The sequence below is a fragment of the Urocitellus parryii genome, chromosome 6, assembly GCF_045843805.1.
Source record: "Urocitellus parryii isolate mUroPar1 chromosome 6, mUroPar1.hap1, whole genome shotgun sequence".
Lineage (NCBI taxonomy): Eukaryota > Metazoa > Chordata > Mammalia > Rodentia > Sciuridae > Urocitellus > Urocitellus parryii.
Genome location: NC_135536.1, coordinates 197,804,140 through 197,871,111, shown reverse-complemented (window position 1 = coordinate 197,871,111; position 66,972 = coordinate 197,804,140). Strand labels below are relative to the sequence as shown.

The window sequence follows — 66,972 nt, the reverse complement described above, 5'->3', positions numbered from 1 at the left end:
AAGTTGGTGGACCCCGGTTCACGCTATTGATGAGACTCTGAGCATTACCATATAAAAAAGAAAGCTATTGAGAACCCCAAGATAGGAGAGAGTATCTGGACTCGGGGAGCAGTTGCATCCCAAAGCAAGCAACTCAGAGACCAAGAGCAACATTGGCAGGTGCACCCAAAACGTGGGGATTCAGCACAACACTCAGAAGAGGCAGGTATCTGGGAGCAAAACACACGGGGCGGGAGGATCGGCAACATGCAGGGGGAGCCGTACCAACATGCCATAAAAACCAGGGCCCCGAGAAAGGCGAGGACTCAGGGGCGGCCGTGAACCTGACAAGTCAGAGAAACACAGCCAGGAGCCCAGGGCACACTGGCAGCCACACCTGTGACCCTGCTGCTGGGAGGCTGAGGCAGGAGGGGGCGAGATCCAGGAAGCCTGGCGACTCAACTGACCCTGTCTCAAGGTAAAGACACCTAAGGGGCTGAGGACGTGGCTCCGTCCCCAGGGCAGCAAAAAACAAGCCCCGAGACACCACAGGAGCAAACCTCAGACCCGCCCACCGCCAAACACCATGGCCTCACGTCTTGTCACCAGAGAAAAACTGGACCAGGACACGCCATCAACCAAGACTTCACCAACACCCAGGCAGGAAGGAAGCCCTGGGCTCAGGGGGGTGTTTTTGCAGTAGGGCTGCCAGGGGCACGGCGGGGCTCCAGCCAGCAGCCGTGCCCACAGCCAGCGCCACTAGTGGACAGCACATAGGCCTGCTGAGCTGGAGCACCCTCCCAGGACCGGACCCATCAAGACCTGGCGCTGAGTTCTGGGCGCCCGGATGCTCATCCACAGCTTTAAAACAGGAAAGGAGGGCTGGGGCTGGGGCTCAGTGGTAGAGCGCTTGCCTAGCGTTCGATCCCCAACACCATACAGACATAAACAAACAAACAAATAAAAATGAAATAAATGTAAAAAAAAAAACCAAAACAGGAAAGGTAAGAGCCCACGCTTTCCACAACTCGGGACTGGTGGAGGAAGCGCCCTCTGTCCACACGGCACAGACTGGGAAAGCAGGGTCTGTGGGTGGGAAACACCCAGCGCCCTGCACAAGGTCAAGGCCAAGGTCAGTGGTGGTCCCTCCAACTTTATCCAGTTTCTGCAGGTTTTCTGTTATTATTATTTCACATTATTTGCATAGAAAGAAATAAAGGAGAGGAGACATAAAAACCCGTCTTTCTTGCAGGGCCTAGGTGGAGGGAGTGCTGGCCCGTGGCCCCTTCCTGCCACTAAGAGGGGTCCTGAGGCCTTGGGACACTTACTCACGATCTGTCCAGCTGGTAGCACCTGCTCCCCTGTGTCACTGGGGGAGGCGGGCACGGCTGAGGGAAGAAGCACCAGGTGTCAGCCCCGGCTGGAGGAACCCTCTGGCCCCAGCAGCCCAGGGGCCCCACCCCGCCCCAGGGTCCTGCAGGCAGCCCTGCGGGATGGCCCTGGCCAGCTCACGGTAGCAGTGCGGGAAGTCTGTGAAGCCCTCGGCACAGGCGTCACACTGCTCCCCTGTGAAGTTGGGCCGGCAGTAGCAGCGGCCAGTCAGGTCCTCACAGGTCCCGTCAGTGAAGGCCGACTCGCAGTGGCAGCCTGGGAGGGGCAGGGCAAGGGGCGGGGATGGGCGGGTGAGGCCCAGCCCAGGCTCCAGGAGTCTCCCCCCAACCTGGCCACTGGGGTGGGAGCTGTGCACAGGCCTTCCCGGGAGTGAGGGCCCAGGGACACAGAGAGGAGACCCCTCCTGGGCAGAACCAGGGCCTGAGACACCCCACTCACGGCGGCAGACATGGGGCGAGTCCAGAGGGTGGTCCGGGGAGCGGTAAAAGCCGGGCAGGCAGCGTTCACAGTTGATGCCGGTGGTGTGGTGCTGGGGGTGCAGGGCTGCTGAGTCCAGGCCTGTCCACGCCCCTCCTCGGGCAGCCCCACCTCGGGGACCCCCACGGCCCTCCCCCTGCCCCACCTGTCCCCGCCCCACCTTGGGCAGCCCCACGGCCCTCCCCCCTGGCCCACCTGTCCCTGTCCCACCTTGGGGATCCCCACGGCCCTCCCCCTGCCCCACCTGTCCCTGTCCCACCTCGGGGAGCCCCAAAGCCCTCTCCCCTGCCCACCTGTCCCTGTCCCACCTCGGGGAGCCCCACAGCCCTCTCCCCAGCCCACCTGTCCCTGTCCCACCTCAGGGACCCCCACGGCCCTCTCCCCTGGCCACCTGTCCCTGTCCCACCTCGGGGACCCCCACGGCCCTCCCCCTGCCCCACCTGTCCCTGTCCCACCTCGGGGACCCCCACGGCCCTCCCCCCAGCCCACCTGTCCCCGCCCCACCTCGGGGAGCCCCACAGCCCTCTCCCCTGGGCCCACCTGTCATCCCAGCCCCACCTGGGGGACCCCCACGGCCCTCCCCCTGCCCCACCTGTCCCTGTCCCACCTCGGGGACCCCCACGGCCCTCTCCCCTGGCCCACCTGTCCCTGTCCCACCTCAGGGACCCCCACAGCCCTCTCCCCTGCCCACCTGTCCCTGTCCCACCTCGGGGAGCCCCACAGCCCTCCCCCTGCCCCACCTGTCCCTGTCCCACCTTGGGGACCCCCACGGCCCTCCCCCTGCCCCACCCTGTCCCTGTCCCACCTCGGGCAGCCCCACAGCCCTCTCCCCTGCCCACCTGTCCCCGTCCCACCTCGGGGACCCCCACGGCCCTCCCCCTGCCCCACCTGTCCCTGTCCCACCTTGGGGACCCCCACAGCCCTCTCCCCAGCCCACCTGTCCCTGTCCCACCTTGGGGACCCCCACGTCCCTCTCCCCAGCCCACCTGTCCCTGTCCCACCTCGGGCAGCCCCATGGCCCTCTCCCCTGCCCACCTGTCCCTGTCCCACCTCGGGGACCCCCACGTCCCTCTCCCCTGCCCACCTGTCCCCGCCCCACCTCAGGGACCCCCACGGCCCTCTCCCCTGCCCACCTGTCCCTGTCCCACCTCGGGGACCCCCACGGCCCTCTCCCCAGCCCACCTGTCCCTGTCCCACCTCGGGCAGCCCCATGGCCCTCCCCCCGGGCCACCTGTCCCCGCCCCACCTCCGGGACCCCCAACGGCCCTCTCCCCTGGCCCACCTGGCAGTCGATGCAGACACCCCCACCCTGGTACGCGTTGTCCTGGTTCTGGCTGGCATTGCGCCTGTCCACCTCAGGGTCATAATAGCAGTCATGGGCATGGCCGTGGCAGTTACAGGCTGGAGGAGAGGACCTGTGGTCAGCATGCCCCCAAGGTGATAGGCCCCAGGGACATGTCCCTTGGATCACAGTGTTGGTAGCGCGTGTGCATGGACACTCACACTGGCACTCGTTGGCGCTGTCAGAGGTGGCCGGCCTCCATGGCTGCTGGTTGAAGCCAGGGCAGCAGCGGTCACAGGAGCCCCCACATGTGTTGTGCTGGCATGCACACTGCAGCCTGCGGGGACAAGGGGCAGAAGGCTGGAGACACGGTGGCAGCTTCTCGGCCTCTACCCTGAGTGGCCTTTGTTTCCCCTCTGGCCACTGGTGGCTTGCTGTGTGGACAAGGGTCTCCTGCAAACTCTCATCCGGATGCCACCTGCCCTGGTGGCTCTGCAGTCACCCAACTCGGGGAAGGGGCACAGGGTGAGAGGAGACAGGGCAGGCATCTCCCAGTGGCAGCAGCTCTCTGAGGCCTCTGTGGAGGGTGAACACTGGGAAGGGGTATGTTGGCAGGTGGACGGGGCCTAGAGTCCTGGCCCAGCCCAAGCCCAGGGCTCCGTGAGCCAGCTCCCAGGGGAAAGGACAGGTCTGCTGCCCAGGCTTAGATCACACTTAGCAGGCAGCTTAACCAGACACCCCCATGTGTCCAGGAAGGACCTCCCGGGGCAAGAGGCCAAGAACTGCTTCCTCTTGCAGCTGGGGGTGGACACCGGGTCGGAAGGCTGGAATCCTGCCTGCTGTCCTGGTGGGCAGGGGGACAGCTGGTCAGAGATGAGGACTGAGATTGGAACCATTTCCTGCTCGGAGTGAAGGTCCATGCCACATGCCGGCCCCAGCTCCCACCTCCAGCCACTCGGCCAAGAGGCGCAGGGGCCTCAGCCCATCCCGACTCTGCTCCGAGGCCGCACGATTCCTGGGGAGGACCCAGAAGCCCATCTTTGCAGATCTGAGACCCAGAACCTCAAACCACCCATCTAGCTCTAGTCCCATCCATCACGGGGTCCACAGAGCATCCCCCTCGGAGTCCAGAAACGTCTGGGAAGACCACCTCCTCAATGGCGGAGGAACTAAGATAAACTGCCCATCAGCACAAGTAATCAACAAGCAGCCCCAAGGTCCCAGAGGCAGGAGTCATCCATCCAAGGCAGCCCCGCACCAAGAGGGGACCCTCATGTGCTAAGCTGTGCCAGGCGGCAGCACCCCAGGGTCTGGTGAAAGCCCTGGCAGAGCCGCCGAGGGCTCTCCTTGATCCAGGCAAATGACGTGCCATCCTGGCAGGTGACTTCCTGCCAGAGACACTGAGAGCACCCAGGCAACAGGCTGCGGTGGCACCCAGAACAGACCAGACCCCAAGAGCCTTCTCAGGGTGGCAGCTGGTAGGAGCAAAGGGATCAGAGGCAGAAGGACGCAGGGCAGGGCGAGGGGCGGGGCTTGGGGCAGATGCTTGCGAGGCCCTTGGGTTCCACCCAGCACTGCAGGGGGAAGAGGCAGAACTTCCAGAAAGGGAGAGAGGCGAGGCCAGGCAGGCCAGAGACAGCTGAGCAGAGGTGAGGTGTCATGGAGGGGGCACCGAGGACATCTGGGAGGCAGAGGCGGCACTCAGAGTGCTGAGGCGGAGGGAACGGAGACCCTCCTGTCCGGGTCCAGCAGAGATCCAGAAGGGGCAGAAGGCGGAGCCGTCAGAGAGCCAGGCTGTGACGGTGACAGAAACCGCTGACTGGCGAAGGTGCACCCTCCAGGCGCAGAGGCCCAGCTGACAGAGTAGGCCTGGTCCTGACTCAGGTCACTGACTGGCAGGACGGAGGGCAGCAGAGCCCACAGAAACATCTCAGGGTAGAAAGCCACCCGGAGACCCCAACTTGAGTGACATCGGGAGATGCCCAGACGGTGACAGGGTCCCTCCTCTGTGTGAGATCCACTCACCAACCCCAAATTCCCCACCACACTGTCACTCAAGAGTGAGGACAAACGGCCATTTTCAGGCAAGTGACAGGCGGTCACCAAGTAGAAGCACTTAGGACGCACCTGAGGAAGGGCGAGTCCCAGGAGGCCGAGGGCAGGCAGGGACCACAGAGAAGAGAGAACGGGGCAGCAGAGGGCAGGAATAAGGCGCAGCTGAAGGGAGTGGTCTCTGAGCCGCCCTCTGGGGCCGAGCGGCCTGTGAGAAGTGCAGGCTGCCGATGACCAGCAGAGCCCCCAACAGAGACCACTCACGGGCTCCAGCCAGGCGGACAGGGGCCCCGAGACGGTGGGACGCAGGTGGCTGTGAGGTGAGGGCCAAGACGGGAGGGGGCGGAGGAGGGTGCAGGCGTGGAGGGAGGGGCAAGGCCAGCTGGGGTAAGGGGCTGTGTTCCCTGCAGGAGAGGACGAGGTGGGAGCTATTGGGGCCACTGCTGAGTGATGGCTGTGGAGAGGGGGTTCTGCCAGGGCTGGGGTTCTGGGACAGAGGCCCACGTTGGGCTGAGCTCAGGGCTGGCCGAGCAGGTGGGTCAGGGCCACGCAGTGCCTCTCCAGGTCCCAGCAGGTGAGGGCAGGCCCCAGCTCCTGGGGCGCCAGGCCCTCTATCCTCCTCCACTCCCAGCTGTCAGGAGCCCCGAAGCTGCACTGGAAGGGACCTGCTCCCAGACTGTCCCCAGGGTGTCCCCAGGGCGTCCTCAGGGCCCACAGCATCAGGAAAGCAGCCTGCCTGAGCCCTCGGTCTGGGGTGACCGTGCTCCTTCTGCAGACCTCTAGAAGGGCTCAGCGATGGCCACAGTGTGGGGTGGACGTCCCTCCTGCCTGGGCTTCACCTGCCTCCCCACAGGCTGGCGGAGTGGACCCAGCAATAGGACCCAGGTGAGGGCTATGGGGAGGTCCTGCGTCTGAGCACAAGCAGGGGCCAAAGGACTTGGAGGCCGTGCAGAGGTCAGGGTGAGCCTGCCTGCACCCTGCTGGGCTGCCCCGTGTTGGGTGGGGACAGGGGTGCCCGTCCAGGCTCCACGACGGCCCTATCTAGCCCCAGCCTGGCCACGCCACCCTGCCTTCCCCTCAGGCCCTCTCGCCCGTGGGGAGTGCCGTGCCAGTGCGACACGAGCTGCCTCCGGGTGCCAGCAGCTCGACACACAGGTGAGCCTGTGCCAGGAGAGCCTCCGGGTGCCAGCAGCTCGACACACAGCTGCTGCCCGAGCGCACCCAAGGCAGGAAGGAAGGAACTGACGTGGCCCGGCTGCCCCAGCCCAGTGCCAGGCTCCACTTGGCCATTTGGGCCACCAGGGATCTGCTCTCAGGTACCAATCTGCTGGCAGCTGGCGAAGATGCAGGCGCTGGCCCTGCCAAATGGCTGGCTCTGAGGGTGTCCCAGAAACTCGTCTGTGCCCGGGCGGAGGCCAAGGCCAGTCAGAGCTTGAAGGGCTCCCAAGAAGTGGACCCTCCAAGGCAGGAGGCCAGAGCCTCAGCTGTCCTCAGCGGCATGACCGCAAGGCACATCAGATGGCACAGGGGTGCTAGCCGCTCCCCACGCTGGGCCTTGGCCCCCCGCCCTTGGTTGAGGTGAACTTCAGGAGTGGGGGTGGCAGAAAGTGTGTCTGGAAGAACTGGGGAGCTGGGGGGAGGGGCGGAGCTGGGGTGGCCCTCCCAAAGTCAGCGGAGGAACCTCTGGGGACACAGGTGTGCAGCCCAAGTCCAGGAGGAGAGCCTGCCCCTGCCCAGGAGAGCAACCAGAGAGGCCCACACGGCTCGGCCCCTCCACCTCTGTGTGCAGAAGGGGGCACCAGGGCCCGGAGCAGCAGGCTGCAGAGCCCATGGGGAGCGGGGGTGGCAGTGGAACCCAGGCCCCTCCCCAGGCGGGCAGGGGCGGATGAGGACGGCAGGGAGCAGGCCTCACCTGAAAGGGTCTGCGGGGTCTTTGGCGTCACAGACGTCCGCGTGGCCGTGGCAGACGCAGCGGCCTCCGATGCTGATGTCCTTGATGCTGTAGTAATACTGCACAGGGTCCGTGAGCGTGGGGCCAGCCACCGTGGGGCCAGCCATCCCGTCCCCAGGGCAGGGCCCCAGCACACCCACCCCTCCCGCAGGGCCAGCCTGGTGCTGGGGCCAGGGCACATGCTTACCCGGCGGGTGACGGTAGGGTCCCGCAGCGCCTTGCCCATGAGGTGGCCCAGCAGGGTGTTGGTGCGCAGGAAGCGCAGCCGGATATTGGTGGCTTTGGTGAAATCCCGCAGCAGTGGGGAGTAGGAGAAGTTCCTGGCTCCCGGGCGCCCGTTGACCAGGGACACCACAATCTGCAGCAAGCATGGGCTGAGAGTCACGTGGTGGCCACAAGCCCCTGACACCACCAGCCGACCCGTGAGGCCCAAGGGGCCTGGGGCGGCCGCCCCTGCAGCCCACCTCGCCGTTCTCCAGGGGCACTATGCGCGAATACTCTGTGGTACAGATGACATGGTCGTCCTGCGCGATGCGCTCCAGCGTCCGAGGCCCGAAGCGCTCCAGGCAATCCCTCTTGGAGGCTGCGGTTAAGGAGCCAGAAGTGAGGGCAGGAGCCGCCAAACACCCGCAGACCCTGGCCCCAGAGGCACACCCCTACTTCTCTGAGGTGGGGCGCTCTTCCCGGATGGGCACCTGCCCACGCTCCACCGGCCAGCAGGATTTATTAAAGAGAGAACTCTGGCTGATAAGGCAACGCTGGCCCTGCCCGTGAAGCTGGACATCCACAGGCCCCACTAGTCCACTCCTGGGTGCCCATCCCTCTCCCTGGAGCATGCTGGAGAACACTGCCCCTTGGGATGCCACCCAGCCCCTTTCTGAAGACTGCACCCTACTACCCTGGCCCGGCTCACAGGCCAAGGAGTTTGGAGGACATGTGACCAGGCCTGTCCAACCACAGCGTTCTTGCCAACATGACTGGTCAGGGTGGCACATGGCCAGGACAGCCAGTGACTCCAGTGTTCTCCTGACACAGGCAGCCAAGCTGGCAGGAAGTACGCCCAGAGCCGCCAGGGCCACTTTGTCACCAGAGAGCTGTCTGAGCATAAGGCCAGTCCAGAGGAGCCAAGAGGTGCCCCGGAGCCTCCTGGCGCCAACACCCTGCCCCAGCCGCTCTACCTGCCTCGGGTGGCTGGGTTGACACCACAGCCCTCGGACTCGGAGGCAGCATGGCATGGCAGCCCACCCCAGGGTCCCCCAGGCCCCACAGCTCAGGGACACTCACAGGCGAAGAACTGCCACGGCTGGTAGGAGTGGCCAAAGTCCGTGGACCGCTCCAGCACCCAGAGGTCTGGCCGCGGGGAGTTGGCGAACTTGATGAGCACGTAGGCCACATGGAAAACCTGCAGGAGGGACAGCGTGGGTGCTGGGCGCCACCGCAGGTGACAGCCCCTCACCACTCAGGGGCTGTGGGCTTGCCGGGGGAGTAGAGGGACCCAGTGGGAGGGCCTGCGTGGCCACAGGGGTGAACAGATGGGAACCGGCCCCTTCTGAAGGGCTCCCCTCCTAATCCTGGGGTGGCCCAGGGCTCAGCAGCCCCCTCCCCAGCCCTCACCCTCCGTCTTCCAGGAGCTTGGGGGCTGTGGACAAGGCACCCTGGGGGAGCAGCCTGCCTTCAGGGGGGCTGGCCAAGGTAGAGAGAGAAGCACACCAAGGTCCCCCAAAGCCCGATATCTAGCCAGGATATCGGCTGGACAGTGCCCCAACACCCAAATGAGACTGGCACATTGACAGCAGCCTGCCTCCCGGACAGAGCCCCTGTCCTAGCCCTACCTGACCACCCCCAGCACTAACCTGACCACCCCCAGCACTAACCTGACCACCCCCGGCCGTATCCTGACCACCCCCAGCCGTATCCTGACCACCCCCAGCCGTACCCTGACCACCCCCGGCCGTATCCTGACCACCCCAGCTGTACCCTGACCACCCTCAGCACCTACCCCTCTACTCTCTGACCAGCCCATGGAGGCCCAGGGCAGAGGGGGCCATGGAGCAAGTTGGGGCCCAACTGTACCATTTGGGGGCCCCCTTAGGGACATAGGAAAAGAACCCCCAGAGCTGAGCTGAGCAGAACAGGGGAGACCTCCCCAGCCAGGAACTGGGGGCTATGGCTTCTCTGTGGCCCTGGGCACATCAGGGTAGATCCCAGCCAAGCACAAGGGGAGCTGCCTCTCCAGAGGCACCCGCACCCGCAGGCCCTGCCCAGGGAGCCCGTCTCTCCCTGCTCTCCCAGTGTTGGGAGGAGGGTGCCCAGAGCCTCGCTGCTGGTCTTCCTGGCCAGGGCACAGCATCCCAGGGCGTCCCAATGTCCATGCACACACCCAGCATCTGGCAAGTCCTGGCCCCAGGCCCCAGCCCCAGCTGGCCCAGCCCTCACAAGACCTCTGGGCCTCAGGGAAGCCCGCCAGGGCTGCAGCTGACCTATCCACCTTCTCCCTCCAGGGCCAGCCTGGGAACTGGAGCAGGCGGGGAAGGCCACTGTCCAGGCCGCGCTCTGCTCGGGGTGTCTGAGTGCCACGGAGACCCAGCAGTATGGGGCAGTGCCCCCGGGCACCCCCTTCTCACTGCAGTGGGTAACCTGATGGGCTGCTGTTGACCCTGGACAGGGCAGGGTGGGGGACCAGTCACCCCTCAGGCAGCATGGCTCAGGTGGGGCAAGGCCCCAGGACCCCAGGAGTGGTGCTGGGTGCCGCCCTTGCCCCGAGGCCCAGTGTGGCAGGCACAGCAGGTGGGAGCCAGGGGCAGCCTCCTGGAGGGGGTGGGGGCACAGGCCTGTCCACCCCTGCAAGCTCTGAGGTCATCTTCCCCTTCCCTGAGAGGAGACAGCCCGCCCAGCTGGGGAAGGGAGACCCCACGCCCAGACGCACACCTTAGCCTCAGTGCCCTTGGGCCCACCCTACATGCATTCCCTGGTGTCTGAGAAGACTTTGGGGGGGGGGGCGGGGAGGGGTCTGCAGGGAGAGGGGAGGAGTGGACACTGGTGCGGGCGTTTCAGAAACAGACAGAGGCTGCTCCCAGGGAGCCACAGCCCAGCCCCAGTAACAGCCCCAGGGGAGCAGTCCGCCCCCACCTCTCCCTGAGCAGCGCCCCAGGCTGCACCCTTGCGGGCCACTCGTCCCGTCCTGGTCAGCTGGCCCTGCATTTTTCCAAGCTGAGAGCACTTTCACAAATATTGACTCCAAGACGCTGATGGGCAGGGTGAGGGGGGCACGGAAACTTCTGCCCCCATGCTGGGACGCACTGAAGATCTCGGCCTGCAATCTGTCCGCCCACCCACGGCTGTCAGATAGGGCGCCGACAGCTGTCCTGCTTCCCGGCTGGCGGAAGGCAGGAAAGGCTGTGCCTAAGTGCTGCCCGTCTGTCCCCATCCTGGTCCCTGCTCCCAGGGCCGTGGCAGCACCCTGGCTGTGACCTGGGAGGAGCACAGACCCCTGGCCTCCCTGGATGCAGCCCCCCCCCAGCCTGCTCCACTCAGCGGCCAGCGCCAGTTGACCTTTCCGCTGCTACAGAGTTCTGGGCAGAAGGAAAAAAATGTCTTTTAAAGCAAAAGCCAAACAAAAGCCGCCGGTTATTTTTAAAAATCTGGCTATTTTGGGGCAGGCACATCTCCAGGGCAGCAGCCAGCAGCCTGTCACTAGGCCCCCTGCCCCACCCCCAGCCTGACCTCAGAGGGTCCAGGCCCCCTGAGGAGGGCTTCTGTCCTGGTGACCCCCACCTGACAAGGCCAGTGAGAGCACAGGGTCAGAGCCGGGGTAGGAGTCCAGGGCAGGCTCCAGGGCTGTGTGGCCTGGGGAAGGCACTGCCCCTCTCTGGGCACAGGGCAGTGGGAAGAGGTTCCGAGAGGAGGGATCAGGGTGAGGTGTCTTCGTGACGGTGTGAAGGTTCAAGTGCTCAGAGGGAGGTGACACCATCCCTGGTGGGTGAGCAGCAGCCAGCTGGCAGGGATGTGTGGCCAGCCTGGGTCTCTCCACAGGCCCCGGGGATGTGGGTTGGTGGGAGGGCCAGTAGCCTCCAGGGCTCAGCCACATGTCACCAACAGGTAGGTTACGGCTGGGACCTCTGGGGAAGGGGACGGGGCTCCCTCTGCTTCCACAGTCTAAGTTTGCCTGGCCCCGGGGGCTGGGGACCAAGGCAGGGCACAGGTGCTGGCTACAGCACACATCCCAGCGGAGGGCTGGTCCACCCCCACGGTGTGACTCCGCAGGCCGCCGGTGACTCAGCCTCAGGAAGAAGGCCCCATGCGGATTCCCAGGTCCCAAGCAGGGTCCCAAGCAGGGTCCCAAGCTGGGCTGTTGGAGGCAGGAAGCCTGTCCTCTCCCAACTAACGCCCTGACCACTGCCCTCAGATGGAACTCCAGGACACCCTGACCTCCACAGGTCCCCGTCGCCCTGGCCACTCCCCTCAGATTGAACTCCAGGGCACCCTGACCTCCAGGTCCCCGTCGCCCTGGCCACTCCCCTCAGATTGAACTCTAGGACACCCTGACCTCCAGGTCCCCAGCCCTGACCTCCAGGGTCCCCGTCGCCCTGGCCACTCCCCTCAGATTGAACTCTAGGACACCCTGACCCCCACAGGTCTCCAGCCCTGACCTCCAGGGTCCCCGTCGCCCTGGCCACTCCCCTCAGATTGAACTCTAGGACACCCTGACCCCCACAGGTCTCCAGCCCTGACCTCCAGGGTCCCCATCGCCCTGGCCACTCCCCTCAGATTGAACTCCAGGGCACCCTGACCTCCAGGTCCCCATCGCCCTGGTCACTGCCCTCAGATTGAACTCCAGGGCACCCTGACCCCCACAGGTCCCCATTGGCTCCAGATCCTGCGGTGGCCTTGGAGTCTGCCTGGTCCAGCCTCCAGCCCGTGCCTTCTCTCCCCATGGCTGCCCGCCCTCAGCAGAGACTGCTGAAAACCTGGAAGGAATGTGGACAGGCCAGGCAGGCAGGCCAGCGGTCCACTCAGGTCCCCAACTGGGCGAAGAAGCACAGCCATCGCAGGGAGCGCAGAACAGGCCTCAGCTGAACCCACCCGAGAGAGAGTGGAGCGAAACAGCAGGGTGCGCCCAGCCAGCCCACTGCCACGCAAGAAAAGCCCACTGAGGGCAGGCGCAGGCCAGGAGCCCACCCTACGGGGGTCCAAAGCAGGTGGGCAGACTGTCGAGGAACTGGCAGGGCTGCAAGGGCCTGCTGGAGTTTGGATCTGGAAGGTTGCCCAAGGCTCAGGTGGTGAAGACCCCGGCTGCCAGCCGGCTCTCCGGAGGTGGGGGACCTCTTGGGGTAACCGTCTGCGACAGCCTCCTCTACCATGTGCTCCTGCTGGGAAGCTCTGTGCTGCCGTGGGCCCAAGCCACGGGCCAAGCCATGAGCCCACATAAACTTTCCATCCTTTCCATTTGGTCATTTTGGGTATTTAGTCACAGGGACAGAAGTCAAGTGACACGGCTTGGCAGGGACAGGGAAACCTGGGGATCCCAGCCAGGCAAATGGCCCCTGTGGCCCCTGCACCTCAACAGAACTGGACTGGGGTGGACCAGTGACCCACCAACCAGCCAGAGAAGGTCCCTGCCCTCCTCCTGTGGCCCAGCCAGGTCAGGCCAGATGGTCAGCCCAGGGCCACAGGAAGTGCAGTCTACCCCCAGGGGACCCCGCGGCTGAAACCAAACAGTTTAGTCTGTGCTGAGCCGCGGTGACACCGGCACCCTGGGCTTGTTTAAAAATGTAGACGACAGGAAGCCCTGGGAGCCTCCAGGGTGTGCAGAGCCTGCGTCCAGCAGGGCGCCCTTGGGCAGGGTGGCTGGACAGGGGTGGCTGTTTGGGATTGTGACATGGGGACAGCTGCAGGGGATGGCTGCTTGGGGCTACCAAGGTCACTGAAGTAGCAGCAGGAGGCACAGGCTGGGGAGAAAGGCCACAAGAGCCCCTTGGGCCAGGTCTTCCTTTGGGTGATAGGGGGAGGGAGGGGACAGGAAGGGGCAGGAACCCTCCTGAGGGAAGAGGCAGAGGGAGGGGCAGCTGCCTCAGGGTAGCCAGGGACCCCCACAGGAACCCAGGAGCCAGGGTCAGCCCAGCCGCGCACTGTCCATGCTGCCACACTCTGAAACTGAAGTCCAGTCAGCTTCGTTTCTTGTCACCTCCCGACAACTGATGGTCTTAGGGCACTGGCCACGTGGCCAAGCACCCGGCTGAGGGACATGCCAGTGGCTCTACCTTGTAACCACCAGGCCTTCAGCCCTGGGACCAGGAGCCCAAGTCACCCACCCTGAAGGTGGGAGGTCGGGCTGGGCTAAGGGCAGCCCCCACCGAGCCCCGGGTTGTCACTCCCTGGCTTGTGGAAGACAGCCCGGGAGGAGGGGTCCAGGGACCAGCCACTGCCAAGCCCAAGGTCTCCCTCGACAACAGCCTGGGACCTTAACACGTCACACTAGTGCTGTGCCTCCGTCCCCAGGTACCTAGGGAGGACACTCACGCCATGGTCAGGAGCTTCGCCAGAGCTGTGCCCCGCGGCGACCCTGTTTGGTTGGGGCACAACTGACCCCTCCCGTCCCTGCCTCCTCCTCCTGCCAGCAGGTCCCACCTTGGGGGCAAAGCCTCCCTGGCATTTCCAGCCTCCGCCAGCACCCTGGCCTCACATCCAACCGCCCCACCCTCACCCCAAGGGCTAGCCCTCAAGCCCCTCTGCTGCTGACCCCTACCTGCCACCTAGCCCCCAGCCTGTTCTGCAGCTGTGGCTGGGACAGGGCTGGGACAGGGCTGGGACCAGCCTGCTATTCCCCTGAGCCACCTGCAGGCAGCAGGGTCAAAGCCAGGGCCACCCTGCCAGGAAGGGGCCCAAGTACTTTCCACTGCTTATCTGACCCAACCTGAGCAAAGGGAAGGGCTGCCGGGGAGAGTCCCTGCTGGCCTGGTCACCCAGGGGGGTGTCTGAAGAGGGAGGAGCACAGGCCAGAGCGGCCCAGCTCACCTCTGCCCACTCTGCAGGAACTGGGCCTACTGGGCTGCCGTGTGGGTGGGGGACAAGGACCTGGGACCCTGTGGCAGAGCCCAGAGATGGACACTCAAGCCAGGACCCTTTGCCTCTTGGCCCGAGCCCTGACAGGAGCTTTCCACTGCCTGGACTCAGGGCTACCTGAGGATCTGGGCCAGGCATCTGACCACTCAGCCCTAGAAGCTTCCAGAAGAACAAGGAGATGCACAAGAACCCCCACTGAGCCCCAGGCAGGTCAGGCTGCGTCTCAGGAAACGGCTCCTGAGTCACCAGGCACCATCGGGCAGCCTCTTCCTGGGGCTACTCCCCTGCAAAGAGTCACCAGGCCCAGGCCCTCCAGGAGTCCTGTCCAGAGACACAGGCTGTTCCCAGACAGAGGCCACAGGGACTGCCCCACTCCCCCGAGGGAGAGCCCTTGGCCCCGCCCACAGGGGTGTGAGACAGAAGTGTCCAGGCCGGTGAGATGCAGGAAGTCGGCCTGTGCCAGTGCCAGCCGCCTCCGCCCCTTCCCAGGGCATCCGCTCCAATCCCAGAACAAAGGCAGCGGCCGAGCCCAGCTTCCTGACGCAGCCCCGGCCCCAGCCCAGGGCCAGCGGCATCTCCAAGGATGGGCCCAACCCCATGGTGCCGAACCCCAGGAAGAACTTCCCCCAGCAATGGAACTGGAATTGGGTCCACAGCACCCCCAACCTCAGAAACGGCTGGGACAAGGCAGGGCTCCAGGCCCCCACTAAGACTGGTAGCCCCTGGGCCAGCCAAGACAGAGGCCTTGGTGGACACATCTAGCCAGAGAGAGAAGGGTGGACAGGAGACGGCTGGATGGGGGAGGAGGGGGGAGGGAGAAGGGGGGTGGCCTCTTCCTGAACCCTTCCCTACACCCTACACTTGGCGAAACCGAGGCCCAGAGAGGAAGATGTCCATGCAGTGGACCCTCTCCCTGCCAGGAGGACTCTGAAGGCAGATCTCTAGGTGCCACTCACACCAGAGAGGCCACCCTCAGTGCTCCCACCTGGTCCACCCAGGTTGCCATGGAGACCAGGCCCTCTCCCCTCCCCCAGCCCAGGCGGGCTGGTCCCTGGGAGGAAGGAAGACCCCTGGGCCCCATCGGGTGAGAGTTCACACACTGAACTGCCCGACCCTGTGCCAGAGACTAGGGTGCCCCAGGGTCCTACTGGGGCTGCCGAAGCCTCCCTAGGTGACAGGGAGACCAGATAGTGAAAACCAGTGAGATGACTGATGGTCAGGACCCTGATGGCCAGCCCCTCCCCACCTTGGCAGCAGGGACAGAACAGCAAAACCAGGTCCCTCTGGCAATCCCAAGCCACCTACTGGGAGTCCAGCGTACTTGCCCTGCTGGGCTGGGTCCGTGCGCTGCCAGAAGCGGGCAGCGGGTACCTGCCCTGGGGCTTGTCCTTTCAGCAGCCTGCAGGAGTCTGCATGCAGGAGACTTGTCACCTCCCAACACCCTTAGGTTGTGGTGGGGACAGACTCAGAAAAGAGCAAGACCCACTGGGTCACACCGCAGGACGGCAGCAAAGCAGGCCAGGACACAGGCTCTGGGCATGCAGGGTAGGTCTGGCGGGCTGCGGCACCACCTCCTCACTCCTACGCCCAGGGAAGAACAGTACTGCTGGCCCATGTCACAGGCCAGGACCCCAGGGCTAGGGGAGGACACAATGTGCGTCTGACTCAGCCAGGGAGCCTCTCAAGGTCCCAGGCCCTGTCCCCCTTATGGGGCTGACTCATCTCCAAGGAGCACCAGGCCCCACCCACCTGCCTGCATGGGGCCTGGGGCCCAGGATGGATGGGAACTAGAGGCCTGTGTGCTCCCACCTACCCTCAGGCCACCAGGCCAGGGCACAGGTATTCCAGGAATGTCCACCTCAGCCAGGCCTCTGGCATTTCTGCAGCCCCTCCCACGGCGGCCAGGAATTCCTCAGAGTAAACACCAGGGTGCCCAGAGCACCAGGAGACCAGGCCCGGCTGCCCGCCCCCTGCCACACACCTCCCCCACTGGCTCTTCCTTCCCTGTGTCCAGGGACATGAGAAAACAAAGGTGCGCTGCTGCCTTCACAGGTGCTGGCCTTCCCCCGTAGGCCTGTCTGGGCCTGGCCACCAGCCTGGGACCACTTCCCCACGGTCAGTGCCCAGGGAAGCCTGCGGCAGAGGAGCAGGGTGGGAGCTGCACAGGCCCAGAGGGACCTACCTGGCCCAGGTCCAGGGTGACGTTGACCTCGTTGTACTCCAGGCCGCGGGACAGCGGCGGGCTCTGCCACCAGCGCTCGGTGCCGTCAATGGCATTGCTCACAGGATGTGCCTTGTTGCTCTGGGCAGCTGTGCAGATGTCACAGTACTGGCCCTACAGGGAGAGGAGGGTCAGACGGCCAGGAGAGGGTCCGGGGGTCCCATCACAGCAGCGCCACCCCCAACCTCCAGACCTGTCCCCAGGGCCAGGGAGTGCGGCCCCTTTCTGGTTCAAGGCTGCGGTTCACATGAGATGGTCACAGGAAGACCAGGGGCAGGGCAGGGCTGGGGGGAGGCGAGGCTGGGGCTGAGGAGGCAGCACCACAGAAGGCCTCCAGGGACGGCTGCAGGCAGGTGGCCTGCCCACTGCCAGAGGGCCTGGGCAGGGTCAGTGGGGGAAGAGCCACAGAGAGTCCACCTGTCGGGGAGGGCTCTGGTGGCCAGGAGGGTGGGAGAGAGGCGCTCACTCCACCAACCTGTCCCCCACACCCCTGCCCAACCCTCACACGGAGCCCTCTGGACTAGGGTCCTCCTCCAGACAGGAGCAGGCTCAGAGGGCAGGTGTGGGCGCCACGGCAGGTGAAGCCTGGGCCTCCAGCTTGGGACAGGGCCAAGTAAGTCATGGCGACCACACCATGGAGCCTCAGTGTCCCCATCTGCAGAGTGGGGAGGCCGCTGCACCTGCCTCTGGCTGAACAGGATTAACAGATCACATTCAGGGCTGGCAACTGTTCCTGTCATGGTCTAACCACCTGCTGGGGGACGAGGAGGAAGCTCCACTAGGAGCCTGTCCTGCTGTCCCTGGTGGGGGAGGGGCAGGGCCCTGGCTGCAGGCCAGTGGAACCCACCCCCACAAGGAAACCAGACCTGCTGTCCCTCTGCACACAAAGGCAGCCCTGGAGACTGACACTGACTGAGGCCCAGCCTGGGAAACTGGGTGGCTGTCCTTCCAGGCTCCAGGCTGGGGCTGAGGGAGGTGGGCAGACTAACCCTGCTGGGGACGGGCCTGCACTCCGGACCACCCAGGTGCTGACCCACACCCTGCCAGGCTTCACTGCTTTACTCCACCCTGCGGCTCCTCTGGCTAGTCCCCACTGGAGGGCTTACTTCCCTTGAGGCCCAGAGTTCTGGACCTCACTCCTTGCCACGGCCCAGTCCACCACCCAGAGCGGCCACACGGAGGAGCTAGGGCAGTGGGGGGCTGCATGAGCCACACCACCAAGCTTAAATGGTGACCCCAAACTGGAGCCCAGGGCTCCCTGGCCTGCTGAGCCAGGGCTGAACAAAGGGCCCAGGGCCTCCCTGGGAACACCATGCAGCCGAGCTGGCTGACCCAGGGAGGCTGGGCCCAGGGTCAAAGGTTAGGGTCGTCCCGGAGCCCAGGAAGCACATGCTCAGCCCTGCCAGCAGCAGAGGTGGTCTGGAGGGCCGGGGAGAGATGGCCCTGGTGCCACTCAGCAGCAGTCCACAGCAGGAGCTCCAGGTAGCCAGGGCCCCCCTGATGGCCTCTTTGTTGGGTTGGCTCACAGTGGACAGAGCTGGGAAAGAGGCTCCCTCAGCCCTCTGCCAAAGCAGAGGGTCCTGCTGGGAACAGAGCTCGGAAACAGCAAGGCACTGATCAGGACTTCCCCTTCCAGTGAGTCACCTTTAGTCTGGCCCCAGGCCAGCCTGGACTCCTGGGATGCCTACCTGAGAGAGAGAAGGTGGAAGTCCCTGCTGCCCACTCATTGCCTTGTCCAGAGGCCCAGCAGGATGCACCCAGGCTCTCAGGTGAAATGCCCCAAGCCTCCGTATGTCCCATCTCCTCCACCATCCCTGCCACCAGGGAACTGCCACTCCACACTGGGGCAGGCTCTGCTCATGGGATGGAAGAGCAGCTGTGGCTTCCTGTCCTCCACACCTGCCCACCTGCCTAGAGCACCCAGCCAGGGGCTGTGGGCAAGGCCCCATCACTGACCCATCCGAGGCAGGGAATCTGAGGCCTTTGAGCTCAGAAAAGAAGGTATCCGGGTCATAGTGGTCCTGTCAGCCACGTGACCTTGGAGCAGGGTCACTCATGGCCCAGTGTTGCAGACTCCTCTGCGTGCCATGCATGGGTGAGGCACAGCCCATGCCATCACAGAAAGCCAGACCCAGGTTTGTTGAGTGGTCACTGTGCGCCTGTCTTCCAGGCTCTAGGCCAGGCTCCCAGCCTCAGGCAAGGTGTGCCGTCACCCACCAACTAGGAACTGAATCTTGGAGGAAACACAGCTAAGGAGAGGCGGAGGAGGGGCCTTGACCCCAGAGGACTAGGCCTAAGCACTAGGCAGAGGTGATAGCAGCCATGGGGGGACATATACAAGCAGTGGTCCCCAGCCAGGCAGCACTGCTGGCAGTAGGGCAGTGGTCTGGGATCTGGAAGTGACTGGGCCCTCCCTGGTACAGTGGCAGACTCCCAGCTGAGCAGAGGAGAGGCCTGGGGAGCTCGGCCAGGCCCCTGGGGCAGGTCCCGAGGGACCGCAGGCTCTCTATCTTGAGACCCCGCCCCTGATGTCAACCAGATGCAGTATGGGAACCCAGGCAGGAGGCTTACTGTGGCTCTCTGCAGCTGACCCAGTCTGGCTTTGGGGCTTCAGGCAGGTGACTACACCCTTCCAGGCCTCAGTTTCCCCACCTGAAGGGTGGACTCCACCCTCCAACCCCGAGAGCTGTGCTGGGCTTGAAGAGAATGCATGTGGGCCCAGGGGCACAGGGGCACAGGGGGCTGGCCACCTCTCGGAGCCTTCCTCCCCAAGGGTGGGACCCCTGGTCATCCGACTGCCTACTTTCCAGCCCTCTTCCCCTCAGCTAATCCACTCCCAGCTACTCTCCCCTTCCCAGCCTCTCCTCCCAGAAGGGTGGACCAAGGTCCCTGGAAGAGGCTAAGGTTGCACCTGGAATTTGACTCAGGGTGGGCTCTCAAAGAGTTCCTGGAGCAGACTTTGCCTGTCCCCTAGGCTGACCCGGCCCCAACCTAAATCCAGAAGACCTGTGCGACCCTACAGTCCTGGCTGGGGTCCAACCACAGGGCCAGAAACTGAACCCACCAAAGGCTCCCACCTGGGGAAACCTCCAGAGCTCTTCAGGGATTCACCCACCGCCTGCTGGGCAGCAAGGTTCTGAGCACTGCCCACAGGTGTTCCACTCCCAGTGATGTCCCACCCAGGTCCCCTGCCCACCGCGGGGAGGCTTCAACCCTAGGATGATGGCAATGAGGGCCCCAACACTTGAGCAGGGCCCCTGGCCCCTCCCGCCTTCACCCTGTCCCCATCCGGAGGCCAGCAGGTTCCAGCCTGTCCCGGGGGAAGGCGGAGCCGCCCGCCCCCTCCCCACAGGCAGCCAGCGCCGAGGCCAAGTCCCGCCCTCGCCGGGATCCCGGACTTAGGGCTGCCAGGGACTAGGCACCAGCACCCTCCCTCCCGGCTCACCGCCACCGAACTGAACGTCCCCGCAGTCCCCAAGTTCACAGGGACACTTCATTGGTCCTTCCGGAGGGACGCGGTTTCCCGTCCGAGCCTGAGTGGCCGGGTTGGGGTCTCTCTCGGTCCCCCGAGATGCTAAGCCAGGGAGTCGGCGGGAGAGTCGGTACCTGGACTCTTCCCCGCCCATGGCGCTCCCCAAGGAGTCGGGCTGAGTTCCGGATCCAAGCCCGGTGCGCCCAGGTCCCGAAAGCCTCGGGACGGTGTCCCCTACTCCCCGGCCCCGCGCTCACTTGGATGGTCTGGTTGGGGTCCCCGCCGGCCACGGGGCCCCCCACGAGCTTGCAGTAGAGATCCTCGGTGGGGCGCGGGGGGCCGCGCGCCGGGGCCTCCTCGCCGCAGGTCGCGGACGCGGAGATTCGGGCGCCCTCGGCCAGGTTGAAGTAGGGCGGGTGCAGGCTGAAGTCGCCGTCCTCTGGGGCCCGTGCCCGCGCCGCGCCCAGCAGCACCAATCCGGCCAGCAGCAGTGGCGCGGGACCCCGGGGGCCGCCTGCGCCCAGTGCGCTCCGGGTGCGGAGCCGTGCGTCCCGCGGAGCCATCTTCCGGCTCCGGACAGTGCCTCGGTGCTCCAGGGACAGCGCACCCGGCGGGAGCCCGGCGGGTCTGAAGCGCGGTGGCCGGCCCGGCTCGCTCCGCCCGCTCCGCCCGCAGACGTCAGGCCCCGCCCCGGCCCGCCCGGGAGCCCGAGCCCGGTGCCCCCGGGAGAGGGCAGGGGGAGAGGGGGCAGGGGGAGGGGCGCCGGGAGGCCTTAACCCTTCAGACCCCGGCCCTGCCGGCCTACCGGAAGGGGCACCTGCTGGCCGGGGTCCAGGCCCTAGGATCTGGTGCCTCAGCGCCTCCCTGCTCCCCGAGGCCGTGGTTCCGGACCCCAGATGGGACCCTCCTGGGGTGCCCCAACCCCAGCGCTCAGGGGCCTGCCTCTCCATCCCCCCTTTGTTTCCCTAACTTCAGTCACCTGAGGGGCTCCTGAGAACTTGCGTGCTTCCCTTGCCCTGCCGAGTCGCCCCATTCTGCGTGTGTGCCGGGAAGGTGCATTCTGCTACCTGTGAGGGGCCAAGGGTGGGTGCCCTGGAGGGATCCTCATCTGCAGGGGGACAGTGAGAGTCCAGTTGGAAACCCCCTTGCTTCCTGGGGCAGCCAGTCTAGAGTAAGCCGCCGGCCCTGCCTGTCCCATACTCCAGTAGGGGAGTGGGGAGGGAGGAAGTGGACCGGGATGCTAACCCGGGCTCTCTGATGAGTGTGGCTGGGTGCCTGTGAGCACCTGTGCTTCCCGGCACCCTGGACTCCTGTGCTCTGAGGGACCCTGGACCCATGCTCAGGGCCACTCCCCTGCTCGTGCCTGCAGCTGAAGGACACTAGGCAAAGAGCTCAGGGCTGTGTTCCGGTTTCTGCTTTGGGGTGGCTGCAGCTACTGGGTCTCCTCCCCTTGGGTTCCTGGGCCAAACTGGCCTTGAGGGAAGCCCTCAGGGGGTGGGGGTGGGGGTGGGGGTGGGGATGCAGCTGCTGGGCTGGCAGCTCTGGGTCTCTGAGCCAGGCCAGCTGGCCCTGGCCTCTCTTGGGCTGAAGGCTCCCTGGACAATCTCGGGGCGCTGCTGAATTTGTGGGGTGCTGGCCAGCATGTCCTGGTGGGAATCCTGAGCTGGCAGCTCAATCAGAAGGTTGTACCACCATCCACAGTGTCCTGGCCACCCTTGGCCACCTACAAATCTCAAATCCCCAGGAGCTGTGTGGACACAGCTTGGACACAGGCTGCGGGGAGCCTTCCGCTTTCCCTACTGGCTCCTCCCTAACCTGTTAGTTCTCCCACCTAGGGGGTGGGGCGCTGAGGCCCATTCTCTTGCCAAAGCTGGGAGTGGAGGAGGGGCGGGAGGATGGGTGGGCGGGAGACCGGGAGGAATCCAGAGTCCTGGCAGGCTGGCTCAGGAGCTGATTTCTGATCCCCAGCAAGGGACAGCTGGGGCGGTAGCTGGTACCCAGATGGGGGGTTGGCTGGCCCCTCCCTGAGTACTGCCCAGGGGTCCTCCCCATCACACACACACACTGGGCAGTGTTCTCTGGCCCTGCGGGCGGACCCCTCTTGACAGCTGGGGCTCTGACAGCCTGGGGGAATAGAGGCTGAGGACCACTCCCCGGGCCAAGATCTGGCAAGGCTCCTGAGAACTTGCGTTCTTCCCAGTCATCGCCAGAGATTTGGACAGGCAGAGGTTGGGCTCAGGGCCCCTGAGCCTCCTAGTGGCCAGCCCAGGCCTCTGCCATCCCAGGGCACTGGCCAGGCCAGAGGGAGGGCAGGCTGCCTGGGAATGCGCTGAGTCAGCCTGCCCCAATGGCACCTGGAGGGTCAGCCTGAGTTGCTGCTTCCCAGCAGACAGCTGCCCAGTAACTGGTGGCTGGCAGGGGTGGATGAGTGGGCTGAGGGCAGTGTGATAAGAGGGCTGGTGGGGTGGCATGCTCTGCCCCTACACTGGGCCCTGCGGTGTTCCAGGGCTTTGGAGGGGCTGGGGGAGGTGGAGGCACTGTCCCAGGGGCAGCACACAGGCCCAGGCAGAGGGGGGGGTCTCATCCCTCCCACCTGTGGACTGGTCAGCTGCCTGATCATCACCAAAGGGGCCCCGTGACTCTCCTGCCTTCCCCCCACTCGTGGGCACCTGCCACCTTCCTCCTCGAACCTAGCCAGAAGGACCAGGGTGGTCAGCAGCACACGTGGGTCAGCCCCCGTGTGGTCTCCTTCCTCCCCGCACTCAGCCAGTGCCCAGTGCCTTCTGTCCCAGCTCCACAGGAGTGAGCGCCCTGTCTGAGGCGGGCAGGGAGAGGGACCAGGAAGGGTGTGGAGGCAGCTCATCCCTGTCCTGCCGGCCTTGCCCCACCAGCCCCAGGTGGCCAGGGACCTGGGGGCAGGCAGAAGTCAGTGACAACCCGGAGGGGAAAAGGTCTGGCAGATCATCCCCCAGCCCTAGGACAGGGGCCCCTGAGCCAAGTGACTCTGTCCTGGGGACAGCCCCTCACTAGAGCATGCCTGGAAGAGCCTCAGCCCCACATGGCCCACCTGGGACAGCTGTCGGGGATCAGGCAGGACACAGGACATGTGACTCCACCCTTCACCTCTGGGGACACCCCTCCACGGCATGGCCAGGTGTCACAAGCTGCAAAGGAAGACTGCAGATCCAGAGGCAAACCTCCCCAGCCAGGTAGAGAAGGACTCTCCGCCTCTCCGGCTCCAGGGCAGCGGAGATTGGGGTGTTAGAGGCCACATCCCCTTCCTCAGGGCTGCCCTGATGCCCTTCCAGGAGCCAGCGGTGGGGACTCTGTCCCTGTCTTTGGGGGAGAGAAGCCAGGAGGGAGCCGTGGGGCAGGTTCCGGAGGCTGCTGTGGGCATGGTCCAGCGTGGCCTCTGAGAGGAGGACTGATGAGCTGGGAGGTCTCCTCAGTTGTCTTCAGCCCCGCAGAGCAGTGCTTCTGCCCTCCGGTGGCCCTCTCTGGCCCTGAGGAGTGTGCCACGGCTCTCAGCTGGCCCCTGCACTGAGAGCCAGCCTGACCCTGGGAGCTGGGGCTCTGGGCTGAGGGTCACCAGGAATGGAGGACTTGACCTGCCCACCACTTGACCTGGGGCCAGGTTCTCAGAGACTCCACTCCATCCTTCTGCCTCTGCCTGCAGGGTGTGTCCAGCTCACAGGGCATCTGACCCTTCAGTGGCCCCGTGGCTCTTCGGAACCTTCCACCGGGCACTGCACACAGCTCGGTTGCCGTTCCAGTTTTTACAACAGAGGAGCCTGGGGATCTGAGATCAGCCACCTGTCTGGCAGCAAGCAGGCAGAGAGCTGGGGTGGAGGTCTGGCCGCTGGGCACACCTGCTCCTGACCAGAGGGCCCTGCAGCTAGGGAGGGCTTCAGAGCAAGCCTGGTTCCCGCAGGACCCTCACCAGGGGGCCCTCATCCCCATGGGTCCATTCTGACACTTCCCCTCCTGTCCCCAGCCTTGGCCTGAGAGACACACCCCCCAGTAAGGAGGCGGCCTGGGGACAGCGCCCCCCAGCTCCAAGAGAGAAGGGGCCTGTTCCTTCCAGGGAGGAGGCTACTCCTGGGACCCAGCCCAGGTCGGGGAGCCAGAGGGTGTTGGTTGGGGGATCTGGTCCTCCCGGCCCCCAGGAAGGGCCACACCCTGTTAGCCCTCCCCAGTACACACAGCGACGCCCTCCGCGCAGCCAGACAGTTTTATCCTATTTAACCTTTGTCTCCCTCCCGTGTCCTCCCCTCCCCTCCCCACCTTCCTTCTCCAGATTAGGACCTGGGGGGGACCTGGGGGGGCTCCCAGCACAGTGGGAGGCCAGTGGCACCCAGGGACCCTGTGTCCAGCCCCGGGGCCCCACTGGCCTGTGCCCTCCCCCCCAGGACCCAGGCTCCAGCAGGCCCCTCCCCCATCCTGGGGGCCTGGCCAAATCTGGTTCCCACAGGGTGGCGGGAGGGCTCTGCTTCTCCAAGAGGTGCCCATAGGCAGCCTTATATGGCCAGGAGGCCTGGAGCCCAGGAGGAATGTCACCCCCCAGCAAGGCCAGCGGGCAGGGCCAGGGCTTGGTAAGCTGGTGGCTTCCAAAGTCCCACAAACCGGGCCTCCTGGGCCAATGGTCACCGTGAGAGCTGGCCTAAACCCCTCCCCAACTTTAGGAGGGAAGGAAGGGGACCCCGGCAGCTCCCCCACCCACACCTGCAAGAGCAGCGCACAGCCATGTGGCTCCCAGGCCACATTGACGCCCCACGGGGTCACCCTCTGCTGGGGCCCAGCAGCCCTGCTCAGTGCCAGGGTCCCCCCGGTGGCCCCCCACGCTGTCTCTCCTGACTCACTCTCCATGGGCTCCCTCAGACTGCTCTCTGTCCCATCTGTCTGTCTGTCTCTCAGTCTCTGTCCTTCCCTGTTCCTCTGCCTCCTGCCCCAGAGCTGCCAAGCTTAGTGGCAGGGTCCTGGGTCCTGGGCGGCCCCTGCAGTGTTGGGCTGGGTCCCTAAAGTGACAGGCCCCAACTGCACCGCTGCCACAGGCCCTGGAGACAAGTTGCACTGTTGTCTGGCTAGCAGAGCTGCCCCTTGGCCCCAAACGATCAAGTGCTTTGTGGGGCCTTCCAGACCACAAGGCCTGCCGCTGCCCTAGAGCCCAGGTCTGGCCTCCCAATAGCCTCAGCACCCTGCCTCACAATCCCAGGACCACAGGGCCTTTGCACCTACTGCACTCTCCAGCAGGAACACTCCTTTCCACCCCTGCTCCAGGCCCACTCCAGGGTCCCCAGTGCCCCTGTGTGTTCTTTTATTCAGCAATTTTATGTCATCGTATTGCAGGTGGCACGGAGCCTACCCCAGGGTGGAACCATGGCAGGGACCCCAAGCTCCTGCCTTCATGGTGAGATGGGTGGTGATCTCAGGGTCACGGCTCCTGACTGAGCCCGCCTCATGCTGCACAGCTGGCCCTTCTGTCTGTATCCCTGACCGGCGAGGGGCCGTCCCTGCCCCCAGCTCAGTGGCCTGTCCTTGGGGATCGGGTGAGAAGCCCTGACTTCATCAGCACCATGAGGCAGGGATGGGTCTGTGAGTTCCTAGCCCAGTGCTGGGCAGCTGCTGGATGACCCCATGTCTGTCCCCCACGCCTTTACAGTGACCTGAAGTCCAGTGCTGGAGGCCAGTGCTGGGGACAGGCCGTGGCTGAGGACTGGTACCTGGGCTCCATCCTCCCTGTGGCTGCCCACAGGGAGGCCATCACCCTGGGCAGTCCTGGAGGCAGACTGTGGCCGCGTGGCCAGGATGTGGAGGATCCGGGCCTCGGTGCCGCGGGCAGGTGCGCTGCTGTGGGCATCCAGCACAGTCCCACAGGCCACGGCTGGCGGCTGCCGGAGACTGACGCCCGGCCGTGGCAGTGAAGCAGCCTGCGTGGCCCCAGACGGCGCCGGGGAGAGGCGTCAGGGCAGCGGGCGGAGCAGGGCAGCCACACGGCCTGCTGGGCGGAGAGCTCGAGCGCCAGCTCTGTGGGAGGCTGCCGGGACCCAGGGTGGGCAGCTCGGGCACACTGGCCACTGGTCCTCGAAGGTGCCAGGGAGACTCAGCTGGGCCTGGACCAGTGCTGGTCTGGAGCCACGGGGCCATGGAAGCCGCTCAGAAGGCAGGTGCCCAGGAGGCCATCAGACGGTCAGTAGAAGCAGGGCTACCTCCTGGTGCCTGTGGGCTGAGGCCAGCTGGACCCTGTCCCTGACCCACATTCAGGACCTGAGCCCAGGACCCCGACCCCAAGCCTGAGGCTGACTCGGCGGGAGTGCGACCTGGGGCAGGAAGAAAGCCAGCCGTCCTCCTGCCCTGCCCTCTGGCCAGCCCCGAGGCTGCCGGCAGCTGGGAGTGAGGGGTCCCCTGGAGCTCAGCTGGGCCCCTGCCCGAGGGGAAGGGCGGGACTCAGCTCCCGGCCTCTGTTGGCCCCAAGTTTCCACATTAACCAAGTGTTTGTCCTGTGGCTCTCCTGGGGAGACTTGGGACGTTCCTGCCAGCTGCAGAGGGTGAGGGGGTCCACTAGGAGCCCAGGCTCCTTCTTGCAGGGCGTCAGGTATCCCCCACAGCGAGGTCAGGGCTGGGATGCCTCGTCACTTGCTGGCCCCTGCTCCTAGCTCATCTGGGCCTGCTGTGTGATGTGACCAGACTCCGGAGCCCCCAGGTGGCCACAGAGCCCTCTGCGTGCATCTCCTGAGGTGATGGTCAGTCCCCTCGGAGTAGCTGCTCTTCACCACCCCAGCATCGTGGACGAGAGGTTGAGGATCAGAGAGGCCAGCTGCACTGGGTGACATGGCCCTGTCCCCGCCAGGTGACACCGCTGGTCAGGAAAGCTCTGGCTGCCACCTCACAGGGCCGAGGATTCCCTGACCTGCATCCCAATCCAGGAGGGCACTGCCCACGCTCTCCAGTCAGCACTGGCCCCGGCGTCCTCAGCCAGGTCCCAGCCCCAGCTCCAGGAAGTCGAGCTCTGGAAGGAGCAGGTGACTGGGTCCCCCAGGAGGCTGCCACAGACTGGGTCTCCCCCTCCCCGGGCTGCTTGGAGCCTGCACCTGGCCCACCCAGCGGGAGGGACGCAGCCCAGCCCAGGGGCGGCCTGCTCCGGGAATTCCCCAGACCTGGCATCAGGCTCCGCTGCCTGGCCGGGCTGTGTCCAGGGCGCCCGGGCCTCCTGTCTCTGACAGCTGCGGGGAGACTGTGGGGAGCCATGGGGCCGTCTCAGGTCTCTTACTCAGCACCTCCTCAGAGCGGTCTTTCCTGACCACCCACCCACACACCCTTCATGTGGCCATGACCCTTCAACCCCCCGGGCTGGGCGCAGCTCGGGGCAGAGTGCCCACCTGACCCCCACGACCGCGTGATACACAGACCACACCCTTCCAGCGGACACTGCTGACCACCTCGGCCCACGCAAGCTCCGCCACGTACGGGCGGCCTGCACCCTGTGGGTTGAGCCACAGCCCTGGCCCCCACTGGCTGGAGGTCAGTAGCACTTGCCCCTGGCTATGACAGCCCGACTGGCCACATCCTGGGGAACCTGCCCCATGAGACCCCACCCCAGGCCCCCAGAGATGCCGTCTGTCCTACAGCTGCAGGGCATCTGTGCCCACACAGGGATGGACCCAGGAGGTGCTCAGGTAGCACTATGAACATCTAGAGGGCCCCAGCCCTGGAGAAGTGCTCCTTGGAGGGACGCAGTGGCCAGGAAGCAGGGGCCGCACAAAGCCCCAGGGACAGTGGAGGCACAGGAGGGGCCTGGCCTCGGCTCAACCCAAGCTGAGCTCAGGCCCTTCCTGGCTAAGCCTGGGGAATTCTTGGGGGGGGACCTTGGTGTCACATAGTCACCGAGGCTACCATGTGGGATAGGCACACCACCACAGGAAGCACTGGCCCAGGGCACCAGCAGTGGAGACGCTGGAGCAAGGTGACATGCTCGGCTGTATGCTCATGGACTTGCAGTGTGGCCCCTGGGCCCCCAGGCACGGCCAGGTGGCATGACAGTGGCTGGGCTGTCCCCTCTGCCCCTGCTTTCCCTCCCCTGCTGCCCAGCCTGGCCCAGCAGGGCGCTGGCACAGGTGCTGGCAGGGGCACGTGGTCTTCAAGCTCAGTGCACTGTGCCCAGGGCCCAGGGCGGCCTCTGACCCCACAGCGGGCACCTGCAGGCGGGCCCACGGGGGCCCAGGTGCCCTCTGGCTAGGCCTGGCGCTCAGGGGAGAGTCCTCTGGTCCTGCTGGTGGGAGGCAGCGGCAGGGTGGCCAGCCCAGGGCCTGGGGCGGGCGGGCGGCAGGCGGGCGGGACAAGCCCAGGCCATCACCTGGGCAGGAATTTGGATGCGTCACCCACCGTGCTCCCTGCTCTCCAGGATAACAAGCCTTTCCCCCCTGGGGTGTTTGGGCAGCTGCAGGCTGGCCCGGTGCTCAGACGCCAGCTGGGCCAGGCCCCGGGGGCGGTGGGGTGCCGAGCAAGCGTCTCTGGGTGCCTTCCTACTGGCTGGGTGTTCCAAGGAGGCAGTGGGGGTCCCCAGGTCCTGACTCCTCCCATGGGCCGTCCTCTAGGCTCGCACAGCTGGGGCCTCCCTGCCTCCTCATTCCTGCCTGGGGGAGCAACTTCCTCCCGCAGCCTCCGCTTCCGGCTCTGCTAAAGGGCTAAAGACTCTACCTCTTCACAGGGCGGCCAGGGAGCCTCGGGCTGCGGGACCGCTGCCCCGAAGCCTGGTCTGGCAGGCCCACTTCCTCAGGCCCGCATCTGCTGCTGACGTGGGCGCCCCGCACGCACCTTCCCTGGGGGGCAGGAAGAGCCGGCCGAGGTGAGGCTGTTCCTTAGGAATGCTGGAGCCTCAGCCGCTTTTCCTGGTCCCAGCGCCCGTCCTGCGGGTCCTGCCGGCCCGCTCCTTAGACGGCTTCTCTGTCCAGCCTCCCTGTCCAGCCTCCCTGCCCTCTCTCATCTCAGGCTGAGAGTGGAGCCCCGCCCTGGTGCCAGCAGGCGGACACCTCTGCCAGTGCCCCTCTGCCAGTGCCGCTCCTGAGGGTGTTCCTTTTGACCTCACCCCTCCTTCCTCCTGTCCTGGGGCAGGTGACTGGATCCAGCCCGCTGGAGCCCACAGGGACAGCCAGACCAAAGCCACCTCCAGGAGGGACTCTGAGGGTGGTGATGGTGGTGGTGGACGGCCAGACCTGTTCCTGGGGAGCAGCAGCAAAGGGTGGACACACAGTGGTCTGCCCTGCTCCCAGTGTGGACGCCGAGTGTCCTTGCACAGTTGCTAAGGTGTCTGACGAAGCCCCACCGGCCCCTTCCTGGTGAAACCTTGCTTCCACCCTCAGGGTCACGGGGAAGAGTGGCCACCTCCTGAGGGAACCCGAGGCCCGGGAGGAGGCTGGGGGTGGGACACTGTGGGCACAGGCCCCTGTGTGCCCTCTCTTCTGCTGTGCTGCTCTGCCCTGGGGCTGCGGTCGGGTCAGCTTGGAGGGGTCACAGGTCAGGCCCGGCCTGGGGTGTGGCCCGCCACCTTCTCCCCTGGACCTGACCTGTCGATGGGGTCGGTGCCAACATGGGAGCCCTGAGGGTGCTGGGAGGAAGGCCTCCTTCCTTTCCCCATGCTGGCCCAGAGCCTGTGGGCAGCCCCCAGGGAAGGGCGGGGACAGGACATGGCGGGTGTGTTGACCTCACAGACTCTCTGCTGGGCCAGCTGTGCTGGTGGACGCATTGGGACCTGTCCCGCCGCCCAGGGCAGCCCCCTCCATCCTCTTCCCCTGGGAGCTGGGAAGCAGATCCAATACAGGACAAAGAAATAACAAAACGAGCAGAAGTCACGGGGAAGGCTGCAAGGGAGGGCCTGGCCCTCCGGCTCCCACAACCGTGTCTGAGGCTGTTGCTGGTCCTGAGCTCTGGCCAGTGGGGTCTGACCCTCCCGAGGCACTTCCCAGGGGGCCTCGCCAGGGCTCTCTCACCCTGGGGAGGGGCCTGCTGTCAGAGGCCAGGGACCTGCCCTGCAGGGCTGCAGTGGTGGCCCCAGCTCTGCCCATGGTCACTGACAGTTCTGTCCCCACCCCCTGGGTCCCGGCTCCGAGACTGGGACTGCTTGGGCCTTCACTCAGGGCAGGCTTGTGAGGTGGCAGGGTGAGGACCGACCCAGGAGAAAGGCCCGCCTCCTGACCCTGGCCTGCCACTCACCCTGACCCCCACCCAGGCCTGGGCTGGTCCCCTTCTGCATACAATATGTTTTGAGGTGGCCTGGGCCCCCCTTGCCCCAGATGCAGTTGCTCTGTGGAGGAGGAAAGAGGTTCTCCAGAGACTGCCACCGAGTACCTGTGTGAGATGGACCTAGGGATGGGACTCAGCAGTGGGGCAGGGGCTGCTGCACACCGACATCCAGGCAGTCTGAATGGGGACCTGTGTGAGGCTGGGGCACTTACAGTATGACTTCCAGAGTCACCAACCCAGGCAGGATTCAAATCTAGCCATCTGACCTCGGACATATTGATGACGATGATGATGGTGATGATGGTGATGGTAATGGTGGTGATGGCGATTATCACAGTGATGGTGATGGTGATGGTGGTGGTGATGCTGATGGTGGTGGTGATGGTGATATCACAGTGATGGTGATGGTGGTGATAGTGATGGTGGTGGTGGTGATTATGGTGGTGATGGTGGTGGTGATGGTGGTAGTGATGATGATGGTGATGGTGATGGTGATGGTGGTGATGGTGATTATCACAGTGATGGTGATGGTGGTGGTGGTGGTGGTGGTGATGGTGGTAATGGTGATGGTGGTGATGGTGGTGATGGTGGTGGTGATGGTGGTGGTGGTGATGGTGATGGTGATGGTGATGGTGGTGATGATGATGATGGTGGTGGTGATGGTGGTGATGGTGGTGGTGATGGTGGTGATGGTGGTGGTGGTGCTGGTAATGATGGTGATGGTGATGATAGTGATGGTGGTGATGGTGATGGTGGTGATGGTGGTGGTGGTGGTGATGGTGATGGTGATGGTGATAGTGGTGGTGATGGTGGTGATGTGGTGATGGTGGTGATGGTGGTGATGGTGATTATGATGGTGACAGTGGTGGTGATGGTGATGGTGGTGGTGATGGCGATGGTGATTATCACAGTGATAGTGATGGTGATGGTGATGGTGGTGGTAATGGTGATGGTGGTGGTGATGGTGGTGGTGGTGGTGGTGGTGCTGGTAATGATGGTGGTGAAGGTGGTGATGGTGATGGTGGTGGTGAAGGTGGTGATGGTGGTGGTGGTGGTAATGGTGATGGTGGTGGTGATGGTGATGGTGATGGTGGTGGTAATGGTGATGGTGGTGGTGAAGGTGGTGATGGTGATGGTGGTGGTAATGGTGATGGTGGTGGTGATGGTGATGGTGATGGTGGTGGTAATGGTGATGGTGGTGGTGGTGGTGGTGGTGCTGGTAATGATGGTGGTGAAGGTGGTGATGGTGATGGTGGTGGTGAAGGTGGTGATGGTGGTGGTGGTGGTGGTGGTGATGGTGGTGGTGGTGATGATGATGATGGTGGTGGTGGTGATGGTGATGGTGATGGTGATGGTGGTGATGATGATGATGGTGGTGGTGATGGTGGTGATGGTGGTGGTGGTGCTGGTAATGATGGTGATGGTGATGATGGTGATGGTGGTGGTGGTGATGGTGGTGGTGCTGGTGATGGTGGTGATGGTGGTGGTGGTGATGGTGGTGGTGATGGTAATGCTGAATGCTGGTATACTGAGTACTTTCTAAGTTCCTCACCTGTTCAGAGCATTGGAAATTTGTTAACCTGGTTGAATGCAGACATCCCTAGCCCTGCTGGGTGGCTGTATTGCAACCACCCAGTTTACACCTGGGAGGAAGAGGCAGCTAAATAATTTTTCCTAGGTCACACAGCTAAAGAGACAGAGGTGGGTTCACGGCAGCTCATAATGCCAAAGTGACATTGACAGCCAAGGTTATTCAGGGTGCTTGGGGTACACTAGGGGCAGGAGTGGGTGTGAGCATGTTCGGGGACCCTGACCTAGACTGCCTACAAAAGCAGCTCCTACTCTACCCCTAGATGCTCTGGGATTCTGTAAAAAGGGCTCAGCCAGAGCATGTTTCCAAATACTGGGTCCTCAGGCCTCCCACTCCCTCCTTCCCACCTGGCCCCTGACCCTGACCCGTCCAAGGCTTCACAGGCAGCTCTGTCAACAGCTCACTGCACAAGGGAGCGAAAGGGCAAAGAGGGCTCCGCAGATAGGCGACCCTTGCCCTTGCACTAGTGTGGCTCTTGGGCGCCTCCACGTGGCCAATGGGGGCAGAGCAGGGGAAGGCGTGGACATCCTCAGGATCCCCCCAGTTGTGGCGCTGCAGCAGCTGAGTTCCCCGAAGCCCGGCTGATGGAGACTCATGGTGGCTGCCCTTTGGCAGGACACTGACCCCTCTGTTTCAGAAAAGGGATTATCTGGATTTCATGGGCTCCAGGGGGGAGAGAGAGCTGCCGTCCCTTTAAAGAACGTGGCCTTGGCAACCATGTGCCAGGGGAGATGGCTGAGTGCCTTGTGTGTGTGTGTGTATGTGTGTGTGTGTGTGTGCACGAGTCCTTAGTCCCAGCAGCTACCACCAGTTGTTTCACATACAATGAAGCCCGCATCCTTACAGCACCCCACTGGTAAGTCTGATGGGCGTGTGCAGCCGCGAGGCCACCACCGCCACCCGGGGTGCAGCACCCTTCCACGGCAAGGCCACCCTGTGCCACTCCCCTCAGCACCAGTCAGCGTGCACCTCCTGGTGTGATACAGAGGGGTCACATGCATGCTGTCAGTGGAGGGACAGGGTGTCCTGTCTTCTCACTCTGTCACCTTGAGAGTTGTCTGTGTCCTGGGTGGGCCTGGGGCTCCTTTTACCACCCACTGCAGGGCGCCCATGCTGTCCAGCCGCCGCCTGTCGGTGGACATTTGTGGTGAACCCACCGGAGGCTGTTAGATAGAGCTTCTCCGACGGCTCAGTGAGCGTCTGTGCTCCTGGCAGGCCTGGTGGAGGGCCTGGCCTCTGAGAAGCTCCCCGTAGGTCGGCAGACGCCGGCGACTCAGGGAGGAAAGGCTCCTTTTGGCCAGAGGTTTTCAGAGGGTCCGGCCCCTGGTCGGCTGTTCCGAGGGGCTGGCCGTGGTCGGCTGTTCCGAGGCAGAAGCATCATGGGGGGGGGCAGATCTCCAGGCTGCTGGGGAGCAGAGGGAGGGGAGGCGCCCGAGAGAGGAGAGACCCCTCCAGGCACACCTACGGTTAGGTGTCCCCCAAAGCCATGGCGTTGGCCTTCTAGGGACTGAGACTCTGAGGCCGGGAGCCCCAATAAGCTTTTCCTCTTCTAAAATTGTTCTTGTCAGGCCTCTGGGTGAGAGCAGCAAAGCAGCGGCCCAGACACCCATGGCCACCTCCCCAACAGTCCTGCAGCCGGCCCACTGTCACCCAGGACCCACCCATTAGGCTGGAGCTCTTGGGACCCAGGCACCTCCTAAGTGGCCACCTCTGAGCACTGGAGCTTTGGGGGACACTCCAGACTCACTCCAGCACCACTGCCTTCCACAGAGGCTGGGCAGTGACCCCGGGCCCAGGCAGGATGTCCATGTGGCCTTCCTGGAGGGAAGGTGAGGGTTTCAAGGTGACAGCAGCAGAGTGGTAGCCTCATGCAGGTGCCCAAGGCGCCCGGGCAGCCACACAGACACAAGCCCAGGCCTGCAAGGAGAGCTTTCCTCCTCCCTCCCTCCCTCCTTCCCTCTCACCCTCCCTCCCTCCCTCCCTCCCTCCTTCCCTCTCACCCTCCCTCCCTCCCTCCCTCCCTCCTTCCCTCTCACCCTCCCTCCCTCCCTCCCTCCCTCCTTCCTTCTCACCCTCCCTCCCTCCCTCCCTCCCTCCTTCCCTCTCACCCTCCCTCCCTCCCTCCCTCCCTCCTTCCCTCTCACCCTCCCTCCCTCCTTCCCTCTCACCCTCCCTCCCTCCCTCCCTCCCTCCTTCCCTCTCACCCTCCCTCCCTCCCTCCCTCCCTCCTTCCCTCTCACCCTCCCTCCCTCCCTCCTTCCCTCTCACCCTCCCTCCCTCCCTCCCTCCTCCTTCCCTCTCACCCTCCCTCCCTCCCTCCTTCCCTCTCACCCTCCCTCCCTCCCTCCCTCCCTCCCTCCCTCCTTCCCTCTCACCCTCCCTCCCTCCCTCCCTCCCTCCCTCCCTCCCTCCCTCCTTCCCTCTCACCCTCCCTCCCTCCCTCCCTCCCTCCTTCCCTCTCACCCTCCCTCCCTCCCTCCCTCCTTCCCTCTCACCCTCCCTCCCTCCCTCCTTCCCTCTCACCCTCCCTCCCTCCCTCCCTCCCTCCCTCCTTCCCTCTCACCCTCCCTCCCTCCCTCCTTCCCTCTCACCCTCCCTCCCTCCCTCCCTCCCTCCCTCCTTCCCTCTCACCCTCCCTCCTTCCCTCCTTCCCTCTCACCCTCCCTCCCTCCCTCCCTCCCTCCCTTTTTTTTTGGTACCAGGGACTGAACTCAGGGGCACTGGACCACTGAGCCACCTCCCGCTTAGTGCCTCGATTTTGCTGAGGCTGGCTTTGAACTCCTGATCCTCCTCCTGTCTCAGCCTCCTGAGCTGCTGGGATTCCAGGAGAGCACCACCCACCACCGCTCCTGCTCCTTTCCTCTTTCCCTCCTTCCTTCCTTCCTCAGATTGAACCTAGGGGTGCTCTACCACTGAGTCAATCCCCAGTCATTTTTATTTTTTATTTTGAGACATGGTCTTGGGCCTCACTAAATTCCTGAGGCTGTCCTCAAACTTGTGATCCTCCTGCCTCAGCCTCCTGAGTAGCTGGGATTACAGGCATGTGGCACCCTGCCCAGCTTGAATTAATTTTTTTTTTTTTTTTTTTTTTTTGTGGTGCTGGGGATTGAACCCAAGGTCTTGTGCACGTGGAGCAAGCTCTCTACCAACGGAGCTACATCCCCAGCCCCCGACTGACCTTTTAATGGTCAGTCAAGCTTGCATTCTTGGGTACAGTCAGTCAGGACACATCACTCTTTCCCTGTGTTCTTGGGTTTGATCTTCTGTAATTTGTGTGAGGGTTAATCTGGATTGTCAATTTGATCAGGTCGAGAACACTCCTAGGACTCAGAGACTTGGGGTGTGCATGAGGGCGTTTCCAGAGACAGGGCACAGGGGGCTGCAAACTGAAAGTGGGGGGCTGTCTGACAGGCTGGGCGGGACGGAACAGAGGCTGAGGCGGGAGAGGCTCTGGAGCTGGCTCTTGAGGGAGTGGTCACTGCCCCTCACCTGAGGACGCGTCCTTCAGATTGGACTCTGACTGAGGACCCCCCAGGGGGCTCCCAGGCTTCAGTCTCAGGTGGGGCCGCACGGTGGGTCCCTCTTGTTCCGAGGCTCCAGAGGCTGGGCCTGGACAGCTCCTGTTCCTCCGGCTCCCAGCTGGCCGTGGTGACCGGGGTTGACTCTCTAAGCTGGCGGCACTGACACTCCACGGTGTGAACTGGTAACAGAATGCACCAGGCGCTGGGATGCACCCTTCAGGGAGGCCGGGGGCTGAGCCGCTGAGTCCCCGAACACAGGGGCACATCTATAAAGGGAGCCCTGTTGAGGTGAGCTGGTGGCCCCTGCTGCACTGCACCGAGGGACGAGGACAGGGCAGTGTCCCAGACACGCCCTGCGGGCCAGAGGCACCTCGATGTGCCCTGAGGGAGGACTTGGAGGCCACTGGCTGAGGCTGCTGAAAACCCAGCACCAGGCGTCATGCTGCTGAGTTACAGCCTCAGAGAGCCTCTGCAAAGTGGGGGCGCTGCTTGGAAAGGAGGGATCCTGTGATGCAGGGTGCAGATGGGCCAGAGGCCCCGAAGGTGCTTCTGAGGAAGTGGCCTCCCGCCCTCAGCATAGAGCACCCCACCTCCGCTGTCTGTGGATTGGCCTCCCACTGCCCCCGGGGGACCGGGTCCTGCTTTGCCTATGGAAACAGGAATGACCTGGCGTGGCTCCTCGGACCTCTTCGCCACCTCCTTCCGCCTCTAGGCCCGGGCTACCTCCAGACCTCAGCAGGCGCAGAGGTGAGGTGTGCCGTGTGACCACACCAAGGCCATCCCCCTGAGTCTCCTTTTTTGGTACCGGGATTGATCCAAGGGTCACCACTGAGCTCCATCTCCAGCCCTTTTTAAAAATTTTAAACTTTGAGACAGGGTCGTGATGAGCTTTTTAAGGCCTTGCTACGTTGCTGAGGTTGGCCTTGAACTTGCAACCCTTCAAGTTGCTGGGATTACAAAGCCGTGCCACTTTATCCGGCAACTCCTTAGCTTTCTAATCCATACAGGCCCAGGTCTGGGGACAGTGTGGGATAACATGGAAGGAACAGAAAATCAGGTCAGGCTGAACTTATTGATATGCGCCCACTAAGCAGAGATTCTAGATTTCAGGCAGCTCAGTGTTGAAAGGCAGGGATGGTCTGTTTGGAGGGTTGGCTGGAGTGTAGGTTGAAAGGCGCCCTGCTGGGAGGCCCTGCCCACGTCCCCTGGTGTGCCAGTCCATGGAGGCCTGGGAGGCCCAGGCTCAGGAAGGCTGGGAGGCTGGAGTGGCTGTCATGTGGACCTTGCTCTCCACACTGGGGGGTCCAGACAGGGTGGAGAACAGATCTGGGGTGCGGCAGCATCTCTGTGTGCCCGAGCTTGCTGTGGAGCTGCTGCCAATCACTTACATGCCCTGGGAATCACTGGGCCCTGGGAGCAAGGGGCCGAGAGGAAGCGCTCAGTGACCAGAGACAGGTGGTGGTCGCTAGCACAGGCCGGCAAAGGGGTGGGAGGACCCATGCTCTGACTCATGTAGATCTCTGGCATTGGCTAATTGACCGGGGTGTCTCTAGAAGCCAAATAGATGGGAAACCTACCAAATTCTTACTCAACTTATATAAGCAGAAAAATTCCAGGGCAAATGTAAAATTTCAACCTTAGATCACAACAGCAGAGATTCATAGCCCCTCCACCATTTCCCAGATTTGAGCCAGTTTATAGACCCCGAACCCCTTAAATGACGGGGAAGTCAGGTCCCCTTGAGGAAAGACCCCGGTACGGTACCAAAAAACTTGACTGTTAATCTTTCTCTCATCCTTCAACACAGGGACCTAAGGCCTTTTACGAGGGTAACTGTACATTGGGGAAAAGACAATGACCAGAACTTTCAGGGACTACCAAACACAGGCTCTGAATTGACATTGGTACTGGGGCATCCAATGTCATTGTGACCCTCCAGTAAAAGTAGGGGCTTATGAAAGTCAGGTGATCAGTGAAATTTCGGGCAGAGTCTGACTCAGGGTCCAGTGGACCCCTGAACTCATCCTGCTATTCCCAGCCCCAGAACATCATCAGGACAGATGTGCTGAGCGCTCGGCAGAACCCCACACTGGCTCCTCACTGTGGAGTGAGCACTCTACGGCGGAAACGGCCGATACCTGGGAAACGGCCAGTGAGAGGCGATCTTGCACTGCGAGGGGCATCTGCCGAGGACTCCAAAGCCTCCTTATTTTGAGTGGGGCTGGAACAGAGGCTCTCCAGCAGGTCCAGGTGCTGTGCAGGAGGCTGTGCCCCGTCACCTGACATTGACTGACAACATCAGCACCGGGTGCTGCTAAATCTACACTTAGTGTTTAGGCTGTGGGATGTCAGGAGAGAGTAAGCATGCATCACTCAGAAAGCTTTGCCTCCTGCTCAGGGGAAGGAATTAAGTGCATTTCCGGCTGTACACAGGTAGTGGTCACATGTTAGGTGAATGACGACCTTGCAACATTATTACTTAAGAGACAGCAGCTGACACAGCATGGTGGCAGCCTGTGATCCTGTTATGGCAAGACTGCAATAAATTACCCAGTCGATCTTTTTTTTATTAATTTTTTTAGATTTTTAGGTGGAGACAGTATCTTTATTTTACGTGTATGTGGTGCTGAGGATCAAACCCAGTGCCTCATGCATGCTAGGTGAGCGCTGTACCCTGGGGCCACAGCCCAGCCCACCCAGTCCATCTTAAAGCAGGAACACAAAACCTGTATTCCCCATCAGCTGATGGGCCAACAGGCAGGCTGAAGTCTACCCTTCCACCTCCTCCCGGGGTTTGAGCACACCTTTTATAGCCCCAAACCAAATTAATCATAAGTGGCTGTTGCTACGATTCAAAACATAAACAAACATCATAAGATCTAAAATCATAAGCAGAAGAGGGAGTGGGCCAAAATGACCCTAATTGAGTTATAAGTTACAGAATGGTTACTACATCTAGACCATCACTCTCTGACAGGGCACATTGTCCAAGAAAAGTGGGAATCAAAGAGAGGACAATTTTACATTGTATAAGAATTGCCATGTTGGGCTGGGGCTGTAGTTCAGTGGCAGAGCGCCTGCCTCGCATGTGTGAGGCACTGGGTTCGAATCTCAGCACCACATAAAAATAAATAAATATATTGTGTCCATCTACAACTAAAAAATATTTTAAAAAAATAAAGAATTGCCATCATGTGTTGCCAAACATGCTATGCTAAGCAACTGTTGGTGGGTACAGAGGTAGGGTGTTCTCATGGGAGAAGCATATCATGTGAGTCTCAGGGTAAAATGGAGTCTGTTTGGTCATTGCCCTTATAGCCATCCCCCCTTTTCTAGAAAAAAAACAAACCTTATCTTTTAAATTAGGTAAGAGATTGTAATGGCCACGCATACACATTAACTAGATTGACAAGTTGTTTAGCAGCTCAGGCCTTATAACATATTCTGATAAGAGAAAAAAACATGGCAAACATTTTTTGGACCCAAACCAGGCTCCATTTTGTGATTTGACGCAATTACCTATCGATCTCTGATTTTAGGAACTTCTTTTTTTAAAAAAATATTTATTTTTTAGGTGTAGATGGACACAACACAATACTTTTATTTTTATGTGGTGCTGAGGATCGAACCCGGGCCCCGCCTGTGCTAGGCGAGTGCTCTACCGCTGAGCCACAGTCCCAGCCCCTTAGGGACTTCTTACTGCTGTAGGGAAGGGGGCTGCCTAGAGCTGAGGGGGCAGGGGCCATGTGTGGTGGGTCAAGCAGTTTGGAGTCTCTTTTTTAGAAATCAGGTCAGTCGAGGGGTTCATGGTAAAAGTCTGGTTTGGGAAGAACAGTTGTAAATTCACCTGGGAGTAGGTTCTTCTATGAAAGAAAGAAAAAGACATGAGTACCAAAATGAGATTAATACAAAATAAATTAATTAACCCAGGTTTTGTGTTCTTGAAGCAGTACCTCTGCAAAATATTAACAGGCAACAGTTATAGGGAAAATACAAATGAAATTAACAAGAGTAAAAACATATTTAGTTTGTGTAACAGCTGTCTTGAATTTGGCTGAATCATACATTATACCCCGTTTGAGATCACATTAATCTTTACAATAAAATCAATCTTTTGAATCAATCAACTGAACTGAAATCTGGCCTAATTTGGAGCCATTTAACAGGTAGTACGGTGGGAAGACAGAAAGGAAGTGCAAGGCAGGAGGATCACAAGTTCAAGGCCAGCCTGGGTGACCCTGTCTCAAAACAAACAAATACAAAATTTAAATAAATAAATAGAAAAAGGCTGTGGATACAGCTCAGTGGCAAGGCACCTAGGTTCAACTCCCAATACTTCAAAAGCAGAACAAAACAAACAGCCTAGAAGCTGCCCTCTTCAAAAAAGAACATGTTTTGTGTGGTGCTACACTACACACCCGTGACCCCAGACACTGGGAGGCTGAGGCAGGAGGACACAACTCTGAGGCCAGCTGGGTAACTTGTGAGACCTGTCTCAAGATTAAAAAGGGCGGGGGAGAGCTGGGGACGTAGCCCAGTGATGAGTGCCCTGGAGTTCAATCTCCAGCACCAAAAATAAAAACCAAACGACCTCAAGCCCCCAGCCTGTGCTGTCGTGGCCTCTCAGCCCCATTTCTCTCCAGCTGGACAGCAGTGGTGGTGGGCAGCAGCTCCAGCCGCTGCAGCAGGTCTAGTCCACTGCAGACAGGGCTCCCATGTTGACGTGGAGCAGGGACCTTGCAGACAAGCCAGCCCAGGAAGGCCCGACATGGACACTGGCTGCCCCAGCGAGGGCCCTCATCTCACCTTGTTTTGTTGCTGTTCTGAGGGTCGCACCCAGCGCTGCTCTGCCTCTCAGCTACACCCCAGTCTCCATCCCCCCCTTTTTTTTTTTTTTTTTAAAGAGAGAGTGAGAGAGGAGAGGACAGAGAGAGAGAGAGAGAGAGAATTTTTTTTTTTTTAATATTTATTTTTTAGTTCTCGGCGGACACAACATCTTTGTTGGTATGTGGTGCTGAGGATCGAACCCGGGCCGCACGCATGCCAGGCGAGCGCGCTACCGCTGAGCCACATCCCCAGCCCCTCCATCCCCTTTTTTAAAAAATATATTTTTTAGTTGTAATTGGACCCAATCCCTTTATTTATTTATTTTTTTATGTGGTGCTGAGGAGCAAACCCAGGGCCTTGCGTGTGCTAGGCGAGCACTCTATGGCTGAGCCTCAACCCCAGCTGCCACCCCCCACTTTAAAAAAAAATTGAGCCAGGGTGTCAGTTAGTTGCCCAGGCTGGCCTAGAAGCTGCCCTCTTCCTGCCTCGGCCTCCCAAGATGCTGGGATGACAGGTGTGTACCACTGTGCTGGTTTTCTCCTCGGAGGTCACTTCATGGTCACGTGTGCAGGTGCAACTGAGCTGCGGATGGAGTCCAGGGCATGGGTGAGCATTGGGCTGCTGTCTGCTGGGCCTGGTGCTGGCCACTGCATGCAGTGGGAGCCTCGTCCCAACATGGCCTCAGTGTCACTGAGCTTCACAGAGGCAGCAAGGCAACCAATCCTTCACCCAGGATCAACTCAATCCCTCACCCTACCTGGGATCAACTCAATCCCTCACCCTACCTGGGATCAACTCAATCCATCACCCTACCTGGGCTCTTCTTTATACACATTCCTCTCCTAAACCTTCTTACAGAGGAACATGTTACAGAAAACCCTCACAAGTCCTGTATTTCTGATGCTGTGTCAGTTCTGCAGCAGTGGCCCTGCTTTTCTATGTGGCTGACAGTCTTTAGTCTTTGACATGCTGTGTTCAAACCCTAGGACAATCTACCACTGAGCTACCTCCTCAGCTTTTTTTGAGATGGAGACTTGCTATATTGCTGAGGCTGGCCTCAAACTTACCATCCTCCTGCCTTAGCCTCCGCAGTTGCTGGAATTATACAGGTGTATAGGGCTAGGTATCTTTTACTGGATGCCATATGACACGCATTCTATTTTGTGAGGCATGCAATGTGACAGTATCCCATATTCTTTTTTGTTACTCGGGATTGAGCTCAGGGGCACTTGACCACTGAGTCACATCCCCAGGCCTATTTTGTATTTTACTTAGAGACAAGGTCTCACCGAGTTGCTTAGCATCTTGCAATTGCTGAGGATGGCTTTGAATTCACAATCCTCCTGTCTCAGCCTCCGAGCTGCTGGGATTACAGGCGTGCGCCACTGTGCCTGGTGCGTGCGCACGCGCACACACACACACACACACATATATATATATATATATATATTTTTGTAGTTGTAGGTGGATAGAATACCTTTATTTTTATGAGGTGCTAAGGATTGAAGCTGTGCTAGATAAGCACTTGACCACTGAGCTATGGGCCAGCCCTCATTCTTAAGCTTCTTTTTTATACCTTTGTTTTTGCTTTTTATGTGGTGCTGGGGATCAAACCCAGTCCCTCAAGCACACTAGGCAAGTGCTCTATCAGTGAGCCACAACCCCGGCCCCTCTTAAGCTTTTTTTTTTTATCCTGGATGCAGTCAAGTTACCTGCAAACAGTAGACCCTTTGAGGTCTTGCTTTTATGATTTGACAGGTATGATTATTTTCCATTGCCGAGTCTCTACCTAATCCTTGTGGACTTTTTCCTGTGTAGTTGATGGGGACAGGTCCAGTCCAGTGGTCCACTGGATACTGTAACCCTTAAGTTTATAATTTTTTTGGGGGGTACTGGGGATTGAACTCAGGGGTGCTTTACCACTAAGCCACATCCCCAGCCCTCTTTTGTATTTCATTTAGTTAGGGTCTCGCTGAGTTGCTGAGGCTGGCTTTGAACCGCAATCCTCCTGCCTCAGCCTCCTGAGCTGCTGGGATTACAGGCCAGCTAGGATGGTTCTTCCCCAGCCCTGGGAAAATGTGCTGACAGCTCTGGGTGGCTCTGTGGTCCTCATCCTGCCAATCTCTTCTCTGGCACTCTAGCTGCTGCATCTCTGGCTGTTTAGCTAGGCACTCTCTTGATTCCCAGGCCTTGCTGGGCTAACCTACAGACACAGGGCAGGCCAACTGCGGAAAAAACACCAAGTCATCTCTGCACAGGTGCTGGACTTCTGGAAAGAGCACATGCTTTAGGGCCTGCACAAATCAAGACTCCCAGAGGGCAATCACTTCTGACTCCAGGCTGTAGTCCAGTGAATGCACCAGCAGACAGACACCATAAACACTTGGTTTCCAGGTATGAATGGGGAGCTTGCAGCTCAGATCCAACCAACCCCAGGTGCTAAACTCTCTCACAGTGGTCACCATTGCTGCCTCGGGCTGAGAGTTCTTGGTGCACTCCATCAACACAGGCTTTACAGCCCTACTGCGCACAGGGCCACAGGGTGAGCAGGTCCACGAGAGGACCTGCAGGACAGGACCTCAGGTACACAGTTCCATGCTGGGCAGATCAGCAAGTGAGGAGGGTAGTTGTGGGAGGGCCCTCAACAGTATGATCTGAGGGAAACTGGTGAAAAGCCCGTGGGAGCTGAGGGCCAGGGCAGGCCTTGGCCCTGATTCCAGGGTGTCTGGGGTGGGCGACTCTGGGATGCAACTTGCAGTTTGGGAATTTTCTATTATCTTCATTAACGGCCGGGGCACCAGGAGAGCCTGGCACAAGCACGTCCCAGTCCACACTGCTGTGGAGAAGGGCTTTTCCTTTTTTGGTCCTGGGGACTGAACCTGGGCACTTTACCACCGGGCACTCTGCCCCACTCTTTGTTTTACTCTGGGACACAGCCTAAGTTGCCCAGGCTGGCCCCGGGACCCTCTCGAGTAGCTGGGACCCCCGGCGAGTGCCACCGCGCCCAGCAAGGAAAGGAGGTCCTCAAGGCGGCGATGAAGCCGGGCAAGGGCTGTGGGCCTAGTTCTGCCCCGGTCCCGGCCGAGCTCCTCCCGCCCAGGCCGCGGTTTCTCCAGGCGCTGGCTTCTCCGTCCTGGGGCCTCAGGCCCAGGCCGCCGTGAGGCCCTCGGTTCGCGCTACTCCGCCTGCCCCTGCCGCCCGGGGGACCCGGCAGGGCCCGCGTCCCGAGCCGCCCTCGGCCCAGCTCGCAGCCCGGAACCAACCGCGCCCTCGCCGCTGCACTCACAGCGCGCGGGAGAGGCCGGAAGCGGAAGCAGGGCGTTCCAGACCGCGCCGCAGGACGCACGCGCAGATCCGCGGCGTGGCCGACCCGGAAGCGCTCGCCGGGGCCCCGCCCACCACCGATATCGCTGCCGGGGCACGTGCCTCTTCCTCTCTGCTCTCGCGCTCGTGGTGGAGGCAGCAGGTGGGCCTCGCGGTGTGGGCTGCAATCTAGGCGGGGGCCGGGGCCGTGCGGGGCCGGGGGCCGTGCGGGGCCGGGGCCTTGGGGGGCTGAGGGCGGGGGTGTGGGCGAGCGGGCCGGGGCCGGGCGGGGCCGGATCGCCGACCTCACGGCCGCGCGGTGGCCCCGCAGGCGCGCTTCAGCATGCAGAACGACGCTGGCGAGTTCGTGGACCTGTACGTGCCGCGGAAATGGTGAGCGCCCTTGCCCCTTGCCGTCCCTTGTGCCGCGGTCGGTGCCCCGCGGCCCCGCTCGCTCACTGTGCGACCCGTTCCCCGCAGCTCCGCCAGCAACCGCATCATTGGTGCCAAGGACCACGCGTCCATCCAGATAAACGTGGCCGAGGTGAGCTGGGTTTTGCAAGGCCTGTCCCGTGGGGGACCCCGGTTCGGGACGTTGTTCTGGGCTTAGCTTTGTGCGTTGCTTTCCAAACCCCAGGTGAGTGGCATTTCCATGTCTTAACAGGTGGACAAGGTCACCGGCAGGTTTAACGGCCAGTTTAAGACCTACGCTATCTGCGGGGCCATTCGCAGGATGGTGAGTTTTCCCTAGGCGTGGCTTGCCACGGTCCCCGTCCCCAGCACAGTGTGCTTCGGCCTGGACCTTGTGAGTGTACGGTGGTTTCTGCCTCAGGCTGGTGGATTGTGCGTGGAATAGGTTTGCTGGAGCCCAGGAAAAGGACGACTCTGAGAAAGGACTCCGGTGGCTAGGAGCTTGCCAGCGCGTTTCTCCTGGCTGGTTTTTGGGCACAAATGTGGGTTTGACAAGGCATGCAGAACTTCTTGCCAGCTCAGGTGGAAACATTCTTTGAGTGTTTTTTTTTTTTTTTTTAAAGGGTGAGTCAGATGACTCCATTCTCCGATTGGCCAAGGCAGATTGCATCGTCTCAAAGTAAGGCGGTTGTTGCATGTGCATGGAGTGGCCAGGGACTTCACCAGAGACATGGTTTAATACTGGCTTTGTTTTCTTGTAGGAATTTTTGACTGGAGAGAATTGGAGATGCAGAATATTTGTCATAAATAAATAATGAAAAGCCACCTGTGTGGGTCTGTTCTGTCCCTATGGGCCCTGGAACAGGCCCTTTGCTGTGGATGGGTGACTAGGATGAGTAATGTATGTAGTTAGCTGAAAGGAGAAACTGAAGTGTGTTGCAAAACCAAGTTTTACTTCAACAAACAAATACATTATCCATTTGAAAACAATCTGTGACATAAACTTGAACATTCTGAGGTCAGATACTCGCATATACACATTCACATCCAGGACTGCTGTGGTGTGTGGACATGACATCAGGTCTGGCTTTGTTTGGTCACAGCCCAGACTTGACTTGGGCTAGAAGGTTACAGGTTCAAGCTGTTGTTTGGTTTAAGTACTGGCTTTTTTGCAGCAGCTTTGGGTACCGCATGGCAGTAGCTCTGGGCATTGTTGAAAAGGACATACAGAAGGAAGGGCTTCAGACACACCAGTTTGGTCAATGACTAAATCTCATGACATAAATACACTAACCTACTTACTACCGTGTTTACCAGCCATTTCCTTAATATCAGTGCTTTTCAGAGTTGGTGGGGCCCAGGTCCAGTGTTTGCAGGCTGTATGTAGTCTTGGTGGATAAAAGGTCTCTGGACTCTCCTTGGCCTTTTAGAAGACTGTGACCTCCAGCCATTCCTTTTCCTCAGCTGGGGTGGTCAGCTGTGCTGTACCTTTCCTAGGGTGGGTATGGAGATGGGTGTCTCCAGCAGTGGACTGCAAGAACACAGGCCATATGAACAGAATCCTTAGTCCCTGCTGGTGACAGGTTATGGGATAGACAGCCTTCTGCCCAGCAGCTACAGTTGCTGTGTTTGAGGCCAGCTGGGCTGTGAGGGAAGACCAAGAAAAGCCTTCTTGGTTGCTCAGTGTTCTTGGGCAGCAGCCTGGGGAACTGGAGTACATGGTCCTCTGCAAGAATGTTGAACCTGGAAAAGCTGAAGACAGCCCTGTGCTCTGAGCATAGACCTGCACAGAAGGGACAGCGATGGCCCTTTGGCACAGCAGGCTGCACTGGTGGAGACAGCATCTACTTTTTGCCTAGGAAGAAAGGGCATTGACCTCCTGAGTCTGAGGATGTATGGGCTCTGCAGCAGCAATGCCTTCCTGCCTGAGGGTCAAGCATGGTTCTGAGGTACACCTTTGGCAGACCTCATGGAAGGAACCCAGTTGTTCCCTTAAAAGTCCCACAGAACCAAATCCCAAGTCAAAATAAATAATATTTTCACTGTCACAATATTGCTTAGGAGAATCAAGAGCCAGCGGTTTTCCTCACTGTCCAGTGTCATGGATAGATAGGTGTTCCCAGCAAGAGGCACAGGGTGGGTCCTGGCACGGGATGGGCTGAGGTCTGCCAATCCCTTTGGATATGTGACACAGCACTGGGGTTTCACAGTGACATGAAAGCTCAAAAACAGGTCTGAGTCAAAAAGAAAGATCAAAACAGACCAGGCGTCTGCCCTTGGCTCAGCCCAGCACCAAGAGCTGCCTGTGCAAGTTTGGGGAGTTCTGGAGGAAGCAGTGGCCAGTGGGCGTGGATGCTGGGAGGCGCCTCTGGGAAAAGTAATACCCAAGATGTATGCTTAATAAGTTAGACATGGCAATTCAGGTATGTCATGAGGTCTGACATGCAGATCTCCAGTGCTGTGGCTGTGAGAGTTGGCAAGGCAAGGTGAAGGAGAGGCCAGAACTTGGATTCACCTCCATGTGATGGTTGTAAACCACAGGTCCTGGTGTCAGGCCCATCTCAGGCACATGAGAAGCGCCACACCCCCACACTGTGCAATACTCCAGGAAACCTCCCAAACATCCTTGGAGGTGTGGTGCACTTTGGAATGAAAGTGACATGCTTTTCCAAGGAAACCCAGAATAAGAGAAGCTGCGTGGGCTGGGAGGGGGCAGGTGGGCGGACTGCTGGCCTATGCCTGGGCCAAGGGCTGTGCTTCTGCCCAGCAGCCTTCCTGCACGTCCATGCCTGGCCTAGAGCTGCTGGGTGAGCCGTCTGTAGTGAGGTAAGACTTGGTTCTCGGGGAGGTACAAGGCCAGCTCCAAAGCCACGAGCACCGTGAACTCAAACCCAATGAGATCTCGCCTGTTGAACCGGAATCTTTCTTCCAGCTTCTGTGTGAAGGAGAGAGGTTCAACAGGTTAACCCCAGGACTGCACCCCCAACCTGAGCAGTGACTGGGTGTCAGCCACCTACTAGGCAAGCTGCTGGCAGACCTCCCTCCAGCATGGCCTTGCTCCTGGGCTGGACTGGTCTGGGCCACCACAGCAGGGCCTCCTACTCACATCAATGAGCTGCTTCACTTCGTTCTTGCGGAGGTCACTGCTGATCTTGGCTGCAAGCAGCACACAGGCGCCAGCACACAGCTTGCGGTTCTGCTTGTTGAGCTTGCCCTGCAGCACTAGCTTCTCAAAGTACACGTAGGCCATGGACACAGTGCCTGGCTCCAGGCTGCACTCCTCCGACAGGTTCCGCATCTCCCGCTTCAAACTGGTGGGAGAGAACGTGTCCAAGGGCAGAGGCTCTGATGCTGCTGAGGCAGCCGCCACGGCTTGTGCCATGTGCCCTTGGGGTTATACTGGGGAGCAAGCTGGGACATCTGCCTGGTACTCCTTACCTCCGGATTTTGCTTAATGTCAGTTTGATGTGAGGGAACTTCTCCTTAAAGGTCTCGTTCATGTCCTTCTTGAGGTCTGAGGGCTTCACGTACTCTATCACTGTGGTCTGCAACAGAAGTGAAGCAGGTAGGGCCAGCCCACCTTGGGGTAGCCTGGCACAGCCTGGGTCTGCACACATGAACATGAGGAGCTTCAGAGGGGCACCTGGATCTCCGAGAATGAAATGGCTGAAGAGCCCGTCTGTCCTTGGTGGGGAGGCCCCAGCTGCCAGTCTCTGAGGGCTGACCCCAGGTGAGCATGGCCAGCCTGGCTCTCTGGCCTGCCTATGTCTATGGCCTGGGTCCCTTTCCTGCTGCTGTTGGTGTTCTGAGGTGGGGGGGTCCCCATGCACTGGCTATCTGGAGCTTCTGGGTGCCAGAGGTGGCTTGCCCACAGCCCACCCATGTGCCCTGAGCCGCAGTGGGGTGAGGTGGGCAGCTTGCAGGCCACAGGTGGCCCGTGCTCACCATGTATGAGGCAAAGATGAGGACCCGCTTGTGCTTTCCACAGGGCCACTGCGGGTCGTCCAGGAGGTTGGGGTTATACTCCAGGGTATCTCCCACGTCACTCCCTGTAAGTAGAGGCAGCTCCTGACCCACCAGAGTCTGTGTGGAAACTGTCCAGTCCACAGGGGAGGCATCACAGCCAAGTACCTTGGGTCTGAGAGGAGCCCCAGGCCACAATTCCCTCCCTGTCCCCAGCCCAGGTTAAAGGGACAGGAGTCCTGTAGGGACATTGAGAGGTCAGGTCCCTTCCTGAAGCAGCCTGGGGCAGGGTGCCTCTTCCCCACCTGGCCTGGGCATAGCCCTGAGCTGTGTGCAGCCTGGGGCCTTTTCTCTCCCGAGAGGCTCTGCTGCCCTGCTCTGCAGCCAGGCACTGCCATGAGCTCCGGCCTGAGTGTGGCCTATTGGTGCTGCTGCCTCCCCTGTGCCGTGGGAAGACAGGCTACTATACCTAGCTCTGTGCCAGCTGGTGCCGACTTGGCAGTGGCAGGTTTATGTCTTGACCCTGGTAGAGCCCGGGGGATGCTCGGCCGAGGCTGGGGCAATGGGCCGTGGCTGTCACTCTTGGGTGCGACCAGGGCGTTGGTAGGGTACAGGAACTTTGCATAAGAGACAACCTGGAAAAGCAGTCACACTGGGGTTCAGTCCTGCTTCCTGAGAGCAGAGGTGCAAATGAGTTGTTTTCCACGTTGCAGTGCACCTGAGCTGCCACAGAAAAGGAGCCCAACTCAGAGCCAGGGAGCAGCTGTGGGCACCATGCCACTGGCTCACCCAGAGCTGGTGGTCTCAGGCCACCAGCTTTCCATATTTAGTCTGGATCTGTAGTGATGTGACATCCCCTGCCTCTGAAGACCCTTAGCCTTAGCCTACAGGCCCAGAGGTAGGGCCAGACAGTATGGAGAGTCTGGGCTGCAGAGGGGCAGTGCAGCACATGCCTGGCTGACCCCAGGTCATTTTTCAGGGCTGGTTAGAAGGGCATCTGCTGACAGGCATGGTCATTTCCCCAGGGCTGGGTGGGCCACCCCCCACACTCTCCTTCCCATGTCCCTCTGTGGGTACTGGCTACAGGGCTGTTCCTGCCCACCCTGCCCTCACTGTGCTGGCCGTTGGCTGGCCCTGGGGCTCTTGCCTTTCCATCTGCTCCCAGTTCAACACCTTCCAACTCAAACACCATCTCAGAAGAAACGGAAACACCGCCAGACGGATGCCTCTGCTTCTGGCTGTCCACCCTCAGGTCACTGCAAAGCATAGAAGGGGAGGGGCTGTGGCCCTGCTACCTGTGGCTGGTGGTGGGTGGGAGCTGGGCCCTCCACAGTCCTGACAGCTCAGCACACCTGTCTGTCTGTACAGTGGTGCTCACGCCCCTCTTGTCAGAAGAAAAGTGCACAGGAATGGCCAGGAGGCAAGGCCCCAGGCTTTCATTGTCAGGCCGGCTGAGCCTGGCTCCTGCCCTGGCTCAGACATTGTCAAACACCTGGGTGCCGGTGGCAGTGACCCAGCTCAGCACGATCTTCAGCCACCCCTTCACCTGCAGCCACAGCCCTCGGTGCAGCTCAGCCTGGACCCTGAGAACTGGTGCTTCTCCACAGGGGCGCAAGTTTCCCTGTTGCCAACTGTTTTTAAGCCAGAGTTACACATCATGCTTCCCCACCCAACAGCCATTTCCTTTTCCCCTGAAGTGTGCTCAGGACACAATTGCCTGGACTAGTCACAAGGAGGCACAACTGTCTGCAAGAGGGACAGGAACCTCACAGGGAACCTACATAAAGAAGCCAGGCATGGTGGCTCACGCCTGCAATCCCAGCAGCTCAGGAGGCTGAGGCAGGAGAATCATGAGTTCAAAGCCAGCCTCAGCAACAGCAAGGTGCTAAGCAACTCAGTGAGACCCTGTCTCTAAATAAAATACAAAATAGGGCTGGGGGTGTGGCTCAGTGGTCGAGTGCCCCCGAATTCAGTTTCTGGCACTAAAAACGAAACAAAACAAAAGACAGGTTGAGCAGAAACCAAGGGTCCTCCCAGAAAATGAGAACCCAAAATGGCCAGAGTTCCTGAGCTCTGGAAGCAGTAGATGTGCTGACCCTGGGTCTGCATAGAGCCTCCAGGGCCCAAATGGCCTCAGTCTGCACTGAGGGTCCAGACTTGCCTAGAGGAGAGTGCTGGTGAGTGCTCACCTGATCCGCAGGCCTTCTCCATAGGGCAGGACTGAGAAGGCTGCGCACAGGGACCGCTTGGCACAGATGAGCACGATCCTGTGGGGAGGGCAGGGTCAGAGCCGGGCAGTGTCCTTTCCAGGGTTGTGGGCATTTCCAAAGGAAAACTCCATTCTGCCTGAATCCATGTGAGGGGAAGGCGCCAGCCGCCCAAGGGGTCTCAGCCCAGGAAGCTGGGGCCTTGGTCAGCAGATCTTGCACCTCAGCACTGGGCCGAGCGAGCTCCCTGTTCCCCAGGATGTGCTTAACAGGGCACCCCTCCCTCGGGTGCTGCTGCAGGAGTGTGGGCAGGACTGCAACAGGCAGGCAGAGGACACCGCCTCAGGGAAGGCCAGGCCTCCTTTGTAAAGGCAGAAGGTCCACTTGAAGCCAGGCATGAGGTCCTGGGCAGAGAGAGCTTAATGGCATCAGCAGTGTCTGCAACACGAGGCTCAGGGAAGACAGAGCTGCATCCACAACTTCGGACCCCTGCACTGGGTCCTCCCTGCTGGGGTCCGCAGCTCTGCACTCGGTCTGCCTGGAGCTTTCCTGTGCACTGTCTCCTGAGGAAATCTCCACCATGGCTATGGTGCCTTGGGAGTGCTGCAAAGGTGGCTTCCGGGGGAAGGGGAGCTCTTTGGGATCCCCTGGGTCAGGGTGAGGGACAGGAAATAGGATCCCCACCAGGGCAGGTGGTACACATCCTCCTGGGGACCAGCCTGGTACTCTTTGGGCAGTTCAGCCTCCCCATGTGCTTCCAAATATGACCAGCCCCGCCTCAGGACACATCTCAGCGCTGAGCCTATTTCTGCATTTCCAGTGTTCCCTTCAATTCTTTTCCTGAAGGTGTGAGTCGGCCTGGAGGCTCTTCCCCAGGATTGCACAGTGGGCTCTCTGGGCAGGAGGGACACCTGCTTGTGCTCTGTGGGTACAGGGGAAGGTGTCTGCTTCTAAATGGTCATGGGATGGGCTGTGGGCACAGGGACAGGAGCCTGGTCTCCTGCAGCTGGCCTCCAGGGACCATAGGCTAGACCTGGCTGCCCTGGCCTGGGCCCTGGAGCCGTCACCTGCTGTTCCTGGTGTCATACTGCCTCATGTTCTTGATGAAGTGGGTCTTCTTCAGCCCTTTGTGTCTTGGTGATCCAGATGCGTGTTTGGTCCTGCAGGTAAACGAACAGGTCACTCCTGTCCTTAGGACCCTGTCTATCCCAGGGGTTGGCAGGTTGCCTACCTCTGAACCGAGGCACATCCCACTGCATCTTCCAGAAACTCAAGGGAGCAGCGCTGAGATGTGACTCGCCGCCTGTGAGGAAGACAGTGCAGCCTCAGGACCCGCCACAGGCTTCAGGGCCACCTTGACAGCTGTGCTACCTAGGCAGAGCTGGTGCCGCAGCTGCGCAGGGCAGACCGCTGAGGGGTGAGGAGCGGCCAGGCCACACACCTCTGGGCTAAGAGGCTTTGAGGGCCTGAGAGGAGTGGCCCTGCTGGGCAGGCTCTGTAAACAGAACAAGTCACACTGAGCTTCCGGGCCCTGGAGGGTGCTAAGTGCTCCACCTGTGGGGGCCACCTGGGGCTGAGGGAGCCTGCCCCTCCTTACCGCAGGGCAGGCCCCACACTGTGGCCCAGCCCAGAGGCACCACCAGGCACAACCCAGCCCTCTCACATGCAGCTGCTCCCTCAGGAGCACCCCCACCTGGCTCAGGCCTCACAGGGCTAGTCCTGGGTTTAGAACATTCTTTTCCAGCTCGGCTGGTGGCCCCCTACTTCTGGACTTTAGGGTTTAGCTGTATGTTGCCCCTCAGCGCTGCTGAACTGTGCTGTCCTGTGGGCACGGGACGCTGTGGCAACATCAGTAATGGATCTCCCTGCCTCCTTACAGGAGCAGCAGTCCCAGGGGATGTAGCAGGGGCCATGTACTCACTGCTGGCCTCCAGTGCCTATGCCCAGAAGCCAGGATGCAGAGGCAGAGTTTGACGGCACACGAGAGGGCTCTGAGAAGGTGGCCTCCCTGCACCAGGCGCTGGGAAGGGGGCTTCTCAAGCTGGAGATCTCAGAAACCCTGCATGGTCGTAATTTTGCACCAAGACTGTCAGGGTCACCAGTGACCTCCTGGTCCTCACAAGGGAGAATGTCTGGACCTCACAGGAAAATGGGGGCTCACAGCAAAGCTACCAATACAGCTTCCAGAGGCCAAGCAGCACATGGAAGGGGCCTCATGGAAGGCAGGTGGGTCTGCCCCAGGGCCCCACTGAGAGGACAGAGACCAGGGGTCAGTGCTGAGGCTGCACCAAGTTGGGCACCACCCCTCCCAAAGTTCTCTGTCACAGCTCTCCAGCTCCAGGCTACATGTGAGGAGCTCTACTTTCAGCTTTATTCTTCCTTTTTTTTTTTTTTTTTGTAGGGTGGGGGATGAACCCAGGGCTTTGCACATTCGAGGCAAGTACTCTACCAACTGAGCTATATCCCCAGCCCTATTCTTCCATTTTTAAACAAGTGGTGCATATATTTTAAAAGAAAAATCTAGAAAATATATAGAGAAGCAAACATTTAAAAACCTTTCACCCAATCACTCATAATCCTCCTCCCAAGGCCAGTGTGCTACTGTCCTGACACGGGGTCACTGCAATTCTCAGGGTCATGCTGTGACCGTGCTGCAGCCACCTCCCTGTGTAGACTGCACATCTGGTGTCACGTGCACTCCCAGTGTGGGCTGGGCTTGCCCCGCTTTGAGAGAGCCCTGGACTGGCAACCCTGTGTCCCGGGCACTGGGCCCACTGAGTACCACTGCGCACGCGCCAGCCCTCGGCACTCCTGCCTGACGACTCCCAAGGAGGCCCCTAGAGGAACTGCTGTCCCAGGACGGCTCCTTGAGCCAGAGGTTCTAGGCTCTGCCCAAGGGGAAAGGTAAGCCCCTAAACAGAATCTGAAGACCCATTCATGAGCCACACCCTCCTGCCTGGACTCCAGGACCCCCAGGAATTTTCCATAAGTGAAGGGCTGAGCCGCATACTTGCTCCTGCCAGGACATGGCACCTGCTGGCCCCCAGGTGCACAGGACCACGCTGGAGGTCTTCCTGACATGGGCACAGGAACCTAAAGAGATCAAATGGCTCTCAGACCCATGTAGCAGAGAGCAAAGCTGGGACTTGAACCCAGGTCCACTTGAGACTGCAAAGCTTTGCTCCTGTCCTTGGCCAGGAGCCATGGCGAACATGCTGGGCACCCAGTGTTTCAGGAGTGCAGTTTATGGTTCACACCACACGGCATTATAAGGAGAAGCGAGTCAAGATGATGACAAGAGTGAGTGCTGCAGGTGACGGTGGTGATGGTACTGGTGACTGTGGTGTTGTTGGTGATGATAGTACTGGCAGTGAGGTGACAGAATGCCATTAAGGCTTGATCAGTGCTGGACGCTGACCTGCTGTGCCTGTGCCTGAGGAGCTAGGGAGCATCACATCTTTCTCCAGGGTTCTGGGGCCAGCTGGGGAAGAGGGCTTCCTGAGCTAGAAGGCCCTGCAGGGCTGCTTTGTCAGCTCCTGTAGCACCTGCTGGCTCTGCGGCCTGGGGCTGCCCATGTCCATCTCCCCAGAGGGCACTGATGGGGAGCTCCTGTGCAGGACCAAAGACTTCACACTGACATGGGCACTCCTGCAGGCATGCAGGAGACACGTGACCCAGCCTGTCTGCCCTCTGACCTAAGCTAGAGTGGAGACTCAAGAGGCAAGTCTCTGACTGGATGAGGGTCCACGCAGACCTCAAGCCAGCTGCAAGGGGACAGAGGTGCTGCTAGGTGAAAAGTGCATGGGGACAAGAGAACAAACCTCTGGTCACAAAAGGACAACTGGTTTGACATTCGAGACACGAGCTGCAGAAAGGTGAGAGCCCTGCACGGTGTCTGTACTGTTGTGCAGGCTGCAGCCCTGTGGCCTTCAGTGATAGCACCCAGAGCCGAGCAGTGTTCCCCTCAACTACAGAGTATGACTGCATTTAGAAACAGGGTTTCCAAGGAGATGATGAGGGTAACCAGTCAGTAGGTCGAGCCCTGATCCAACCTGAAGGATGTCCTTATAAGAAAAGACCAGGGCCAGGCACGGCAGTGGCATGCAGGCTGGCATTGGCATGCCTGTGATCCCAGGGCTCGGGTGGCAGAGGCAGGAGAATCACAAGTTCAAAGCCAGCTTCAGCAGTTTAGGGAGGTCTCAGTAACTCAATGAGACTCTGTCTCTAAATAAAATACAAAATAGGACTGGGGGTGTGGCTCAGTGGTCGAGTGCCCCCGAGTTCAATGCCTGGTACTCAAAAAAAAAAAAAAATCAGGACACAATATAACAAGAGGGAGGAGAGGCCATAGGCTGGAGAGGAGGCCCCAAGAAATACCCACCCTGCCCACACCATGGTCTTGGCCTCCAGAGTCCAGAATGAGAGGAACGGATGTCTGTCTGTTGTTCAAGCCACCAGGTGGAGGCGCTGTCATAGCAGCCCAGCTGACTAACCCAGCTGGCAGGAAGCCACATGGTGGAGTTGGGCCAGAGATGGTCTGTGAGCTCACCTCGCCTCAGCCCACTGTCTGCACAGGATTCAGAACGGCTGGGCACCTACTGTGCATCACGGCTGTGTGTTAAGACATGACAGGGTCCACCCATCCGCTGACTGCTGACCCAGAGTGGCTGATGTGCTCTGTAGCCTGTGCTGTGTGGCCTGGGGCTGCCTGCAGGGCTGCTGGGTGTGCACTTCCCAGCAGGGTGGGCCTGTGTCCACCTGTCAGCAGGAGCTGTTCCCTAAGCGTGAGCCAAGGTCAAGTCCTGGGGAAGGCAGAGGGAGTTCATGGGAGCTGCAGCAGCCTTCGGGCGCCAGGCGGGCACCTTCCTCGCAGCATCTCCCAGCAGGACCCCTGACCTGAGCGAGGTCTGGCATGCTCAGGCCACCTTCTGACTCTGGCAGAGCCAGCCTGGAGTGCAGGTCCACACCACACCCTCACCACATAGGCGCTGGCGCTAGGGACAGAGCCACCACTTCACACCAACACTTGTGAGGCCAGGACATTAGTCACATCATGTGGCAGTGGCATACAGGCTGGCACAAGGTCACACAGCAGAGTGTCCAGGTCCTGGTGGGCCCCTGCTGTCACCCTGACCCACATGCATAGGCTTCCTTTCTCACTGTGTAGTGACGTGGGCCTCCTAGATGACAAAGGCTGCCGGAAGACAAACCTGGACTGAGAACGGAGGCAGACCCAGGGAGTGCAGGGAGCCGCTCACTGGCCACCGCCAGAGGTCTGTGCATCCGCCTGCTCTGGCTCGTGGGGGGCAGGGTGCCAGCCCGGCAGGGCCCTAGACACCTGGCCTGGGAAGCCTGTCCAGGAAAGGCTGGCCCTCCAGGATGGCAGAGGGAAGAGGGGCCCAGAGGCCTCTTCAGACAGTGGAGGGGTGCCGAGAGCCCAGCTGCAGGCCAAACCATGTCTGGCAGACACCTAGGAGGCATGGGATGCCCTCTGAGCACTGCCCGATGGTGAGTGTCATGCTGGGTGAGGGGCTGGGCCTGCCCTGAGGAGGTGCCTAGCTGATTGCTGGATGCACAGGCCTGGAGCTGGGGAGCAGCCAGCTGAGGCGAGACGTGAGGGCCATTCCTGTGTGGCTTCCTCAGGCTCATTCTCTCAGGTAATTACCAAGTGATGCCCAGGTGACTCCAGCACGCCTGGGATCTCATTTGCAGGCCTGCAGGAGTGGCAGCGGAAGCCAGGGCCCCTGGTGGCCTGCAGAGGAGCTGTAGGCAGACACTGACCTCTGCTGCCTGGCTGGCTCCTCCTGCCGCTTTCTGGACACTCGGGGATTCTCTGGCAGCCTGTCAAGCCTTCCCAGCTGGCCCCACAGATCCCTCTCTCTGTGACTTTCCACAGCACTCATGTGTAAACCCGGTCCTCACACCTCTGCTGGGCAGGCAGCGTGCTCACTCTCAGCTTACACGTGGGCACACAGGCACAGAGCCAGGCAGCAACTGGCCTGAGGTAACACAGCCAGTAAGAGGGGAAGCAGGGGCCAGTGTCTGGGGCCCAGCCCCTCCGGCAGACCCATATCCAGGGGACAGGGCAGGACTGCTTGCCCCAGAGCAGCCTGAACTGGACTGGCCCCACTGGGAGCAGCGCACACCAGTCAGCAGGAGGGCAGGCGGACATGGACAGACGGACGGACACACACACACACACACACACACACACACACACACACGCCATCCAACTGCAGTGAGCAAAGACATGACTGGAGCAGAAGGAGCCACATGTCACATGGTGTCACACACCAGAGAGTCGGTGAGGGGATGGCCAAGGAGGGCCCCAGGAAATCTTCTGGGGGTTGTTCTCTGGAGCGAATAGTAGCCATGAGGGGCCCCTGCCCAGGTGAGTGACGGAACTGCAATCACATGCCACACGGTCACCCTGCCATGCCCATCTGTTGACATCTCAATTTGAAAAATGCTAAACACACACAAACAAACCGACAAGAATATTTGGGTTTTTCTGCCACCTTGGCCACCAAGCGCACCTCCTGCCCCTGACGTCTTGGTGAGTCCAAAGCCTGCTGCGTCCACTCGCCCTGTTAGGCTCAGCTCCACTACTTACAGGAACGAGTCTGGGGTCTGCTGGCACTCCCTGCCTGTGGCAGCCACCAGCCTGGAGTCAGGGGTTGAGGTGAGAGGGAGGCTGCCAAGGCCAAGAGGGCAGGGTGCCCACCCATTTAGCAGACCTGCTGACCCCACCCCTGAATGTCCCCTGAATAAGGGGTGGCCAACCCGTGCTATCAAGACACCTCCCCAAGGGTGCTGAGCCGAGAAACCACTGCTCCTTAACTGCCGCTCTCCTGTGGGACAGCTTCTTTGCTGTGGCTAGAGACGCCCAGGAGAGGCCAAGGCAGGGCCACCTCTCTGAGAAGGAGGACTGTGTCCCCGTTAGGAACCAGGGGAGTGGAGGGTTGCTCAGTGTGGGCTGGACTCACTTGGGATGGCACATGAAGGGGTTGCAGATATGCTTCAGAGAGCATGGGTGCCCTCCGGAGGCCACGCACTTCACCCTGCACGGTCACCAACACCAGTGGCATGTGACCACCTGGCCAGGGACTTACAGTGCCTGGCCTGCCTACCACTGTTTCCTAGCCCGAGAAGTGGGCCTAGCACGTGAGAGCCCCCTGCACACATCTGTCGAACGAGTGGGTGGTCCTGGGTGCCTGTCCCACTGAGCCCCAGGCACAGCAGAAGCTCCAATTCCAGAGCTCCCGGCAGAGGCCTGGAGCGCCACAGCCCCCATCAAAGGCCTGCAGTGGGACAGGAGGGCCAGGCCCCTGGGCTGCAGCTCAGCTGCCCCTCCAGCTGGGTTCCAGCTGGGCAGAAGAAACCCCAGTCAGTTGTAAACCAGCTGCAGGCACTGACTGCCAGATGCGCCTAGCTGGCCCTGGCCTGCGGCAGCCTGCAGAGGCCACCAGGCCTCTCCCCAGAGGGGACCTGCTCCTGGAGCACAGCTGCCTCTGGCTCAAGGCTGCACCCAGCCACATCTGGCTGCAATCTTCAGAAGGGCATCTGCCTGTAGGGACACCCTTCGCCCCTTATTTGTGAGGGGCACTAACCAGGGCTGTTTTGGTTGAACTTAGTCCCCCAGAAAGATACGCTGAAGCTCAAGGCCTCGTACCTTAGCTGTGGTCAAGTTAAGATGAGGACAACTGGTCCTGGGGAGAGGAGGAGGCAGGAAGAGGACACCCAGGGAGAGGTAGGAAGGGGCCCAGAGAGATCCCAGCTCTGCCCAGCCCTGGAGGCTGGAGCGGGAGGCTACTGCTGCCGTGGGAAGCTGTGGTCGGTGGGCCTTTGTCATGCCCAGGGGACCCACGCAGGCCTTTCAAAGGATCTGGACAGAAGCGTGGGGTGAGGTGGCTGCCAGGCAGGGCCCCTGAACAGTTGCTTCTACCCGTGAGGGAGCCCAGGGGTGCAGCTTGCTCTCGGGCATGGAGTAGTCGAGTTGCCCAAACCGAGAATAAACAGTGTTATTAGTTCTGTGAGGAAAACAAAGGTTCTGGTGAGTCCCTGGCGTAGCAGGCACTGCTGAGAGCCAAGTGTAAACGCAAACTCCTGGAAGACTGAGACGCTGAGGTATCCTGGCAGCCTTGCTGTAGCGGGAGGCGCTGCTTGCCTTGCCCTGACTGCTGTCCTGTACCTTGCTGAGCCCTTGGAATCATCTACCTCAGGGAGGTGGTGTTTCATGTGAACCTATCTTACAGAGGAGGAGACTGAGGCTCAGAGAGGCCCCTTTAGCTGTTGGAGATCACAGAGCTACTGAAAGGTGAAGACAGAATTTGAGTCTGGGTTCCCAGAGCTGGGTCCGATGCCACCCTCACAACATGAACTTTAGGGCTGCCTCCAGGACTTCAGCGGGTCCTGGAGCTCTAAACCAGTGGCCAGTGGCTTCCTTAGCCAGGTTGGCCACAGCTCCCTTCCCTAGCAACAGGCCTGGGAGTAAAGGAGGGCAGATGGTCCACTTCCTAGGGGCCACTGCTCATCAGGGGAAGGGCTGTGAACTCAGCAGCAGAGCACAAGGAGGGGAGACTCTGCCACAGTGGGCCCAGCAGTGTGCAGGAAGGACATCCCAGTGGAGACTTGAAGGCAGGCTGAGGAGGGAGGGATGGTTTGCTGGAGGGCCTGGCCAAGACCAGAGGCATCCCTCCACGGCACATCTGGCCTGCTGGGGGGAAGTGGCCACTCTCCAGAAGCCTCAGGGAGGTGAACCTCTACCTGAACGGCTGGAGAACGAGGAGGGGCAGCTCTTGGAGTGACCCCACTCTGGTTTTGGCATCCCACCTGCTCCCTGGACTGGCCCATGGGCTGCTAGTGTGTTCACAGGGTGTGTGAACTCTAGGCTGAAGGGGACCTAAGGCTCCCAATGCAGGTGTGCCCATGGCCAGAGGGGGGAAGGAGCTCTGTGCCCACCCCAGAGATGGGCCTGGCTGCAGGGGGCTGCCTTCTCTGGGGTCCTCACAGGGCCTCCTGCTGGTCTGCAGAGTCACTGGGCATGCCATGTGCATGTGCTTAGCTGTCCCATTCAGGGCAAGTCCATCTGCTGCCCCAGCTGGTCCCTCTAACTGTCCCCTGGCAGTGGCCAGGCTCACCTTGGGTGAAGGTCTGGTGGAAAGGCTCTAGCCCTCGGGATGGCCACAGTGGGGGTGCCTCAGCAAGCACAGGCTCATCCTCTGGCCTCCAGAACATGCTGGGTGTGAGGCTGGGAGCCTGGGAACAGTGCTAGGTTCGGGACTCAACCTCCTCAGCCAAACACCCCCGAGGGACACCATCACAAGGCCTGCCCAGGGGCCTGCTCAGTGACCTCCAAGTGTGAAGAGCTGACTCTGCCCTGAGTCCACCCAAGCCAACCCTGATCAGGGGCTCCCTGCACAGTTCAGGGACTGCCTGGCGGGGCTGCCCAGCAGGGCTCTGTCCTGCAGTCAGTGAAGGACCAAGAAGCAGTCTTTCAGAAGGGACCAGAGACAGCCAGGCCTGACTCCTGTGGTCACTCCTCAGAGTGAGAGCTATAGGGTTCAGAAGGGGTCAGGAAGACAGGGTCACCTGGGGGGCAGAATTCTCTGAAAGAACACAGGGTATCAGGCAATCAGGGCCATCTGGGCAGGGGTCAGAGCCTAGAGGAGCAGAGTTCAGGGGTAGGGGCTGTCCTGGGATGTTCCCCAAATGGCATCAGGGCAGGGAGTAAGTGCAGGCCCAGGGGTGCTGAACTAAGAGGCAATGGGGTATGGGGTTGCAGAGTCCAGCAGCCATGGATAGAAGGAAGGGAAGTCTGGATGGGTGCACAAGGCTCTGAGAATGGATGAACAGGTGTGGGGAAGACCCCAGCATGTGGGCAGGAGTCATGAGATGGACACGTGGCCGGGCATATAAGGGATGTTTGGGGTTCCTATGTCCAGAGCAGTGATAAAGTGGACTGGGGAAGGGGTGTGTCCAGAGCTGACAAGGCTCTGGGTCTGGAGGCTGATAAAGACTGAAGGAATCCTGAGGCCCATGTTCTGGGTACTCCCCAAGGTAGAGAAGAACCCGTCTCCAGGGGCTGAGAGCATTAAGAGCATTCTGACCCCATATGTGGGAGTTGACAAAGTCTGAGGAAACCCTGGACAGAGCCCTGGGTCACCCAAACTCTGTCCCTTGAATTGATCTGACAGCCCAGATCACTGCAACCCCTGTGGCCGGGCTGTAGGACCCAGGTCACCCCAACCTTGACTACTGCATTTTGGACTGACTGTGCCCGATCATTCCACCCCTGAGTCATATGCTGCTGGGACCCAGGCCATCCTGACTTCTGTGTCCTAGCCCCCAGGTCACCCTGACGGCTGTATCCTGGGCTATTGGGCCCCAGATCACCCTGACACCTGTGTCCTGAGCTTGATGGACTCCCAGTTCACCGTGATACTGCGACCTGGGCTGATGGGGTTCAGATCACTCTCACACCTGTGCCCTGGTCCCTGCATCCTGGGCTGATGGCCCTGGCCACCTTGATGGGGTCCAGGTCACACAAGCCCTGCATCCTCGCTGAAGGACAGTCTAGGCCCCCCTGGGCCCAACGTCCTGGGCTGATGGCTCTGGCCACCCCACTCACCTCTGGCGCTGCCCGTCCAGGGCGAGGCCGGCGGGCGCCGTCGTGGGGCTGAGCAGGCCCTGGGGCGCAGGCCGGGCGGGCAGCCCTGGGAGGCCGGCAGGCGGCGCGGGCGGCGGCGCGGGCGGCTCGCGGGCCTCGGCGGGCGGCGGCGGCGGGGGCGGCGGCTTCTCGCCGCCAGGGCCCAGGCTCGGGGGCCTTCCGTCCAGGGAGATGTTGTTGAGGAAGAAGAGCGCGGCCTGGCGGCGCCGCGAGTCCCCACGTCTCCGAGGCGCGGGCGGCGGGTTGCGGGTGGCGGGCGCGGGCCTGGCGGGGCCGGGGGCCGGGCCCGGGGCTCCTCCCGCCGCGGCCGCGGCCATGCTCGAGTGCGCGCCGCCGCGCGCTGCGCGCCGCCCATTGGCCGCGGCGCGCCCACTTGCAAATATTTCACCGTTGCGCCCGCCCATTGGCTGCGGCGCGCCCACATGCAAATAACTCGCCATTGCGCTCGCCTATTGGCTAGAGTGGCGTCGTGGGCGGGCGCCACGCCGCAGCGCTCCCGGGTGCTAGAGCTAATTTGGGCGCGTGGCCGGGGAGCTGGGAGCCGCGCGCAGGGGCCGCGCGTTGGGCGGCCTGAGAAGCCCCGGGTTCGAGACCTTGCCTCGCCGGCCATGACCCCTGGCGGGGCCGGCGTGCGGCTCGGCTTTCAGAAAGCGCGCATCGTAGGCTTCAGATCCGGGGCGTGGACCACACCCGGGTGCACTTCCCCTTCTAGGTTGTGTGCTTCCTCTAGGGTCTCCTGCCGCGAACGCGCTCCAGGGAGGGCCAGTGGTGCCACCTGACTTCCTCGCTGACTGAAGATGAGAAGGAGGGTCTGTAGGCAGCAGACACCTGCCCAGGAAGGTGGCCAGGTCCGACAGTGCAGGGCAAAGCGGCCGTGAGCCAAGGCTGTGCCCAGGCCTCCATTTCCCTCCTGCGCCTGGACCCGACTTCCTGCGGGTTTGCCTCTTGGGTCGGGAGGCTTGCCCACGTCATCTGTGTCAGGGCCTGGCTGTTCAGGGGACTGCCACCTCCCTGCCCTGTCCAGCTCATCTCCACAGTAGGGACCTGGGTGTTGCCAGGACGAGCCTGGCTCAGAGAGGGGACACAGGGGCAGGAAGCCCAGCAAATGTCCTTCCTGTAGTCACTCAGCACCTGTCACCTGTCTCAGGCCCCTGTGCCAGGTGTGTGTGGGGGGTGGGGTTGCAGAGGCAGCCTGGGTGAGGTGGAGAGCGGGTGAAGACTGCATCCTCACCCAGTTCTGCTGTCCAGGCCCCATCCCTGCCATCACCCGGGCGCTCTCTCTGGGTCTACCTTCACTTGCCAGGGTAGGCAGGCTCCCTGTGTCCAGTCCTCTTTCTATCTCCCCCTGCCCTTCCAAGCTGGCCTTCCAGGACTCTGCCAGGCCAGAGAGGGAAGGTGAGCAGCTCTGCTGTCTGAAAGAATGTGGGGTTGGTCCCAGGGGGTGGTGGGGACATGCATTCACTTGATTGGGACATTTCTGAAACAGGGCTGCATGTGGAGAGTCGCAGTGTTGGGGACTGCAGCAGCCACTGTGGGCTTCAGCCTCCAGCTCCACCAGTGGTCACTGGTCCAGCCACCAGGGGAGCTCACCTCCATGAGTTTTATGTCTCTGTAAAATGGGGGGATGCCAACCTTATCCCTGGGGCTCCTCTGGGAGAAGGGAGCTGGTATGTGGAGTGCAGAGCCTGGGGCGAGGCTCACAGCGGCTCTCAACCCTTGCTGCTCTCACGAGGACACCCAGGGGAGGGTCAGTAGGCTCGGGGTGGGGAGAAGGAGGTGTGGGCCACCCTCAGGGTGCCCTGGGCTCCTCCTGGTGCTGGTCTGCCAGGCGGTGAGGAGCTGGCTCGCGGCTCTTCTGCGTCTGGCTGATGCTGTGCTGAGCCTGCAGGTGCTGGAGGCACACAGAGGCAGGAGCGGGGCTCCCTCCCTGGCCCGGGGTGCTCCCCATCCAGTGGTAGTCAGAGAGTACAGGTGGTGGCCAGAGGCTGAAGCTGGCCAGCAGAGTGGTTGGAGGACACAGCTGGCGCTTTATTCCATTTTGGATTAAGAACTGGAGGACTTCTGCCCTCTCCCTCCCTCTCCCTCTCTGTCTCTCTCACGCGTGTGCACACACACACACCTGGACCTCCCTTCTGGGTCTCAGTCCCTCTGGCCTCTCAGGTCAGTAGGCAGACAGGCCGCAGTCAGCAAGGTGTGAAGCCTGTTAGTGAGGCCCAAGCCTTCCTTACCTCTTTGGTCATTACCCATGTCCCACCATCCCTGTAGGCATGAGTTTCAGACTCCCAGCTATGGGCATCCATAACACCCTTGGTGTTGTGGCCACCCCTGCCTCATCCTGGCCAGAGTGGGTCCTCCTGACTCAGTTATGGTCAGAGTTTTCTTAGCAGGCATTATGTATAGGACTGTGTCTGGAGGTCACTGAGGGCATGGTAGGGAGTGTCCTGGCTGCAGATCAGCCCTGGGGTGATTTCTAGTTGTTCCCTCTGCCTGACTCCCCTTGAGTGTCCACCTCAACATCGCTCCATATCCCCCTTCTGGTTTTCCTGCGTGGCCTCTGGCCTGCTTTCCTAGAGTTCTGATTTTAGTAAACTTTCCACAACACATGAGCCCTGTGTCTGCTCATAACACTCCTGCTCATCCCTCAAAACCCAAATCTGGGTTTCTGATGCCCTCTTCCTTGGCCTTCGCAGGGATGACTTCTCCCTCATCTCTCCCCACACTGAGCCCTGACCCTGTGCCTTGGTCCAGTTGCCCAACTGAGGCTCCCTGAAGTCCAGCTGAGATCTTGGGGCCTCTGTCTCCGCCCCTCTTTCTGTGCAGGGGAGCTGTGCCTAGACGCCTGGGAGTTGCTTAAAACGCTCTCAGGTCCTGGTTTGGTGGAGCAGGGCCCAGGAGTCTGCGTCTCAGGCTCCCCTGGAGGAGCCAGAGGCAGAGGCAAAAGTAGGAAAACCGTCCTGGGTGCTGCTCTGTGGGTGTACTGGCAGCAGGAGTGGGGCCAGGGGCTCAGAGTGTGCCATCGAGGAAGGGGCTCTGCCCAGATGGGTGCCCTGCTGTCGTTTCCAGCCCTTTCCAGAGGGCACCTGGTCCCTTCAACGGCGAGAGGGCTGTCTCAGTTCGGCTCGTCCATCCCAGTGCAGTCCAGCCTCTCTGGGGTCACCTGCCTAGGTGGGTGAGGCTGGATGGCCCACCTCTTTCGCATGTTTATTCTCTAGGCTCTGGGACCCTGTCTGGGAGGGCTCTACCAGACATGGGCTTCCGTCTGTCCACGTTGCTGGGCTCCACTAGGAGGCGCCTGAGACCAAGCCCGGAGCTCACACCTGGTGGGAAGGGCTGGGCGGGGTCCGCAGGCAGGGTCTCCAGGGCCTGGAGTGGTTTGTGGCATCTGGAGGTGAAGGTGCGGCCCAAAAGAGCGGGGGTGGGGCTGGGCTGGGGCCCCAGCAGCCCCTGCCCCCGCCTCTCTGTTCTGCTGCCCAGAGAGAGCAGGTGCCCAGCTGAACATGTGGGACAGGTGGCAGGGCTTGCAGAGATGGGAGAACAGCAGGGTAGAACACCAGCCAGAGGCCATGTCTCCATCTCAACGGCGCCGTCTGGAAGGGCCACTTGCCAGGCCATCTGCTGGTTGGTGGGGTGGCCTGTCCAGGCTGGTCAGGCGGAGAGTTGCTTCTGGGCAAGTGTGGAACCCCTTGGCCTGGCCTGGCTAGGTCTCCCCCAGGCCACTGTTGCTGTGTGAGGGACTGCAGCCCTTGGTGTCCCTTGGGCTCCTGGGACCCTCGGCTGTGGTCAGGGACTCCCTTGGCTTTCTTCTCCCTCGGGATGGCTTCTTGGAGGCTGTAGGAGGCAGACCAAGTCAGCAGGGGTGTGGCAGTTCCTTCGATGGCTTGTGTGTCCTCCCCCAAGGTGACAGTGACTCTCACTAGGGGTATTGAGTGCGGCCTCTGTGAAGCCAGCTGGTCCCCCTGTTCTGAACAGCCTTGGACTTCCAGACCTGCAAGTTCTGGTAGGAGGGGCTGCGACCCTTGAGCCTCCCTTGCTGCCCTGGGGAGGTCATGCTGGATAACCAGGAGCACATGGGTGAGGCTCTCTGTGTCCCGAGATGCTGGCCAAGTCCCTCTATGGGTCACCCCTTGTGCTGGGGCTGAGGCCAGAGGAGGGACTGGGCATGGCTCTGATGCAGGACACACTCAAGAGACCTGGCCCTGTGACCTCGGGCAACTCACCTGTCTTCTCTGGGCTTCAGCTTCCCTACCGTGAAAGCCGTGTGACCCAGAAGCAGTACCCACTCCCTGCCCTTCCCATGGACACAGGATGTGAGTGTTCTGTCCTGGTTGGGCTGTTGGTGCCCTGCCCTGCAGAGTGGGTGCCACACATGTGGAACGCATGGCACCTGGCAGCTGTGATGGGAGCTGTGGACTGTGCCCATGTGGACTGAGCCCCCTGCCCACCATCTCTCCCCTGGCCCAGCTGGGAGGGCAAGGGAACTGGAGAGTGGGAGGTGACACCCTGGGACCTTGGCAGTTGGCCCCTCAGCTGGGGCAGTTTTCACACGTACACAGCAACAGAGCAGGAAGGCCTGGAAATAAGGCAGGTGTGCTGGCCGCGGCTCGAGCAGACACCGGCCCGGTCGCCCTCCGGGCAACAACGGCGCATGGTGGTGGCCGCAGCCCAGCCTGCCGCGTCGCAGGCACTGCTTGGATAAACTTCAGGCTGCACAGCATCAGCTCAGTTGCTCGAACGCTCTGCATGTGCTCAGATCAGGAAGTGGGAGGCCGCCCTGGTACTCTGGACCCAGGGCTGAGGCCCCCCTGGCCTTCCCGGGAGGAGCGGCCCACAGGCCCCACCCTGGGCAAATAGTGGGCAGCCCCCGACTCTCCGGCGGGCGCCAACACCCATGCCCAGCGGGATGTGTCTGTCACTGCTGCCTGCTCCAAGGTGGACAAGTGTGTCCAGGGACACCTGGATTCTTGGGGGCTGCCTGGGGGCCAGGATGCCCATTCTTCTGGTGGTGAGGCTCTCCCCAGCTCTCTGCTCAGGCCTTCCACCTGTGTCCCACTGAGACCCCACAGAGCTCTAGTGCCAGCCGCCTGGCAGGTGAGGAAACAGGCTTGGATGCACCGTGAGGAGGCAGTGTTGTCAGCTCACCGAGGTCGGCCCTGGGTCTCTCCTCTTAGGGGCCTGTGCCTAGAGGCCCGGGACTCGTTTCTGGCTCCTAGGGATGCCACCTCTGAGCTCCAGGAGGAGCAACAGGGGAGATGACCCAGATGCAGTATCACTCCCTGCCCTTCCTCCTGCCCCTGGCGTGGTACCTTGGCCCTCCAGGTCCGAGGCCCGCTTCCTCTTCTGCTGCAGACCCTGCAGGCACTGCCCAGCACTGGCCTTGGAGCTCAGGCCCTGGGTGGAAGGGGACACTCAGCAAGGGACACCCCACTGCAGCCTGACAGTGCTGCTGCCGGGGCCCGCCCAGGCGTGTGACCAGGGACCCACCTCATTGTCTGAGGTGTCTGGCTCGTCCCGTTCATCTGATTCTGGCCTCTGTGCGGTGGCATTGCTGAGCTCTGAAGGACATAGGGTGCCAGTCAGCCAGGCTGGTGGCTCTGGGCGCCTCCTCAGCCTGTCTGACGAGGACAGGAAGAGAGCCCTGCAGTGAATGAGCACTGGAGGGGCCAGGCTACCTGCCCCAGGTACCTCCTGGTCAGAGGCAGCTGGAGGTCTGCTGCACCAGAACCTGCCTGCGGTGGTGCCCTCCCAGCTCGGCCTCCGCTGGCTTGGGGTTTGAACACCCCTCCTGCTGACCGGCTGAAGTGCCTGCCCAGGTTCAGCTCCCGTCTGGCTGCCCTAGACGGGTGCTGCCCGTGAGGCCCATGGGCTGACACTGAGCCTCCCCCCATGGGGGCCTCGTGTCCCCCTGGACTTTCACGGCCCTGGGCGCTCACTGTACCTGGGGCTTCGTCGGTATCAGGCCTCTGTGGGTGGGGTGCTGGCCGTGACCTTCCTGTGGCCTCACCTCCTGCCCTGCCAGGAGAGGGCAGGCTGGGGTGGGGCCCTGGGGGAGGGTGTGCAGGGTCCTGGGGAGGCAGGTAAACGGCTTCAGTGTTTGGGGGCTTCCCTGCCTGCACTCAGCCCTGGACACAGCCCGCGGGACACCTGGGCTGTGGCTGGAGGCCAGCCCTTCTTTTTTCAGAATTAGGGAGGCAGCCAGGCTGCTCCTGGGCACTGCCTTGGCAGGTGGTGGAAAGAGGGCAGCCTAAGCAGTGTGGGTGCTTCAGCAGGGAACGTGGGGACCAAGGACAGGGGCTGAGCCTTGGCCAGCGTTGGGCCCCTTACCATGGGAGTAGGGGACTCTTTGGGCTCTGGTGCTC

General features: G+C 61.2%; 4 protein-coding genes across 6 annotated transcripts in view; 1 reads left to right on the top strand and 3 right to left on the bottom strand.

The window, feature by feature from the left end:
• LOC144255468 (laminin subunit alpha-5-like) overlaps nt 1–20,519 on the bottom strand; it is a 25,628-nt gene extending 5,109 nt beyond the window's left edge. Inside the window, exons 1-11 of the mRNA XM_077800186.1 lie at nt 20,146–20,519; nt 16,378–16,530; nt 8,418–8,535; nt 7,598–7,716; nt 7,321–7,491; nt 7,095–7,192; nt 3,352–3,467; nt 3,131–3,249; nt 1,810–1,900; nt 1,492–1,626; nt 1,308–1,367 (exon numbers count right to left, since the gene is read on the bottom strand). Coding sequence (XP_077656312.1) covers nt 1,308–1,367; nt 1,492–1,626; nt 1,810–1,900; nt 3,131–3,249; nt 3,352–3,467; nt 7,095–7,192; nt 7,321–7,491; nt 7,598–7,716; nt 8,418–8,535; nt 16,378–16,530; nt 20,146–20,451 — 1,486 coding nt within the window. The 5' untranslated portion in view covers nt 20,452–20,519. The remainder of the gene's footprint in view (nt 1–1,307; nt 1,368–1,491; nt 1,627–1,809; nt 1,901–3,130; nt 3,250–3,351; nt 3,468–7,094; nt 7,193–7,320; nt 7,492–7,597; nt 7,717–8,417; nt 8,536–16,377; nt 16,531–20,145) is intronic.
• A 22,929-nt stretch (nt 20,520–43,448) lies between these two features.
• On the top strand, nt 43,449–44,602 carry Rps21 (ribosomal protein S21). The gene is made up of 6 exons (XM_026407858.2): nt 43,449–43,529; nt 43,698–43,759; nt 43,847–43,910; nt 44,031–44,102; nt 44,401–44,456; nt 44,539–44,602. The coding sequence occupies exons 2-6, from the start codon at nt 43,710–43,712 to the stop codon at nt 44,546–44,548; spliced, it is 252 nt and encodes an 83-aa protein (XP_026263643.1). The 5' UTR covers nt 43,449–43,529; nt 43,698–43,709; the 3' UTR covers nt 44,549–44,602.
• Nucleotides 44,603–44,757: 155 nt separating this feature from the next.
• Cables2 (Cdk5 and Abl enzyme substrate 2) lies at nt 44,758–60,936 on the bottom strand. Of its 3 annotated transcripts, none has more exons than XM_026407855.2 (10): nt 60,578–60,936; nt 51,179–51,250; nt 51,015–51,107; nt 49,930–50,007; nt 48,888–48,996; nt 48,210–48,375; nt 47,723–47,826; nt 47,216–47,322; nt 46,884–47,088; nt 44,758–46,712 (listed from the first exon to the last, which is right to left on the bottom strand). In XM_026407855.2, the coding sequence occupies exons 1-10, from the start codon at nt 60,931–60,933 to the stop codon at nt 46,572–46,574; spliced, it is 1,431 nt and encodes a 476-aa protein (XP_026263640.1). In that variant the 5' UTR covers nt 60,934–60,936; the 3' UTR covers nt 44,758–46,571. The 3 variants fall into 3 exon arrangements, with proteins under 3 accessions (XP_026263640.1, XP_077655789.1, XP_077655788.1); XM_077799663.1 differs by having other exon boundaries at nt 46,873–47,088; nt 60,578–60,933; XM_077799662.1 differs by having other exon boundaries at nt 44,758–46,709; nt 60,578–60,933.
• Nucleotides 60,937–64,313: 3,377 nt separating this feature from the next.
• The window catches only part of Rbbp8nl (RBBP8 N-terminal like), a 7,356-nt gene continuing 4,697 nt past the window's right edge, over nt 64,314–66,972 (bottom strand). Inside the window, exons 9-13 of the mRNA XM_026407861.2 lie at nt 66,938–66,972; nt 66,618–66,678; nt 66,098–66,168; nt 65,920–66,004; nt 64,314–64,444 (exon numbers count right to left, since the gene is read on the bottom strand). The exon at nt 66,938–66,972 is cut by the window's right edge and continues 659 nt beyond it. Coding sequence (XP_026263646.2) covers nt 64,314–64,444; nt 65,920–66,004; nt 66,098–66,168; nt 66,618–66,678; nt 66,938–66,972 — 383 coding nt within the window. The remainder of the gene's footprint in view (nt 64,445–65,919; nt 66,005–66,097; nt 66,169–66,617; nt 66,679–66,937) is intronic.

What these genes read in the sequence shown, in the direction of transcription:
- Rps21 (XM_026407858.2), top strand. Translation starts at nt 43,710, where the DNA reads ATGCAGAACGACGCTGGCGAGTTCGTGGACCTGTACGTGCCGCGGAAA. An exon ending in CTGTACGTGCCGCGGAAATG is followed by an intron (nt 43,760 to 43,846) that starts GTGAGCGCCCTT and finishes CGTTCCCCGCAG; the next exon opens with CTCCGCCAGCAACCGCATCA. An exon ending in GCGGGGCCATTCGCAGGATG is followed by an intron (nt 44,103 to 44,400) that starts GTGAGTTTTCCC and finishes TTTTTTTTAAAG; the next exon opens with GGTGAGTCAGATGACTCCAT.
- Cables2 (XM_077799663.1), bottom strand. Translation starts at nt 60,933, where the DNA reads ATGGCCGCGGCCGCGGCGGGAGGAGCCCCGGGCCCGGCCCCCGGCCCC. An exon ending in TCATCTTTGCCTCATACATG is followed by an intron (nt 47,323 to 47,722) that starts GTGAGCACGGGC and finishes CTTCTGTTGCAG; the next exon opens with ACCACAGTGATAGAGTACGT. An exon ending in ACATTAAGCAAAATCCGGAG is followed by an intron (nt 47,089 to 47,215) that starts GTAAGGAGTACC and finishes CTCTCCCACCAG; the next exon opens with TTTGAAGCGGGAGATGCGGA.